Below are 72,089 nucleotides of genomic sequence, written 5' to 3'. Positions count from 1 at the left end.
TTCAGACAGACATGTTTATTCAGTAAAAGGCCAATGGCCCAAAATACGGACATGTGAGCATGACATTTACAGAATTTATCATTAATTATTTTGTGAGCATAATATAAGAATTTACAAACTAGAAATAATGTTTGCTCATTATAATTACTAAGAATATTTATTACATGAGAATTACTGTAATGAGTAGGCATAGGAAGATTAACAAGGTATTTTTGTCTTAGGGCAGAATATAAATTACAATTAAAGAGTACATGGAATGCATCCTCAATGACATTAACTCCCTTACTACTACAATAGTTACAAAATCTGAGTGAACGGTCTGTTTTACTATATCTGCCAGTTTCTAAAGCTATTTTAAAATTTGAACATCTGAATTTAGTAAAAACAATTCTTAATTGGTAGGGAGTGGACATGACAAGTACCTTTCAACATTTAACATGGATTTAAAATGCTTATAAAGATCACAGAATTACTGTCTTAGTGTGGTCATAACAATAATTGATGCTACAACGTCGAAAACGTTGTTCTGTTGTGTTATCCATATGAATATCCTCAAAAGGACAATGTTTTCCCGTTATCCAGATGAACGTAATGACATAATGACAACATCACCGACGATATACAGCTTTCCGAACAAGAAAGTTTTCGTCAGCAATAGCTTACTCATGAAGATTATACGTCCTGGTGACAATCTTGAAGACAAGGCACAACCGTCTTTATGTATGATCGAATAGATATTTGCCATCCCTTTGGTTCAAAGGTGTAATTATGAAATAAATCTTTATACAATTGTAAGGAATTGTTGTTCAGTATTCATTGCATATGCATTTGCAAAGTCAGTGCCTTGAGTGTATTTGCATCGATAGCTGCAACACATGTCATGTATAAATGGAATGAAAGAGACGACTGATACCTGACAAATGGCCGCACAAAGATCTGCGACTCTTCTGGGAAGGGGCGCAATTGACAAGGTGTGATTATAGCTCACTCTTAAGAATTCATTTGGGTCAAATGCTGGCAAAGGAAGACTCCTGATATTAAGATGCTGCAGGATTGTGGCAATGCAGGGACTAACATGCTCCTGCTGAAAGACGTACAGTTGGGTTGGACCAAACACTCGTAAAAACCTTGGGCCTGAACACTTGGTCAACGAATAGATTCTATCGGTTAACACTAACACTGTTCCAGTATGAGCAAATATTCTAGAAGATAATGGGTCCACCTCGCTGGTTCCAGTCACTTAATTACAGTAAACTACGGTTATAACGAACTCAAAGGGACTACTAATTTAAGTTCGTTATAACCGTAATTCGTTATAAGCATATATACAGCATAACTACAGCAAATAGTCGGGACTAAAAAGTGAGTTCGTTATATCCGTCAGTTCGTTATAAGCGTGTTCGTTATAAGCGTAGTTTACTGTACACTCTATATCGCATGGCAGTCGGACCTGCCCACTGGTCTCTCTCTACAACAAGCATAGGCGTTAATCCGCAATCTGATGAAAATTATCCCTCTGTACTGATGATGACGCATGAATTAAATGACAGTAGAGATTATTGTAAGCATTTGTGATTGTCAGTGGCAGCAAATAACCGAACAGCTGGTAAAACGTCGGAGACTGTCGGAGGCAGCGGTTCAGCGGAATTAACTTGCCTGCTAACAAACAAACATAACCGGCTTCATCGTTTCAGAGAGTTTCGGGATAAGAAGTTTCTGGGTGATGACTGTACCTATACTCAGACGCAAAAGAAACGTAAGTGGTTTAAAGCAAATAGGTAACAAACACGGAACCATAAATTGATACGAGTTTGAGCATGTAGTGAAGCCTGATGGTGTTATCAATATGGTATTATTTGGTTGCATTTTCGAAGCCCCGAGTAAAAACGCAACATAAAAAACGAATCGCCAAAACGCACCATTTCAATGAATATGTGGGTATCATGCACCCATTTCTCGCGAAATCGAAAATGCACGAACTGTCACGAACTGTAGTGGGTATAAAACTGAGGCCGATTCTTGGACCTACCACTCCTTGGTCAACAATGCCACGCCTAACTCAAATTCAGCGAAACCAGGCTATCGGACGTTTGGAAGCTGGAGTGCTTGTCCAAGATGTTGCCCGTCGTTTCAACGTTAAGAAATCCACAATTTACCGTCTTCTGCATCGATACAATGCACAGACCACAGATGACCTTCCTCGGAGCGGTCGTCCTAGGGTCACCACAGCTCGACAAGATCGGCAGATTACCCGTCAACACCAGCGACATCCGTTCCTAACTGCAAGTGAAAGTGCTCGACAGGTCATAGGAACACATAATGGACACATTAGCCAGAACACTGTGATCCGACGTCTCCGTTCCAACAACCTCAGATGTCGCCGACCAGCACGTCGTCCTGTTCTCCAACCACGGCATCGACAAGCACGACTTCAGTGGGCACAGGGTCATCGCAATTGGCGTCACGTGAGTGGAGGCGTGTCATCTTCTCTGATGAAAGCGGCTTTTGTGTCTCCCATGCAGACAGAAGAGTCAGAATTTGGCGGCGTCGGGGTGATCGTTTCGCTGACAGAAACGTTGTGGAAAGGGATCCATGGGGTGGACCCAGCGTCATGATATGGGCAGGGATTGGACTTAATGCGAGACTTGGACCCATGTGCTTTCTGAATGTTGGTCAAGGTCGGGGACACGGCGTCACTGCTCAGCGGTATATCGACCAAGTGATCAGACCCCACGTTGTTCTGTTTTTTGCACAACATCAACAACACATTTTCCAGCAGGACAACACTCGTCCCCATGTTGCCAGAGCTACCATGGCCTTTCTGCAACCACACAACATCCTTGTTCTACCGAGGCCAGCCCTCAGCCCTGATCTGAACCCCTTCGAACACTTGTAGGATGAGGTTCAAAGGCGTCTGCACAATGTGCGTCCAGTCCCTACAACTGCCGATGAACTACGCACAGCTGCTCTGTATGTGTGCAGGAGGATCCCTAGGGCCTTCACAAATCGTCTGATCCACTCAATGTACAGGAGATGTATGGCAGTGATCAATGCTAATGGTGGTCACACCAGGTATGGACATCAAACTCAAGTCATCATTCACGAGATCATTATGGGTATAAAACACCATTAGGATTTTCAAACTGCTTTTGATTTTTTTGGAACAATAGTCATACCAAAATGTAGTGGAAGGCCCTCAGAATCTTAGGCGACAATCATTTCAACCAAAACCACCTTGTCGTCATGGTATAAGGTTATGTTAGGATAAACACACTTACGTCGTCCAGTAGCATTAACACTAACGTTACACATTTATGAAATTGTGCTTTTATTTGCGTCTCTGTGTGTGAAGTGTTGTTGGTCAGAAAGACATGGTTATACCAGTGTAGTCTGTGTATGACTCTAAGGTGCATTCACAGTCGTTATTGTATCTGCGTTCTACCTAAAACATTACTGTCTGAATCCTTGAAGACTTCATGAACGCTTTTTGGGGTATATTCATCAAACTATGCCCTGATATCTGTAAAAAGCATATGAATGTCAGATGCAATTCCCTATTTTGACTTGTGCCATACGTTCCCGTGTTTTGGTCAGGTGGATAGTTGACTTGCTTTTGCATGTGTCACCGGCGGGGCAAGATACGCTCACCTTTTCGTGAACACTTTGTATCGTCACTATTGGACAGTAATTCATGGATGCATACTCATGATATGATCGGAATCATACAATCGTCGGGTTTTGTCGGGTTTTTTTACAATTAGCCTTTCATCCGTCCTATATAAGCCAGGATTTACACGCTCCTTGACAAAATACATGACTAGACCCAAACCAGAACTAATAACAATCCCAGAAATGGATTATGTAGTAGTACCTTTCACTCTGACGTTAATCCAGCGGTATATAACTACGCATTTACTTCACTGTATACACGCAGCCTCCGTTCACATTCTGTTTGATACCATTGTTGTCACGACTGCCCTAATTGATCCCACATCGTGTCTGAATACATCCCCGTGGAGCAGCTGGGGTTCAGATGATGCGGAGTGATAGCACGACGGCGGAAGTAGAGTATCATGAGAGACAGGCCGGAAGTAACATGACCGCTTCTTTTCTCCGTTTGACGTGAGGGTTAGGATTCACGTCCGTTCCCGCACATCGTCCGGAATCTGTAAAATGAGCTGCTACATATTGCGTTAATATCAAGAGCGTAATGACAAACATCTCAAATGTTCCATGGATTAGTCCATTGGTGACTGCGCTGTCACTGTACAGATATGCGGTGATATATATTACATATTAAAGACGGACAACGAAAAAGGTCAAACCAACTGTAGGCCTATAACTGTCTTATACCCCGTCCGCATGCACAACTCACAATAGAGACAATTTGTTTAAGGATACAAGGTATATGTAGCGAAATATCAAATTCTGTGAATGCGCTGTATTTGATATTGTCGATATGACTCACTGCATCAGAATTGTTTACAAACATGATAACAACATGTGATAAACCCTTTGAGAAGAAAACGATGCATACATGTGGTAACTGGTATGGTCAAGATTGTGTTGAGGCACGTACCAGGGAGCTTTTCATGCTTCCAATAGTTCTGAAGACCATCAGAACACACACACACACACACACACACACACACACACACACACACACACACACACACACACACATACAGTTTAACCCTTTTTAACACGACATGAAGCTATATAGACCCTCAGTGATGCCTATACATTTGCTGATTTGTTTACGGGAGAGCTTGTCTTCATGTAAGTATCTCCCGCAAGTACTCATGCGAAAATAAATATATCTGTTATCCCAAATTTAGTCGAAGATCGGCGCCTTTTCGAGAAAACCATTCCACATGAACAGAGACAAAGATATCTGGGGTGAGTACATTCTTAACGCCGATATAACCCCGTGATTCTGTTCAAATCAATATCAATGTACAGACAACAGAAATATTCCCTATTTATGACAGATACGAAGTCACCAAGCAAACACTAAAACTTCAGTTTGGAATACTGTGCCATCATGGAAACTAAAGAATAAAAAAGTTGTATGCATAAAATAAACGAAAACAAGGTTTGGATGAAACTTTAAGATAAACGTTTACAATGGCGAGTAATGGTGATGACGGGTTCAGACAAAATAATTCAAAACATGTCGCTCTCGGCAGACGTCCATTTGCTCACGACAGTCATGAAAAATATTTGGCTTCATGCCACCTTTATTATCAGTATATACAGCCCATCTAATCAGCGATCCAGGTCCTTACGTCTTGCCTATTTCCAATATCCTACACGTATACCAGACTATTCCTATCGACATATCACAGGTGCCCCACATATATACGGAAGACTGATATGCCACTTATCTATGATGGATTCTGTTCTTAAGTGGATTGAAATGCATTGATATACTACATCTCACACAAGACCGAGTGTTTTTTATCATCTGGCTTTATCTGCTTCCACTTACTCCATACATCAAAGAAGACCCAAGTTTCTAGTTTCCTGGAATATAGAATATAGAACATTTCTTCCGCATACTCACTGGGCACATGGCAGGTAATCAATCATGAAACTTTCTACAATTTCTACGATTTTCTACATGTTTGAGATATGTCACTCAAGGGGTTATATTAAAGAGAAAACAGACTTTTCATAAATTCAGTTAGGATTTGCGTTTATACATCAGTTTTGTTGCCAGGTGTTTTAATTGAGTGAGCATGGTTTTACACCGCCTTTTTAGCAGTATTCCAGCAATATCACGGCGGGGGACGCCAGAAAAGGTGTTCACACATTGTACCCATGTCGGGACCATTCCGTCCCGTGTCTTCGAAGTGACGAGCGAACGCTTTTACCACTAACCACTGCCGAACTAGGCTGGAATATCTGGGCTCGGTCGGTGCGCCACCAGTGGCTATTACGAGTTATTTACCTTCCATGTCCATCCTACTGACCAATCAGATTCTACTTCTCATATCACGTGCGTTTGCTGGTTGATAATCAAAATTTGCATTGTGATAAAAAGAATCTTACTTCGCGAAGTGCATCAAATCACATAAGCACCCTGTTGTCAAGCATGAATGAGATTTGGAAAATATCTGTTGATGCCGAGTTGGCGGTGCACATGCTTTGCAAAGTCTGCAATCGACCGAAATATGCACTGTAGTTTACGAACCTGATGTCAATTTCGTTGAGCGATTTAATTGAACTATGCATAGAGTCGTTTGTCCAGGCAACACGAAACTTCATAGTTCCAGCCGAGTTCGGCAAGGACGGAAACTGGACTTTTATAGTCCGTTAATTCCCTTGCGTCGGGAAGATGGGAACATTGATCTTTTGTTATTGTGATTTTATGACAATGAATTGTATGTTGTGGTGCAGCTTTGTATCTCATGTACGTAGACAATATGTCATACACAACAAGATGTGCACATGTGCCGTTAGATCTAATGAAGCACAACTGTCAAGATCGTGCGTAATATGTCCTTTCCAACTGACAATAAAGCACAAAAGCTACCAGGATTATTGACAGCATCACAGTCAAGTATCACTTTAATTGGAAAATAAATCGAACTCCCTTACTTTCTCTCTGCAATGTTTCAACTAGCTCTTTAATGACAGTATCCTGACTTAAATATACAATCGCGCGAACTGCGCATGTGTATATGAACTGTATCACATTCAACGCTTCATACAGCTGCTATTAAAGTAAAGCCATAAATGCAATCTTTCAACAGTTATGAGCAAATCGATGTCTCGCTTGTGACAGAAAGTGGTACCGCATGAAGCTCATTGTCTAAATTATTATTTGGGACGATGCACCTTGGCAAGAAAAGTCCTTCCCGGATACTTCATTTCGTGGAAATTTTCTCCTTTTCTGGGCCTTTTAACTTGTGCATAGATTGCCTTTGTCAGTTGTATTACTTGACATAATAGATCTTCCTCGTGGGATCGTCTTGTTGTTTATGGGTGATTAGTTGCATTTATCTGAGCAACCAGCTTCTGTACCACGACACAATTTATTGCCACATTTCTAGTTGCGGAAACAACGAAAACGCGAAACGAAATCAATAGTAAACATTAAAAAACTTAAGGTATTCTACTATGCATGCTGTCGCATATAGGTGACCACACAAAGGACAGCCAGGTACAGCGGATTATCAGGTACCAACAAACAAAGTATACAATGGATACATTAGTGAAGTTGAATCCATTGGCACGTCAAATCATGCCTTTTCTGAAGCTTACGATCGTGCCATTACCAAATCTTATAACCACAGGGAGGAAAACACTTTTTGGTTGACAAGTCAAATTTCTAATCTGTAATGATGGGAACGAATAAGGAAGCAAAAAAAGATGTAGGGAAATAAGCTTTACTGTCAATACATTTGAAATAGCGCGCATACAAATTCAACACATGTCAGTATCAAATGATGAGATGTTTGAGCACACTGTTGCTAGCGCGTATTTGGTAGACAAGGCTGGCAATGCATAATAGCATATCATTTTACTGTGTCCAAACCGAAGTGTTCCGTTATTCAGTTCCATCTGTATATTTCGTTGAACGAAAGTTAGTCTTCACGTCAACCTTTTTTAAATGCCACTTAAAATGTTAAACAGTTCGGAATTTAGCTTGACAGCAAAGAGCAAAAAGTGATGTTCACGTTTTGCTGAGGTAACGACCGCCGTTAGTCTCAATACTGAGTTTATATGCATGGCCCTTCGTTAAATAAAAAGTTAGCATGGCGTTACATTACCTTAAACCTCCATTTCCTGTTCATTTATTCGTCTTATTATTCATCCAGCATTATCGGCCATGTAACGTGAAGAAGGGTGAGGGTTGGCAGTATAGACGTTTGAGCGTGGTTTCAACTAAGCTAAATAAGAAGAATATACACACCATGGATATCCATTTACTCATCCGATGAGTGAGTGAGTATGGTTTTACGCCGCTTTTAGCAATATTCCAGCAATATCACGGCGGGGGACACCAGAAATTGGCTTCACACATTGTACCCATGTCGGGAATCGAACCCGGGTCTTCGGCGTGACGAGGGAACGCTTTAACCACTAGGCTACCCGACCGCTCCACTCATCCGATGAACTGCCCTTTAACATTTCCGAGGGGTTGTGTGTAAGTGAGAAAAGACACATTCCGATTGTGAAAATTGTTTGTTTATGAGCTGTATGTGAACATTTTCGAGCAGATGCATTCGGGGACCTATGCATTGAAATGTCTGAAGCTCAACTGGAAAATATTGCTTTGCTGCTGACTGTACTAATGGCGGTTTTATACCGCTAGCCCACTGAGAATCCATGTCTCAGTTTAACATGGCTTTCTCACTCAGCGACAATATACTGATTCCGAACCGACAAGTCCTTGTTTTATCCCCTTGATGACAAAAGCCAGGCAGAGAAACAAGTACCGTTTTTTAGGTTATACTCCATTTGTCAGATACGCCATTTGTTACAGTGACGTAGAGGTGGCTTGTCACAATATATGAGATGTACCTGTTGTGGTAATAGATGAGCCCTAATAGATTTAATCTTCGGTATAATTAAGATAAAATAAATAAGTTCCTTTGAAGTTAATGGGTAAAATAATTGATCAACCAAGATACAATAGGATTATGTATTGGTGTATTTTCTACTCGAAATGATGAACTAATGAACAATTTTCTGAAGGAAAACAATTGACATTTATTAGTTCCGACCTCAGCTGAGTGTCCACAATTTACATGTTTTTCATAAATTGTGCATATATTGTGGGTGATATTTGAATTTGTCACAAACATGACAGGTTTGCAGAAAATTGACTTTTATTACATGTCTTATATTCTCATGAGATTTTGGACAATTGCTGCATGATCGAGAATAATAAATTTCACCTCTCGGGTGACAAACCATGGATAGCTGGAGAACTCAACTGTGGCTTTTGTGATTTTAACTTTTCAGACAATTAAGGCATCTGGCAAATGGGCGGGGCAGTCTTGTAACACAGGGAATCGAACCACCAATCTTCTTCTCACAGGGCCGATCATTGCACTTTGAAAACATAATATTACCCACGTGAAATTCTGTCAGGATCGCACACACAACAGCAGAAACGTTTTTGTTACGTACAATTTTTACGAAACTCGGGAGCTTCCTATGGTATTTGCCCGGTCAGATACCATAGAAAATCTATTGGTGTCGCAAAATTGGTATCTAACGGGAATGAGTGTAGTATTCTGTTTATGACAAATAACGATGAAATAATGCTGTAAAATTAACATATTCAATTATAATGCAATTATTATTATGCATTGTTAAAATACGCTTATCATTCAATTTGCCAATAACGGATAATTTTGTTGTTCACCTTCAATTCACGTCATTTACAGCATCGTGACATCAATTAATTCCGCTGTTGTCAGACCCACATCAAAATAGCATCTTCTTGATATTGCAGTAATACGTACTAGAGTGACTGAGTGAGTTGGGTTTAACGCCGCTTTTAACATTATTCCAATTATATCACGGCGTGTCAGCTTAATGTGGGAGGAAAGCCCCAAGTGATGCAGGTCTCAGACGTTTACCACTTCGGTGAAACCCACGAGCACGGGTATGGTGCTGACAAACCTAGAAACATAATCGGGGCGAACCGAGATTCGAACCCACAATCCTAGGTTTCTAGCGTGCCCAAGGGACGCAACTCGGCACAGCGAATCGCGGCGCCTTAGACGACTGGGCCACCCGTGCCCCCAACACGTACTAGACATGCTTGTTAATAAAGATACAGGACACCACAGTTACTCCTGTGAGATATCGTATTTGCACGTATATGACCTCTCGGTTACTCTATTATGACGCCTCAGTTACACATGTAGGGCACTTCAGGTAGACCTTCATGTCTCCTCGGTTACAACTGTATAATATCTCAGTAACACCTGTATCACACGTCAAATACACCAGTATCGCTTCATGTTGGCAGTCAGTAAACAAATGGTCAAAATCCGTCATTGGCAGCAACTGAAACAGAGTGTAATATTTGTCGTGAGATCCGCATGCATATTGCGAATTACATGTGTGTTTCTTGTCAACTTTACAATCAGGGAAGTACATAAAACGTCCCAATTAATCAGCCATCCAGATTTCTCTGTTGTACCTTAACCTAATCTCCTCCACATGTCAGACTATTTCTATCTGCACATAACATGTGGTACACGTATGTGGTAGACTACTTTGGCACATAACGACGATGGATTCTTTACTTGAGTAGATTGAAGTGTACTGATAGAATTACAAACGCGCGAATTACACGTCTCGCTCGAAGCAGTCAGTCGTTAAACAATGGGTCAAACATTGAATCTGCAATGTTCGGCTTGAGACACACATATAGAGATGTATTGCCACCTTTCCTATCCAGCTAATAAAAAATGCACCCCATCTAACCATAGAGTCATACACCGATTGTTTCCATTTACATATGACACGTGCTTTTACCAATTTGACACATGTACATGATTGATTATGTTATAACGTGCACTGAAATACATTGCATGTATACATCTTACAAAAACAAGAAGAATGTTTTCCATCTATATGATGAGTGTGACGACTTCCTATTTTTTTTTTGAATATATGAATTAATAACTTGTCTCCTACATAATAGGCAGGCAACAACGAAATACATCCAACCCATCCCTTTTTGAAATTTTGAGATTGCAAACAAATTGCTGTTCACACATGACAGGTGCTGTTGCTGTTGAGAGAGCAAGCTTCAAAGAGAAGCTTTTCTAAAGAGGACATTATAACTTGAGTTCATAAATAATGGATGAGGGTCTATTGGGATGGCCTTCCTGAGATAGTAAATTGTCTGCAAGCAGATGATTCTGCTTCAAACAATGGTGTAGATGAGAAATTAAATGTGAAGTACACAACGATAACGCTACGTAAATGTAAGCGGTATCTCTATGATCATGGTGATTGTGTTAGCACCGAAATCAAACAGATAGATACTAATCAAACTTATGAAATCCACAGGACAAGTTTTCTCTCAAGGACGAGCATTTGTTCTGATAATATGCTTCGCCACTGACACTGTCTTCAACATGCATTATGTGTTCACCAAATACAATGTTGTCTTCAGCGTATATCGACTATGTATTCAGCATGCATCATGGTTTTCACCACATGACATGTCATCTTCGTCATATACGGGGCATGTTTGGCCTAGTAACATAGATGAGTTACATGATGTGCTCGGTGTTGTTCCTAGACTTACTTTCCTTTTGGTCCTCTATGTTCTACCACATATGTGTATCTCTCCATGACAAGCAAAGAGATACTAACGTAAAATTTGTCTGATTACACTATTATCAAATTATACAAAAAAAAGTCATTGTACTCGCAGGGTGTTAAACGACAATAATAAAGTCAGATTTTGGATATTGCAAATAAAATAAAAGCGAAAGAACCATTTTCATTATCATTAGAAATAATTTCTAAAAGCCGATTCCATTGTACGATTCAAGCTAAATCATAAGCATGTGTTTATGAACTACCAGAAGGGAATGATGAAAGCAGGTATTTGCCAAAAGAAAAGGTTATCCCGACCCACCGGTTGCACCGTCACAAACACATGCAAAGTCAACTTGTTCACCAGAGAAAAAAACAAACAGAAGCACTGGAACCCATAGTGCAAGTCAAAATAAGGAATTGAATTGAATCCTTTTTGTAACTATGCGTCATATTTGGAGATGTTCACTACGTGTCTACCATAAAACCACTTGAATGCTTTATCAAGGCCTTTGTTTGTTGCAACCCTGATCAAACAACTTTTGTGCAAGAATATAAAGCACTTTGAAATCTTTCTAGAAAAGGGCATGCTCGATTGTACCTCAAAAGCTTTTACAATAGACCCCAAAGGCTGAAGCTGCTGGAATATTTCCCGATGTAAAGGGAAAGTTGACTATGAAACAATTGAAGTCATCCCTATTGTCACACATTCTTGCAGTTTTTTATCACTCTAAATCTTTGGACATAGATCTAAGTATGAGTCAGATGATTTGGTTTTATTGCTATCTTTTAGTTCTAGTTTATCATGGTGTCTATATCTGCCTGGAACTGCAAACACCAATCTTTGTAACTACGTATTCCGAACACACATGGCTTTTATCCTGCTGCAAGGACCTGTACTATAACGGCCATCAATAGATGGGTCTCAAGTGCTGAAGCTGATTTGTAGTCTGTTCAGAACTGTTATTATGCAGACAGGATCGGAACCATGATGTTGTGAGAATTGATATAATAAAGTGTAGCCTGAATATTTACGAAAGTGACTATATGCATACAAAGCACAGGGATGCCAATTTTAATATATTAAGTCAACACAAGAGAATAACCAGTCTCGATTATCCACCGAAACAGATTCCACTGAGCGTAAAGGGCAAAACGATGGGGAAGAGAAGAGTATATACATAGATCCTTATATATCAGTGATGGCATCGGGTGTTGCCGAAAAAGGTAAGCGTGTCTTGCCCTACAGGTAGCACCCGATACTCACATAATTTGCATTAACCAGTACGTGTCGTTGCCTGGCTCCGCACAGTAGTCCTTTCATGCGACATTGGCCTGAAAACTCACAATGAAGTGATCGAATGATTTTGTTTAAGCTAGAACGATACGTTTATTTTGAATTATAACTTCTGTGAACAAGTGCAGATATTCTGCTGTTGATAAGTAAGTGCGCGAGTCTAATGCTGTGAACAGTATTCCAGTTATATCACGGCGTGACAGCTTAATGTAGGCAGAAAGCCCGAACTGATGCAGGTAAAACCCACGGGCACAGGCCACATCCTCGGTCAACTCCACCAATATCAATGTATGTGTAGCTGGAGATGATGTCGATGGTGCTGAGGGTGTTGACAAAGCTAGAAACATAATCTAGGTCGCTGTAAGTAAAAACGTGAAAACAAACCTTGCACTGATAGAAGTGGTAGTCAAACAAGCCTTGCACTGATAGCAGTGGTACTCAAACAAGCCTTGCACTGATAGCAGTGGTACTCAAACAAGCCTGCACTGATGGCAGTGGTAGTCAAACAAGCCTTGCACTGATGGCAGTGGTAGTCAAACAAACCTTGCACTGATAGCAGTGGTAGTCAAACAAGCCTGCACTGATGGCAGTGGTACTCAAACAAGCCTTGCACTGATAGCAGTGGTACTCAAACAAGCCTTGCACTGATGGCAGTGGTACTCAACTCAAGCAAGCCTTGCACTGATAGCAGTGGTACCCAAACAAGCCTTGCACTGATAGCAGTGGTACTCAAACAAGCCTTGCACTGATAGCAGTGGTACTCAAACAAGCCTTGCACTGATAGCAGTGGTACTCAAACAAGCCTTGCACTGATAGCAGTGGTACTCAAACAAGCCTTGCACTGATAGCAGTGGTACTCAAACAAGCCCTGTACTGATAGCAGTGGTAGCCAAACAAGCCTTGCACCGATAGCAGTGGTACCCCATCGGATGGTACATATCCTGTATTAGGAATAAACACTGTATGTATTGCTCGCCAAGGCTCGCTAAATACAATTTTTATTCCTAATACAGGATATATACCATCCCCAAACACCCTTGCGTGATAACCTCTATTTGTGTATCCATGCAATTTATTTTTCACGATTTTCTTACATCAGTGTTCTTTTTGTCTGACTGTCGGACTGGTATCCACCTGTGTCTCTGCCTGGAGAGCGGCAGGTTGGAGCTTCGATCCTCGGTCGCGACGATATGAATATGGTACTTGTTGTCACTGTGCCTACCTCACCCCATTGAGGGGATAAAACAAGGACTGGTCTGCTCAGTGGCAGTATTATGTGTCTTCTGTGGAGTATATATGTTAAATTGTTGCATATTATCTCAGTGGTCTAGCACCATAAAACCGGCATCAGTCCAGAAGTGTTCAAGTAGCCACACACACAAACACACACACGTCTGCACGTCCTGACAAACGTACACTAATCTTTAACTTAAACTTAAAACCCATTTTACCCCACAACACGTTAATTGTTTTATCCTGTACCAGATTAATCTATTACTTTGTATCTGTGCCTTTAGCTATTTCATACAATAAAGCATCACCACATCAACTACTATAAACGGCCAACTCCAGCACTCATTCAACGTTTGTATGGAGATCTCTACCTTCATGATGATGCGTTGTGGCTGAAGCTTTCTTGTCACACTGAAGGCCCTGGCTCGATGTGTGAAGCTTATTTCTGGTGCAATATAGCTAGAATATAGCTGGAATATAGCTAAGAGCGGCGTAAACCCCAAATCACTCACTGACCTTGTTGTCAGTAAAAGGTACCCGCAAGATGACAAACCTGACACATGGATTTCTCTTAAATGCTTCAATGCATGAAACTTGCTCACATATCTTATATTGTTAACAATGAAGGCAGAGTAACACAGGTGGACATCTGACAGTTGGCCAAACCATTATTTACCTCTACAACAAGCTACCTCACAACCAGGAATCAAGTACACATTTTGCAAATACTGATCCGCACCTTGCGTGACCTTAAGCTTGTATACGGTAGATAAGACATATGAGAACATGTCGTCAATAAAATCAACAATGATTTATCTCAACGACAATCGGAAAGTCGACCACCCACAGACACTGATAGGCTTCCTTACAATCAGCAGATATACATACATCAGTACCACCGGACGTTCGCTGACAGTCAATCAACACACCACACTATTGCACTTTTTTAACACGCAATATTGTGGAATTAATGAAGCTCAGGCTATTACCATTTCACGCTATTCTATTCCGCAACTATTGACACGCAATTTTGTGGCATTCATTAGATCAGTCACTTCAAACAAAATAATGTGGTTCCCCCCAAAACAAAGAAAAAGTATCTAAAAACAGTCTTGGGCCAATGTTTTAGCTGCTTGTCTGTTTGCTTGTATAAGATGATGTGAGACATTGTCACATTTCATTACAAATGAAGGTGAGACTTCTCAAGTCCATATGAATTACGCGCTTTGGTCAAAGTCATGACTACATCGCTCAGATCGGCAAAGGACCTCAGCAGCATCTGCATTATCAGTCCATGAACACATGTACTTGCGTGTGTGTGCCTTGCAACTGTGTCAACTACAGAGAGCGATCGTTTTCTCATTATAAAATCTCCGTCAATTATACTCGTGCTTCATAATTATGTAAAGGAGATATTACCCTTTAGATCACCTAGACTTAAGTTACAACAAAGATCAATAATTCATCACAATGGTTTCACTGGAAAGGTTGATACCTGCAATCAATATCTGCTTGAGCAACACATCTAGGAGAAAGTAGGAAGATATTGGCCTGTGCCTAAAGGAGGAATGATTTGCCAGGTACTTGATTTACTAAACTAAGTAAACTTTGATGAAATATTTGATTAAAAAATCAAAGAGTGACTTTTTTCATCTGGCATCATCCGCTTCTACTGATTCCATACATCAAAGGAGAGGCAAGAGTGGTACTAAATAATGTTCGTATGTACTTGTTTTATAGTCGAGGATGGATCGGAAAAGACAGCTTTCGTGGTTTTTTTATAAAATCCCCATCTCCGAGTTATAAGAGTCTTAACAAGAAGCCATTCTTCACAAACCCATACACGATACATCTGGACAGACTTGATAACAGAGTAAGAAACTACAGACTAAGTCTTAATGAAGGTAATATGTAGCCCGTTACGCTGCTGTAAAACATAACTGGAAATTGTTAAATGTTTTTTACCGTTTGTAGAGATGATCCTTACTTTCCAATTCACTGTGATACTGGAATACCTGGTTTTGCTGTACACAACAACGTTATAAGTAAGATGTCGGATAGAACCGAGTGAGGTAAGACGCTGTTACTGTGATCAATCGCTGTTGCTTCTTAGTTTACCGTTTTGTTAACGGTTACATTATTTTTTACAACAGGTGCCGCCTCGGTGGTCTAGTGGTAGAGCGTCCGCCCGGAGAGCGGAAGGTCCGGGGTTCGATCCCCGGCCGCGTCATACCAAAAGACGTTAAAAGATGGTACTTGTTGTTACCCTGTCTGGCGCTCGACATTAAGGGCCTAAAACAAGGACTGGTCGGCTCGGAGTCAGTATACTGTGTCTGAGTGGGGTATTCATGTTAAACTGCGGCATGGTATCTCAGTGAGTTAGCACTATAAATCGGCATCAGTCCGGACTAGTACAAGCAGCCACACACACTCACACACTCACACACGCACACACTCACAGCACGTCGCTATATAAGTGCAATAATCTTGGACGCGACGTTAAACCCAATTTCACCTCACCACCTTTTACAACACGTGCGTTTCTCGGATACCTCACGCTTTTGTCTTCTGCAGCAGCTGAAATGTGTCCTCCAGACTATGTAGCTTGTGATGCAGTACAGAAATATGTTGAACAAAAATAAGTAAACTCATTAATAAGGACTGTTTCCCAGTGAAGGGGAAAATGTTTGCCATCTTCTGCACAAATTAAATTAAGACATTACAGTATGTTTTCTAATGTATTGCTTTAAAGGCAACGCCTCTTCTTCTTAATGACATTTCCAATACATCTGTGTAACGTTTTCCGTTATCCAACCACAACAACATCTCAACCACTGCAGCTGTAAGTAGCGTACTTTAAACTTAACTATTGTCTTTCGTATACAATCCATTTTTTATTCCTGAGACAGCACTTTTGGTTTCGTGAAAATGTATTAATTTGACAATAATTAATTGGAAATTCGGTATCGCCATGTACAACTGATACATGCTAATGTATGTTATGTACATGTGCAACTGATACATACCGATGTACAACATGTATGTTATATACATGTACAACTAATACATACCTATGTACAACATGTATGTTATATACATGTACAACTGATACATGCCAATGTTTGTTATGTAGATGTACAATTGATACATGTTAATGTATGTTATGTACATGTACAACTGATACATGCCTATGTATGTTATGTACATGTACAACTGATACATGCTAATGTATGTTATGTACACGTACAACTGATACATGCTAATGTATGTTATGTACATGTAAAATTGATACATGCCTATGTATGTTATGTACATGTACAACTGATACATGCTAATGTATGTTATGTACATGTACAACTGATACATGCTAATGTATGTTATGTACATGTACAACTGATACATGCTAATGTATGTGATGAACATGTATAACTGATACATTCTAATGTATGTTATGTACATATATAAGTGACACATGCTAATGTACTACCGTTGACTGATTTAAAATACTTTTGAAAAATATTGTGGACTGGACGTCGCCAGTTTGAAACTAGTGCCGCAGGGCGCATGAATGTAGCTTTAATTGTTGTCTTCATGTTTGTCATTTCATTGGTCGGTCCAAGTTCGTCAAAGGTCGTTCTGACGTGTCTTGTAACGGGACGTTCTCACTGGCAGGGAGAACCTGCATCTGGTTTTTATGAGATTGAGGTAGTCTTAGCATGTGATTTTTTAAACCCTGCTTTGTTTATTTAAAGCATTAATTGTGTATTGTTAAGCAAGCTTATCTTTGCAGCCGTTGCAATATGCAGCTACGAGCCGACTCGTGTGGCATCAAAACACGGTGGTCGGTGGTCGGTGGTCAGGTAGCCTAGTGGTTAAAGCGTTCGCTCGTCATGCCGAAGACCCGGGTTCGATTCCCGACATGGGTGCAATGTGTGAAGCCCATTTCTGGTGTCCCCCGCCGTGATATTGCTGGAACATTGCTAAAAGCGGCGTAAAACCATACTCACTCACTCAAAACACGAGACTGTGTACTCGCTGGCAGATGACCACGGAGCACGCTGATCACTGCGTCGGATTAACGAGACTGATTTGGGTAATTCGTTGCAAATTAGGCGCCTAGGTGTCGTGACTGTCGGATTAATGGGTCTAAATAGCGCTGATTAAATCAGTTCCCATCATTTGTGTCGGGTTAAGCCGATTGTTAGATTGACGAGACTGTATACCGTTAATGATGAAATTACCAACACGGCACAACATTCAGAATGACCGTTATTCTATATTTAGAATTATGGTGACCTAAATTTTATTCCTGTCATTTTACTTAGTAAATGATGTTTTTAGTTTCAAGTATACCCTCTAATATCTAGTGGATGATGTTTGTCAGAGAGCGGAAGGTGCGATCGCCGGCCGCGTCTTACCACGTTTCTATGCCCTAGTACGTGAAATAATCTTGAGCGCGGCGTTTAACCCCATGCCACCTTATCTGACAAGTTATTCTCAAAGGATATTATTATATAACGGGAGATAACTCCTTACACGATTTGCACAACCAAACAATACGAAGCGTCATAAAATCTCTTTCTTTGCGTCTATCATGACGGACGTCTTGATGCATGTTGGATGGGTTTGTGAGTGGGTGGGGTGGACGAGCGGCGAGAGCAGGCTTTGATATACAGAACATGGTAAGACCAAGTTAACTTTCGTTATACATAGACGAGAATCCATCACACAGTAACTATCCTACAGTATCCCTTTCTGATTTTGAGGTCAAAGGCCGTCAACGATTTAAATCGAAGTAGTATTTCGATTTGATATGTATAAACGTTGTCAACCCGAACAGTGGACGAGTCGTTTTTCCCCGCCACCATGTTAAAACGGTGGTTTTCATTACATCACCTTCCCCATCAGATCTGGCATCAGATCGGAACTGTGTTAGACGCTCTTTTTCCCCTTTTGGGGGGTGAAGGGGTTTGCGCGATGCAGACCAGCACTTCACGTTTTTTAGCCTCATCAAAATCACTGTAACAAATCGGTCACTTGACACCGACATTTGACACCGGTGTGCAGAGTGTAGCTTGTTGGAATCATACCACGGGCCCAACCTCGTTATTACCTGGATTCTCATCATATGTTCTAAGTCTAGTAATTGTGTTTATTTCAGGCTCTGTGCCTTCGGGTCTTGACCATAAGGCAATAAGCATATCGTCGATGAGTGAGTGAGTGAGTGAGTGAGTGAGTGAGTTGGGTTTAACGCCGCTTTTAACAGTATTCCAGTTATATCGCGGCGTGTCAGCTTAATGTGGCAGGAAAGCCCGAACTGAAACCCGGTGAAACCCACGAGCACGGGTATGGGGATGACAAACCTAGAAACATAATCGGGGCGAACCGGGATTCGAACCCTCAATCATAGGTTTCTGGCGTGCCCAAGGGACGCAATTCTGCACAGCGAATCGCGGCGCCTTAGACGACTGGGCCACCCGTGCCCCCCATATCGTCGATGAAAGTCGATGTTAATGTATTGAGCCTGAGTGCTGTGCACCACGCTACAAACAACAGCTTCCTCGCACACCTTGTTTCACGACGCCTGAAATTCCAACCCTGGCATTGTCACGACTGCCACAGCTGATCCCGCATGCAAGCCGAAAACTCCCTCGTGGAACCAGCTGATATCCAGGCGATGCGGAATGATGCCACTACGGTGGACGTAACATGACCACGTCTTTCTCGGTGACATGAGCGGCTATTCGCTTTGAAGGATAAGGCTAATGCAAACTGGTTCTGCTGGTCAAGTTGTACCTTTCTTTTGACCCTTGCTCGTATTGAAAGATGTCACAAAATGACAAATTTCTACGTTTTATACAAGGTAATAGCTTACAATTTCCATCATTTAGCTGGCATCACGATGACACATAACGCAGCTCAAAGCGCTGTCGTGCTTATAGCCATAAATAATGGATGTTTTGATGTAAAGCCCTAGAGATTATTTTGTAGTCAAAGATCAAAGATATGATTATGTCAGATCAGTGCGTGGTGTTTTTATGAGCTCGCCTCATTTATAATGATACGGATATTGTGTGCATGCAAAGCACAGGGATATATATGTAAAATAAATTTGATAAACCAAATCATTCAAGGGATGTAGAGATCTGAAAGTACAAATACACTTATGCCTCCGTGGAGTGCCTCATTAATGACGTCACACAATCCGCGGGTTGCACAGCAACGGTAATCATACTCAATTATTCTTTTAAATTAGTAATAGTTCAAGTACTGGTTCAGCCGCTTACAGAAAGTCTGTGACAAAACGAAAAGCAACTATCATTCATCTTGATTTGCTGCTGATGCTGGTAGTCTTCACTACGTTTAAGAATAGTCTGCTCACCGATGCCATACTTCTCGGCTGAATATGTCTGCCTCGGTTTTGGCACTGACTTATGGTCTTTCGTTTTGTCTTCTTTCCAACGTTTTTGTTCTCTGTGTAATCCGGATCTCGCCGTAAACCAGATTTTCTTACCGGTCCCAACCGAGTCCGAATTGGACAGATTCCACTGTATCTAATTATAATAATATCCAGATTTACAACAAGCGGATATATATTTAGATCAAACCACGTAAATTGATCACGAAATAGGCCTAATTTCGCCTTACCAAAATCCAGATTTACAACAAGCGGATATATATTTAGATCAAACCACGTAAATTGATCACGAAATAGGCCTAATTTCGCCTTACCAAAATCCAGATTTACAACAAGCGGATATATATTTAGATCAAACCACGTAAATTGATCACGAAATAGGCCTAATTTTGCCTTACCAAAACTGACAAGAGTTCCATCCCTTTCCACACGCGCTATAATTTATGCTGAATTTGGGCTTTGGTGTATATCGTGTGAGGCAATCTGAACTAAACTAATGTCCAAAAGAAACGATACCACACATTTTTCTAAATATTTTACTATGAAGAGTTAATTTTCGTCTGAAAAGGTACTTTTGCGTATCCTACGTTCCAAACCAAACGTATTCGGTCGATGAAACCGCGAACATTTGATCAATTGAAAAAAAGCGTGCAATTTGCACAAATGACGTTCCGTCCCGTAACACGAAATGCACGTGCATATCTTCTGTATAAACCTGCTGACCCGACATTCGAGGAAACCTGAATGCGCAGCGTTATCGTGATGACATCTTACAACCAGTTGTGGTGCCATTCATCCAACAACAGCCTAATGGTATCATTTTCCAGCACGATAATGCGAGGCCTCACACGGCAAGGCTGACCCAGAACTTCCTAGCAAACGCCAACATTCACGTTTTACCGTGATGACCGGCATGTTCACCGGACATGAACCCAATCGAACAAATGTGGGACATTCTCGGCCGCAAAGTCAGGAACCGCCCTGTGCCTCCAGTTAACCTCCAGGAATTGGAACAATGCCCCCCCCCCCCCCCCCCCCCCCCCCCCCTCTCACGCTCACGGTTGACATACTCGGTACTAACGTGACTTTGAGACGTGTGTTGTGACATTTTTCACACTTGACTCATCAACTGTGTTCAAAAGAAATTTTCATTTTGGACCCCAAGCGTCTTTAGGTGTCTGTCCTCATGATTGTAAAGGATTGATTACAATGAATTTTTGTTCGTTATAACCTTAGTTTACTGTATTGCCTGTTCGTTTATTTTGGTGGTGAGTCAGTGCCACGTGTGGGTGACAAGCGTACATATGTCGACAATGACTAAACTCAATCTTCGAGTATGACAGTGAAAAGAGATCAAGACACTTTTAGAAACATAGATGGTGCATTAATCTGAGGGTTTTTGTCTGAAATGCAGAATGCCAACGTTCATATAATGGCAATACTGGCTCTGCAGTTAAGGAACAAGAAACTGTTTAGTACGTTTTGTTAGTCAGGGAGTACCTGTGTCATTTCATGTCGGCATTATTCAACTTGAACACGCCCACACCAATTGTGACCTAGATGGAACAAACGCAGCCCTTGGCAACAGAGACATGCCGTTCCTAAAACTTATGTCACTTGGTGACGAACTGGTTTCAATTATTTTGATGGTCTGTAATGATGCGACGCAAAGTGTGGCAGCCAAAATAAAAGCAGAGACGCCTTATATTCTGATAATTCATTGAGTTGCACATAAGCTTGAATTCCCTGTCCTAGATGCAGTGATACTAAATGTGAAATTGAAGATTTTCAACATACGCTGAAGTAGATATTTATATTCTACCATTATAGCCCCAAGATGAAGAGGGAAGTTAAAGAGATTGTTCGAATATTTGATTGGTTTGTTTGTTGTTTAACGCCGCACTCAGCAATATTCCAGCTATATGACGGCGGTCTGTAAATAATCCAGTCTGGACCAGACAATCCAGTGACTGACATCATGAGCATCGATCGACGCAATTGGGATCAATGATATGCATCAACCAAGTCAGCGAGCCTGACAACCCGATCCCGTTAGTCGCCTTTTACGACAAGCATAGTCGCCTTTCACGGCAATCATGGATTGTTGAAGACCTATTCTACCCCGGAATCTTAACTGGTCTCGAATATTTGAAACTGACCTTGTTTATCGTTGTGATGTTAACCAAATACGATGGCTTGGAAACAAAGTCAGAGCTGTCAAAGCACTTGCGTTCAAAGCCGGCATTCAGTCATCCAACACATAAAATGTCGCGCAATTGGACGCACTGAACATGGTGCAAAGGCTCCAAACTGGCTATCCAAGATGAAAACAGTAACTTTTATGAAGAGAATGTTTAGTTAGACGTCCTTCCTTTCCTCGCTGTTGTGTCCAGGGAATCTTATCTGACAGATGTGGGAAAGGAAATAGAAAGGATCATGCTTAAGCCGATGCATTTTACATCTTCAACTTCCGTGATTGGCCGACCAATAGACGCAGTCTTGCACAGTTTGGAACGAAAGAACCTGAGGAACCCCTTAACCATTATGCTCAACTTTTTGGGGGTCACTTCCACCGTTTCGGATAACACTAACCCTTGGTTAGATAATATCCCAAACAAAGTTCGAAAAATAATTTGTGCATATTTCTCACACCCCGACCATCAGGTGGTCGAAATAGCTGCATATTTTGTTTTATGTGGAAAATATGGACGTCCTCCCTTACCACAACAATATTAATCCCTTAGATGGTCATATCCGTCATTAATAACTCTCTTGATGTATATGTAACTTAAAATGCACCACCTGTAAAATACATTTCATTAACGTAGGGCAAAAAGACAAATATTCTCTTCTGTGATGTCATCTGCACGACTATAATGCAATAACCAGTCCTTTCAAAGCAAGGTGCAATCTAACAAGAAACTGTTGACAGTTGACTTAGGTAAATTGGATTCTGAAAATATTACATTACTGCTCAAGAATGTGTTGTTTTGAAAGCGCTAAACATTCGGAAACATTGCTAAAAACCAGCGAGGGATCTCCTTCAAGAACACGAAAACATGACACACATAGGCCCGAAATGTTGATAATATAACAGAGCGGACAACTGTGGATGTGCATAATGGCTTGAACAGCTACAATAGTAATACCTATATCTGCTTCGTTGTGTGTCATCGAAAGAACTTTGTTTCATGTTAGCCGGACACTACACACATCACCTTGACGTTGCCGTTGTACTGGATCCAGTGCGAGTTTGATGATGAATTGTAAACATCCAACTCCACGAGGTTGCTGTTGCATTGTAACCTCCACGCTGTTGCTCCTGGATGTACACTATGTTGATGTACTTTAACCAGCATGATAATGTTGTTCCACAACCACTGCGATATTGCTGTTGTACTGTAACCGCCCAGTACCGTGATACTGTTGTTGTACTGTAACTGCATACCGCCAGTATATTAATTGTCAGACTACCAGCTCATGAGCTTCAGGTTACAGCAAGAAATACGATTTGCAGGATTGACATAGCGCCAAAACATGGAAAAGGAGGAACTCATGGCTGCCAGGGTACTAGCACATCCACAGATGTAATTTTTCACGTAGATTTTATGTAACGGTTGTGAGAGTGAAGGTGTGTTACGCAGGGCTGAGCAGATTGTGTCTTTTAATTATGTTATTATCATATGATTCTGTCGATTGCAATGTAAGCTTATGAAAGTGGAATAAATGTACATATGATTGTATCCTGTGTTCCCTGTGGTATAATTTCAACACGTGCAACAGTCGTAGCACTACGATTGTCAAACAGGGCCCTACTTATTTAAACATGTCAGTGTGCTGGTATTTGTTGGAACGTCTTGTTACAACATATCATCATAGTTACACGGCTTCTGAAATACATAGCAGGTAAATTCTGACGACAAATCATCGATGACACTTTCAACATGAAACATGAAAATATGGACGATAACATCTGAAGCCCTCATAAAATACGTCAGTGCGCGCCACTGATTAAAAATACTACTCGCATGTTTATAAATATTGCATAGCGAGTGTAAAGCTCTTTGCTTAATGCCTTTCACGAGAACCCAATGCTTGTCACCTGAGATTTAAAAAGAGGTAGATTATAACTGATATGGCGTGGGTTAAGCGCCATAGGGCAAAGTTAATGTGACGAAATACATGGTTTGCGTGAACCGCTGAAACAGGACACTTGGTTTAACGCCGCTTTGAACATTATTAATGTTACTACTTGATGTGGGAAGAAAGCCCAAAGTGATGCATGTCATAGATTTTCAATATAATTTGGGATTCGAACCCATGGTCATTGGTTTCTAGACGCTTATGGCGTGCATTGCGGCGGCTAGACTACTGAGCCAACCAGTTCCCACACCTCAGTTAGCTATCTGTCTGCTATATTACAGCCACATGAAATGAATCTAGTCTCAAAAGGCACAAATGTCTACGCCATCTGTCAATGCTATTTGAACACGCAATCAGCCAAAAGTCAAAGAGTCTTTCCATTATAGTCGCCTCTTTCGAGCAGCACTGGGACATTGTGAATCGATTCTGACCCCGGTCCGCAAGGGGCATTCGAAGAAGGATATGGTTCATATTCAGAAGGAACTGGCTTTCTTGAAGCAGACATGGCGTGTGTGGAGTTAATTCATAAGAACTTTTACATGACGTTTGACATGAGAAAAAGGACATTGTTGATGTACGACAGTGCTTTTTGAAGCCGAGCATTTTTTATGCGGAGAATACCATGTTTCATATGCAGCAGTATATGCCTATTGACAGTATTTGAACCAGTTAATAGTGCCTTAAAATTCAACTGCACATATGTTTGTACGAATAAAGCACGCACATGGCGGCAAGACACCATTGCTCAATCTGTTGTTGTCCTACCTAATTGGAAGAGGCTTAAGTGTCTGCTCCTGACAGTCTCAGGGCTTGCATGCAGGAAATGGTCTTGACGTTAGGATGTTTCGATTGATTGATTAGTGAAACGTGTTCGGGCAACTAGGCCCATTTACACCTTGCCCATAATAAAGGTTTGCTAAGTACCTAGATATTTCATAAAGTATCAAAACTGCCACACGCTTTAATATAAGCGAGAAGGACATAATGAACATCATGGTGAACAATATTCCTAGAATATATAAAATACCAGACAATGAAAAGTCAGTATTGAGAAGTGTTAGAGACTCTACCATTGCCTTACGCTGATGAGCACACTTTTGGCAATGCAATAAAAAATGAGCTACATTATCAAGCTGAGTACACACTGTACAATGTGCAGAAATGTCTTTATTAATAACATTTAGATAAACTCCAAGACCACAATGCCCGAGACGAAGTCTGGTTAAGAGAACCTCCTCTCTCTGATTATTTCTAGATATGCGAAATTTAGTGATGAAAGGATCGATGCCATAGAAATGACGTCCTTTTAAAGATGATGCCCATCTCTGCTGCCATTTTGTTTTACCATAGTTCATACTAACGGTGCCTAACTCTGCAGGAGAAGGTAAAATTGTTTCATCCTGTTCTGATTCATCAAATTCTAATGCAGCTTTAGCCAATTTATCAGCTTTCTCATTTCCAAGTAATCCATCATGAGCAGGGATCCATGAAAATTCAACATCTAACAGATCTTTACTTAAGTCATTATAGAGGACGAGAATTACGTCCTGCCTCGCTGAGGAAGAACCTACCCTAATTGTTTGTAATGCACTGACAGAGTCACTGAATATTACCTCTGTTGAGGCTTTACAAGTTGAATCAGGTGAAATGCCTTTAGATCTCAGGCGTGAAATGTTAGACCTTAGATATATGTTAAAATTGAAATCTTTTGTGAGTAAACGCTCAACGTCAAGTGTGTTGAATGATTGTGTTGAATATTTTTATGACACTTGGAAAAATGGTATGGGGCCTGATGGGATGCGATCTCAGAGAACGGCTTTTAATCATACTGTGGGTGATGCTGCAATAGATGACACTACTGTTCTGCCTGAAAAGCCGCCATGGCTGCTTGAACTACCATCAGTTTATCCTGATGTCCTGGAGCAGGTAAATAAATGTGAGCCAGCACCTCGAGTTAAAGCTACAGCTGAGGAACATATCCGAAGTTAGCAGTGGTTAAATGCCATGCAGATTTACACTGATGGCTCTAGGATGTTTCGAACATTTGTGATTGATGACGTGACCATGGTCTTCTTGATGCTCCACGCAATACGATCAATAACGACTTAATATTGGACTCGGTAGCACTTAAAGCAATACAACGCTTTGCAATGTACCTCCTGGCAATGTGTATGGTCGCAGTTTGATACCTACTTTCTACAGGAAATATCTTGTGTGATAAGAAAGTATCTCACGGAAGTGATTGTGTATAGAATAACCTGAGGAAATACGGATTAAATCCAGCGAATTCATTTTGCAAGTCCCTCGCCTTTGGGGGTCTTGAAACATCATTTCACCAGACAGAGGCAATCTGTCATTGCAAGTCGTTTATTCAATAGTATGCTCAAATCTTGTTTTACAAATTGCAGAAAATCTGTTTCTTGATCACAAGTAGAGATTACAGATTGAAGCAAACATGTTATGCTCAGTGAGAATTACTCACAATTTAGCACTGCCCTTGCGGGTAAAGAGTAATGTATCATTTAAGTAAAACATGTCCTGACAGTGAGTTTCTGGTGTTTTTGGTGTATGAACGTATTCTTGTTTCCGCCATCTGGTAATCTTCAAAAATAAATACCCATCCTTTGCCACCAAAAGCAGGCGTGGAGTAAAGAGGGTTCAAAAGTCAAAATATTGTAAGATAAAAATAGTTATGTGCGTGAACACAATGTCCAGAAGTTGAATAAAAGTAATGTTCCGCCATATCCAAAAATGCAGAATATTGGTTACAAGAACATTTAATCTGTGAATACTTTCTGTCAAATAGATTACGATCATGATCAGCACAAACAAAGAGCCAAACTAATTCCAGGAAATGTTCCATCCCACCTAGCAACATTCGTGAAGTTCCCAAGTTTCGTAGCGTCCCCTTGGGTGATGTCCATGTTGCAACAATCAGCCAAACATGTACAATCTACAAAAACCGTAAAGATCCGGGGTACACTAGGTCTTCAGCAACCCATGCTTGCCGCAAGAGGCGACTATGCTTGTTGTGAGGGGCAACTAACGGGATCTGGTGGTCAGACTCGCTGACTTAGTTCATGCATGTCATCGATCCAAATTGCATTGATCGATGATCATAATGTCAATCACTGGATTGTCTGGTCCAGACTCGATTATTTTACAGACGGCCGTCATATAGCTGGAATATTGTTGAGTGCGGCGTTAAACAACAAACAAACAAACAAACTTGTATCTGAAAGGGGTAGCTTTAATGAGAAAATGATCAATTGGATATACCACTAGTGTTTGTGGGAAACAAGGCTAGGGCTCGGCAAATACGTATTAACGAAGACTCGGCTGATATTTCCCATATTAACCACACTCGGAATTGTATATGCATATTTACGAATCGTCATTTGAAGAGGACCAGTGACTGAATCAGTACGGTGTAATTGGCAAGAACTTAGACTAAGTGAAACATTGCACATCCTTTGTCTTCCTTCTCAAGAAGGTAGAACAGGCCAGTATTATTTGCAACAAAGGATAACAGTGTTGATACGTTGCTGTTGACAAGTGTTTCACACTGAATGGACACCTTATCCGCGCTTACATCTTTAACGCTCGCTGACTTGGTTGATGCACGTCATCGGTCCCAATTGCGTGGATCAATGCTCATGATGTCAATCACTGGATTGTCTGGTCCAGACTCGATTATTTTACAGACGGCCGTCACATAGCTGGAATATTGCTGAGCGCGGCGTTAAACAACAAACAAACCAAACCAAACCAATCACTTCTTTAAGAGTCAGGTGTAACGTGCAGGAAGCTTAAGTATGTCGTTTCTATAAATGACCAGCATATACAGGTTTAACAGGAATATGTTCTTGAGGAATCTCTAAACTGATGTGTAGTTGAAGAGACAGCAGAAATTCAATAGTTATTTGCTTGTTTTAATTTTTTTACGGTTGATGTACCCAGCCGAGTGAGTGAGTTGGGTTTAACTTCGCTTTTAACAGTATTCGAGTTATATCACAGCGTGTCAGCTTAATGTGAGAGGAGAGCCCGAAGTGATGCAGGTCTCAGGCGTTTGTCTATTCGGTGAAACCCACGAGCACAGGCATGGTGCTGACAAACCGAGAAACATAATCGGGGCGAACCGGGTGTCTGGTATGCCGAAGGGACGCAATCGCACCGCCTTAGACGACTGGGCCACCCGTGCCCCCGTGCCCCCGTATCGAGTCGGGCCATGAAGCTGTGTTGAGAACAAAAACCAGATGATCAGTTCAGGGAATCCGTGGTGTGTCCTAAAGGACTATGAACTGTCTTGAGACCAAAGTCAGATGCTCAGTATAGCGGTTCCGAGATGTATCTGGCTGAGCTATGGAGCTATGTTGAGACCAACGTTAGATTATCAGTACAGCGGTTCCGTAGCCGAATAGTGGAGCTGTATTGAGACCAAAGACACGTCAGTACAGCGGTTGTTCGATTAACCTAGACGAATCGATGGCGCCACATATATACTGAACAACAAAAGTTCCTGTGACACTGAATAAGATTTAATGCAAAGTTATGTTTTTTTGCCAAATCTGAAACAAGTTCAGTTTGCAACAGATAAAAGACTCCTGTAAGTGTTCAAATGGTTTAATTTGCCATACTAACTTCAGAAAATGCGTGATTTCATAAAAAAAACCATGAACATGCAAAAACGTTAATTAACAAATCAAGAGCGTGTGTGTCCACTTCTGGTTGCGATGCAAGCAAGACACCTCCGTCTCATGGAATGGACCAGGCATCGCACAAAGTCCATATCTGCTGGAGCATGTTTCGAAGTTCCTGGAGTGTCTGTGGAACACGTGCTTGACGTCGAAGGCGCCGATCCATCTCATCCCACATGTGCTCGATTGGTGAGAGATCAGGGGAGCGAGCCGGCCAGGGAATGACATTCACGTTGTTTTGTTGAAGGGAATCCTGAACATGTCGAGCAATATGAGGCCGGGCGTTATCGTGTTGAAAGGTAATGCCTGGGCCTTAACGACGCAAAAACGGTAGAACAACAGGGCCGATGATCTCGTCGCGGTAGCGCTGTCCATTGAGATTTCCCTCTACGACTATCAAACGGGTCCTCTGTCTTGCTGTAACCCCACCCATACCATAACGCTGCTGCCCCCGAACCCATCTTCTTCCATGTCACAATGATTGACGTAACGTTCACACTCGAATCCGTCCATCGTTGTGGCTGAGGTGAAAACGCGACTCGTCTGCACCACTGTAGACGTGCTTGACGGTGGTTTCCTGTCAAAATGGGACGTCTGGCGGGTCTTCTGGCGACAATCCCTGCACATCCGAGGCGACGACGTACGGTTTGTGAAGATATTCGACGAAGGCCAGGCTGCTTCTTGCAGTCACTGTTTCTGGCTGGAATCGATTTCGTAGGAGTGTTGTTCGAATCCAGTTGTCTTGTCGATTATTGGTTACGCGTGGCCTGTCACTCCGAGGATGGTCTCTGACTACATTCGTCTGTTGCCGACGTTGCCATAAAAACCAAAGGGTGTTTCTGTGGACGTTAAATTGTCTTGCAACATCACGTTGACTCGATCCTGCTTCAAGCATACCAATGGCTCGTAGACGTTCATTTTCGGACAGGCGCGCATTTCGTAATTGCGTAAATTTGTTGTTTTTCCGAGTGGTTGTTGTCAGCACGATGCTAAACAATGCATATGGAATCCCATTAACGCACATGTTTTTATACCCATTCTTGGGTAGTGAAATGCATGGGGTTTGCATAAAAGTCAACTTTTGCCTATCTGTAGCAGTTGCGTTTTTGTGACTTGATTCCATACATGTGCTACAATATTGAAAACCAAATTTTACTTGTTTTGAAAATACTTTAAATTATTGGTGTCACAGGAACTTTTGTTGTTGAGTATATATTGAGACCAAGATAAGTCAGAACAGCGGTTCCGGATGTAGGTACCCGATCTATGGAGCTGTGTTGAGGCCATAGCCAGGTCAGTGCACTGGTTTCTAGATGTACCTAGCCGAATCTATGGAGCTACGTTGAGATCAAAGACAAGTCTGTACACCGGTTGCTCGATTTACCTCGCCGAATCTATGGAACTCGGTTGAGGCCATAGCCAGGTCAGTGCACTGGTTTCTAGATTGTACTTAGCCGAATCTATGACACTGTTTTGAGAGCAAAGCCAGGTCAGCACACCGATGTACCTAGCACTACTATGGATCTGTGTTGAGGCTAAATCCAGGGATAGCACTGCAGTTCATCCATGAAGCCAGCTGAACTTATTGGTCAAAACATTGGACGTCACATGACCAGTCATGCTACTACCACGAGGTTTAGATTAACAATCAGTGAATTGTAATTATTGCTAGGTTGCGGGAAACCAGTCCGATTGTTAGGCTTCAAATATGTTTACAATGTATTTCGTGTTCACATATTGGATTTTTTACTCGTGTCCTATAAAGTGTGTGTTTTAGTAGTTGGTTTACGGACATATTATCATAATCTTTGGTCGAATTTGCCACTTACCGTAGACAGACAGGGTAACAAAATGCAAAAGCGTGATTATCAGACTCGGCGTTAATAAAAGATGATTTAAACTGGAAGGTGTTTTTTTTAATATTACCCTTTTTCTTAAGGGTTTGCAGATGCGTAAAAAAACAACCAATAACAAATTAAACGGCTAACGGAATCCATGGCTTTACGAGTACATGGCCACTGATTGACTATTTTCAGACATATATCTGGGCGGTCTGGTAGCCTAGTGGTTAAAGCGTTCGCTCGTTACGCCGAAGACCCGGGTTCGATTCCCGACATGGGTACAATGTGTGAAGCCCATTTCTGGTGTCCCCCTCCGTGATATTGCTGGAATATTGCTAAAAGCAGCGTAGAACAATAATCACTCACTCAAACATATATCTGTGTAGTTGCTCTTTGGGGAGTGCGGGTCAGTTACGTTTTGTATGTCCCCGGAGCCGACTCAGATTGACTCGCCTCATTGCTTGGCATCGTACCCTGCTTGTGTGAATCCAGGTCCAGATTATTGTCAGACCGCCCTGATACAGTTGCAGTGTTGCTGCATGAAATGACTTCGCTCACTGTGTTCCAAAGGCAAGACAGATGCAACTTTCATTACGGATTCGCTAAGGTATTGAGAGGGGACTATACCAAAACGTTCAGGGTGTTCAATTAAAAAACAGGGCGGTCGGGTAGCCTAGTGGTCAAAGCGTTCGCTCGTCACGCCGAAGACCCGTGTTCGATTCCCCACATGGGTTCAATGTGTGAATGTTCCCCGCTGTGATATTGCTGGAATATTGCTTGGCGTAAAACAATGCTCACTTCCTCAATAAACAAACAACACTATAATGGATTAGTTCAGTATTGAATGTTAAAAAGAAACTGTTCTAAACAAAATGTTCAATGATATACAAAAGGGAAATATAGGTATTGAAATCAATTCGTACCCGTGAAGATACGGGGTATAATAGGTCTTCATCAACCCATGCTTGTCGTAAATGGCGACTATGCATGTCGTAAGACAGACATAGGGGATCAGCTCGCTGACTTGGTTGAGGCATGTCATCGTATCCTAATTCACGATGCTCGCGATGTCAATCACTGGATTGTCTGGTTTACACACCGCCGCCTTATAGCTGAAGTATTGCCGACGGCGGCGTTAAACAACAGACCAAAAATATATCAGTTCGACCTTTGTGACAGACCCCGTGAAGACCCGGGGTAGAATAGGTCTTCAGTAACCCAAGCTTGTCGCAAGAGGCGACTAACGGATTGGGCGATCAGGCTCGCTGACTTGGATGATGCATGTCATCGATCCCAATTGTGTTGATCGCTGCTTTATGATGTCAATCACTGGACTGTCTGGTCCAGACTCGATTTTTTACACACCGCCGTCATATAGCCGGAATATTGCTGAGTGCGGCGTTAAACAACAACCAAACAAACAACGTATGTGACACTGCTGTTGTGACCGAGGACAAGACATATTGAGGTGTCAAAATAATTCATTCCCACATATACATTATTGCAAATTCACAACAATAGTACTTAGATGCAGACTGGCGAGCTACGGTACTGGGTCCCGTTCCAAAAAGCAATATTAGCGCTACATCTATGCTAAAGTATGGTAGTTACAATCATCTTAGCTCTGCGCTAAGATCGGTTTGTGAAACTTGTCCCATACTCTATATTCTCAGGACTGGCATTTTGGTAAACCTTCTCCAACCCTTGGATCCATTCCCGTGATTCTCGCAATCCCAAATAACCCGTTCATGGATCTCATTAGGAAGTTGGATTTGGTACGCCACTCAATCTAACGGACCAATCAAAAAGCGAATTTCAAACCAGCCACGATGTTGCGTTGCGAAAATCAACAACATGGCGACCAATCACATAATCACGATGGAGTTTGCGAGAAATTCAACATTGACAAACTTACATGAAAATTAAACCCCTTAAAAATATTTTTGGTGGAAAGGATGTCTTCATATCCACTTCCCGTACCCATTTCCTCTTTCCTTATCTCGACATTTGATTTACAAATGAGAGTGAGTTTATTTCTGTGAAGAGGCCACCGGCCCATTATGCAATATGGACACAGTGGATTACAGCAATAGCAGGCGCCAGATAATATAAGTGATATACATAGTGAAACAATTAAATTATTGCATACACTTCCAAAAACTGTTGTGGTTTCTTAAAAGAAAGAAAAATATATTTTGCTAAGTTATTAATAACATATTCATTTTGGCAAGACATAAGAGTGCAAACCGTGTCAAATGAAGGTTGTGAATGGTAATACTTTAGTATAAGACTATTTTGCTGATCTGAGTAAAATTGATATTCAATGCAGAAATGATATTCAGTTTCAATTACACGGACTATACAAAATTGACATAAGCGTTCATCTCTAGAAAGACCATTCTTTCTACCTTCTTTAAGCATTAGGTTATGACTAGAACAACGGAAAGAACTAAGAGCAAATTGACTTACTCTAACAGGTATTGATGTTAAATATCTTACATTGTAAGTTTGGAAAATGTTTTTGATTTACTTAACAAAGTTTGCTGATCTTTTTCTATACATCTTTGCTTAAAACAAACAAACGATGAACTTATTTACATTTGGAACATCGTGATTACATCAGACAGAACAAAAACCATATGATGATAATAATTGTTTTATATGAAAAGCCAAACATTCAATACCTTTATCCGCCAAGGACACTTGATAATCATAAACATGTTTCAAAAAGGGATTATCAGTTTGAAATATCAATCTAGTCCAATATTTAATAATTTTCATATATTGGTTTACTTTAAGTGAATAACGACCTACATCCCCCCTTGCAACAATATTAGAGGTACTCCGTCTTAAATGTAAAAGCTGTTTACAGAAATTATCATGAAATGTATTAATATCCGGCGAAGGATGAACCCCCCGACTTCACTGCCATACAACAAGTTTGGTAGAAGCTTGACATCAAATAAATGAGTCAAAACATGTAAAGGTAACTTATGAAAATCAATAATATTTTTTCTTAGTGACTTCAAAACTGAAGTGTTAAAGTATTCTGTGTTTTAAACCATGAACCAGAGCTTGAAAAATGTACACCTAAATCCTTATACACTGAAACAATTTCAACTGACATGTATTTAGAGAAAATAATTCATATTTCTTTAATTGACCACCTTGCTCGACAATTACCTTGCTCTTGAAATTATTTATTTGAAGCTGCCATTTATCACAAAATTGGGAAAGTTTATCTAATCTCTTTTGAAGACCAATAACTGTTACTACAATATCATCTGCAAAAAGCAGCATAAATAACTCAGTCTGTAGAGTACTTATACTAATACACCATTGCTTGTTGCAAAAAATCTACAATGTCATTAATAAAGGGTGTCTTCATGTCCACTTCCGGTACCCATTTCCTCGTTCCTTATCTCGACGTTGGACTGGTCGGTACAATGTTAATGACAAGGGCGGGTAATTTAAGATAGCGAGAACCACGTGAATGGATCCAGGGGTTAAAGTAGGTTTACCGAAATGTGAGCCCCGGAGATTTAGAGAATGATAATCGGAACTGTATGAAACGACATATGGCTGTACATTGTGGGAGATAACACAGCTGAAATGCTTCCTTTAGGAGAAACAGATTAAAACGACATGGGTCAGTTGAATAGATACATGTCGACAATATGTACAAATTCAATGGCGTAAAAACGATGGCTATAACATATAATAGCATTTGATAAATATGAATATTCAAAAGTACACATCGCTTAAACACACTGAAACGTCTGAACAACAGACACATTAAATAGCAAAATGGAACAGTATATGTACCCCGTTGTTTGTACAATCATTTAGCTCCCAACCATAATTCATTTAGGCATGTGACCTAGTGGGAATCCGGGTTAGAAATGATCTTCTGCAACCCATGCTGAGATTAAAGGGATCGGGTGGTCAGGTTCACTGACTTGGTTGATGAATGTCATCGTATCCCTATTGCGTAGATCGATGATCCGAGAAGATCTTGGAAGAAAATAGGTCTTCAGCAGCCCAGGCTGGCCGTAAGAGGCGACTATGTTTGTCGTATGAGGCGACTATGTTTGTCCTAAGAGGCGACTAACGACTGACTTTGTTGATGCATATCATCGTATCCAAATGGCGTAGATTGATGCTCATGTTGTCCGTCACTGGATTGTCTGTACTCGACTCGATTATTTACAGACCGCCGTCTCATAGCTAGAATATTGCTGAGTGCGGCGTCCAACTACGAACAAACACAAGATCGTAGCTCATAATGTCACTCATAGGATTAATTGGTCCAGATTCGATTATGTACATACAGCCATCAGAAAGTTGGAATATTGCCGAGTGCGGCGTTTAAAATAAACAAATAGTTATGCACTTGAGGACAAGGGCAGCCTTGTGACCAAAGGCACCTCAATTCGCTGTACAGCGATGCGTGCCAGGATGCGATGACCGCGACTTCTAACACTTAAAAATATCTTCCAGTATTTTCTGAAAAACATTTTTTTCTTGTCCTAAATCCAAGCTATCTTGATAGACAAGCAGTGCGTGTATAAGTGAGTGAGTGAGTTTGGTTTAACGCCGCTTTTAACAGTATTCCAGTTACATCACAGCGTGTCAGCTGAATGTGGGGTGAAACCCATGAGCACGGGTATGGTGCTGACAAACCTAGAAACATAATCGGGGCGAACCGTGATTCGAACTCACAATCATAGGTTAAGCGTGTGTATAAAGACAATGCTGATTGGCTGCGGACCTAGCTCTAAACCATAAAGGTATGATGAGGGGTGTATATTTAAAGATGATATCTGTCAATGCAAGACCTTGCCATGCCAAAGGGTGATCTTTGTCAGATTCCTTTCGGACAGTATAGCATGTTCGGAAGCACAGCAGAACAGTCATTGCCTCATATAACTACCTTATGTAAAGTATGTATGGTCAATCATGATCTTACATGTGTTGTTGCTAATATATCTACAGTCTTAGGTCGTTGTCAGTGTAAACGCTGACGTAGCTGTTTCTGTTAAGGTTGGGTTGTTTGGAGCAGCAGCACAAAACACGGTGTAGGCTTTGTCTGATGACCTTGCTGAGCATCCATACATAAGGAAGCACCACAAACGTGGAGAAACTTAGCCTGGAGGACACCGCCCAGAATGTGTACATTGATGCACAAGCGTCGCCGTCCTCCTTGGAGCAGTAGTTGAAGGCCGTGGAGAACACAGAGAATGGGAGGTTGAGAGTAATGACAATAAGACAAGCCACAAGGATATCGATCGGGAACTCGTTAGGTCGTTGTGTAAGCGAATCCCGGCCACGTTTGATTATTGTGCAGAGTAAGAGCAGCGAGCCTAGGAAGAATACGATGACTGCCTGGGGTAGGTAGTGGAGGAGGCCGAGCATGGTGCGGTACTTCTCCTTCAGGTTGAAGTCACAGGAAGTCGGCTCGATCTTTCCGTACACCACGAGGGGCACGATGAGGATGGCACTCCCGAACCAGCTGCACAGGATCAACTCGGTGGCAACACACACTCGGATCTTCTTGCCCGTCGTGTGCGGGAGGAGCATGTCTAGGTATGCGTCAATACACAAAGCAGTTACCAACATTAATACCACTGACACGTTAAAGTAACCGATAGCTTCTAATACGATTGAGAAGCAGTTATCTGGTCCCACTATGTAATGGTTTGTAATAGAGCTGTATGTGTTGGTCGTGCCTAGCACCCCAATCTGGATCAGGCAAACGATGCAGATATTCACTATGATAAAGTGTTTGGAGGATCGACGTAGTTTGGGCTCCAGCAGGATGCCGGCGATGACTACAAAGTTTGTCACGAGGCCAGAGATACAGAAGATGAGCTCGAAAGAAGCCAGTGCTTTCCTGTTGATGTAGTGGAACATGCTTACAGGTGTGTCGTCCTCGCCACCGAAGTGCTGAAACAAAACACAGTTTATTTTATGTCACGATCTGATTTGGTTGCCAAGCAAAGACTCCATTCTTTACATGTTGCCGTGATATTGCTAAAAGCAGCGTCAAAAGACTAAAGAAACAAATAGCATGAATACCACATGTGCAGAAGCACACCTTTATACAGTGATATAAACAGGTGATGATGTGAATTCAGAGGAATTTACGACCGATTACAAGCCGCTAGTCAACATGAGGGCGATGTTGTCCTAGCTATTCACTTTCCACGTAATATTCACACTATTCACTATATCAGGGGCAATTCAAGTTGTATTGGGCCTTATCATGTTTATTAACCAAAATGCTTCTCTGAAAGATCAAAGGTAGAAAGTACGCTTTTTCAGTTACGTCAAAATACCCGTGAAGAGCCGGGTTATAATTGGTCTTCCGCAACTCGTGCTTGCAGTAAAAGGCGACTTAAAATTGCTTGTCCTAAGAGTGCAACTAACGGGATCGGGTGGTAAGGCTCGCTGACTTAGGTGATGCATGTCATCGTATCCGAATTGCGTGTCTCGATGCTCATGATGTCAATCACCGGATTGTCCCGTCCAGACTCGATTATTTACAGACCGCCGTCACAAATCTGGACCATTGCGGAGTGCGGCGTTAATTAACAGACAAACAAACAAGTTACGTCATAAAGGGCTGACGTATTGAAACTGTTCAAATTATCCCCCTCAAAGTCATTCCTGTCAATCATGATGGCGCATCTACATAATTTGTTGGATCGGTTAAATAGTTTCTCACAATGAGTTAACCTCATATGAATGAAAAACAGCCACGGATATATCAAACAAAATGTCATAGTTACAATTGCCTCGTTAAAAGATTCAGAATAGTACCCGTCTTCAGCAACCCATGGTTTTTGTATTGAGATCAATTATCTTTTCAGTTACAGATACACAATCAGATATTTGTTTTGTAGCAGGCAATTTCTCTTTCTTTTCACCAGTCTGAAGCATAATTATTTTTTTCAAGAACTTTAGGGTGTTCCTGAGGACGTTAAGTTGACGTGCGACGTTACGCTGCGAGACACTGGATTCAATCAATCATATGGCTTGCCATCTGTCATTTTCACTAGGTGTCGCGTGTTGATCTCATTGAAACGATCAAAAGTGTTTTCTGAACGCTGCACTTCCGCAGATTGCACAGAGTGCCAGTGATATGGGATCAGATATTTGGCATTTTAAGGAGAATATTTGAAGCAACTGCTGGACATTCGCTTTTTCTGGTAAAAAACAACAACCATGCAATACCAGAAAGAAGTGCTTGATTGTGTTTCTTCTTGTTTTTATTAACACTGTCCCTGGTCCAACATTTCATATGAAGGTTTGTAAATAAAATATAACTTTTATTTGTTTGTTTAATTATTTTTTAACGCCGCACACAGCAATATTCCAGCTATATGACGGCGGTCTCTAAATGATCGAGTCTGGAGAAGACAATCCTGTGCTTGACATCATGAGCATTGGTCCACGCAATTGGGATACGATGACATGCATCAACCAAGTCAGCAAGCCTGACCACCCGATCCCGTTAGTCGCCTCTTACGACAAACATAGTCGCCTTTTACGGCACGCATGGGTTGCTGAAAAGTTATTCTGACGCGAATCTTCACGGGTATTTTGACGTAACGTACTTTTTATATGACATAATCTAGGTTGGACCAGACATTCCATGATCAGCATCACGAACATGGATCTCCGCTATTGGGATACGAGGACACGATGATGACCGCGTGCATGGGTTGCTAAAGACTCGTTCTAACCAGGACCTTACCGAGGTAATTAACTTATACAATAAAAAAAAAACTGTAATGAAAATGAGGGTTCCATTACGCGTTTCTAAACTTATAAAACATGTTCATTTCGATACTACTGACCAAACAAGAGAGAGGGGTCGGAGAATATTTATCACCATTAAACATGAGAGTGGCCCTTTTGCAGTGAAAATATACTTTATCACAAGTTATACTTGTCTCGATCAATGTTGTTATATGCTCCAATGCATTTAACGTCTAAATGTAATGATGTTCAGCTGTAGAAATAGCCAAATTAATTAGTTCAATCATATACATGTATGCTGATCAAACGTACAAAGGTGTTTTCTGATAATCTGATAATGTTAGCTAAGAGGAGTATACAGTATGGGGGTTATTTAATGGTGGTAGAAAATACCAGTTTTAACCACATTACAGAGAAATAACGTATCTCATCATTGTCCAATATTATATCAATTATGTAAGATAAATTCGAGCTGTTTCAGCGTGAGCATACTTTTAAAATTGTGTGCTCGAATCGAAACACTTTCATATTAGGTTTTACCTACGAATAAAATTAAATTTAAAATTAAAATAACAACTTTAAAGATTGCTGGAAATGGTATACAAAAATTGGAAAATTATTTGATGGATTCAAACTGATGACAAAGATATTCATAACCTGAAGAGTATGTGATGCGTAAGAACGTCTAACAAATGCAATATAAAGCAGTTGTTAGCAAACTGATGTACTGAAATTAGATCAGTCGTAATTTTCAAACATACCTGCAGCCGCTTGTTAACATTCAGCGTGTCATCGATAGAGAATTCAAGATAATAATCAGCATTGAATATATTCCGAAACAGATTTCAATAGGGCGTAATGGATCACTGAAATTCAGTGATGACATCAGGTGTTCGCGAAAAGGGTAGAAATACAATTTCTGAAATAAGTTAACCAGGCCTTATGTGGTGAGGGCACTGACTGGAATGCTTAGTTGTACGCAAAAGTCTCTCCGTGAAATTAGATATATATGCTGAAACGTACCAATGCAACTGAGAAATATAAACGCCATAAGCTCGAGCTGGTATGTGGTATATTTTTCTTAACAATAGGAATGAAATTGACAATGAAATTGGCAGAATATGTTTAGGAACATACAAACACGCCAGATGATTGACAAATATCGAGTGCAAAATGTCTTCAACCACCGACAAGTGTTTTTTTTCGAGTCAAGATGTTGTGCCGCTGCGGCGATGCTGACCATGAGCCATAGCTTTGACCTTTACGTACATCACTTCGGGCTAGCCTCCCACATTAAGATGACACGCCGAAACATAACTGGAATACTGTCAAAGCGGCGTTAAACCCAACTCACTCACTCACTCACTCACTCACTCTTACGTAATTGCCTATGATGATTGCCCTCTTTAATACGATAACCTTGTCCTTGAACTAAAGTCAATGCGACTGGATAGTGAAGACCCTCTTAAAAAAGATCGAGTTAATAGAATTGGAAGGTTTATTTTATAAGCAAAGTTAACTAATGATATGGCCGAATGATCATCTATACATTGTACAAGGCTTGTTAAAAGTACAGTGGGCATGTTGTAGACAAATGTTAATATTCAACCTTTTTAAACAAACTTATAATGTTCACAATTCAAACCTAACTTATCATAAGGTTTGAGCTAATAAATATCCATCTGAAACATTTGAAAGCTCTTAAAGCTGTCTTATTGTAGCCATGCATGTGAAAATGACATTGGCATGTTTTGTAGATTAGCAGAAAGACGGATACAGCTCATTAGTATATAAAACCACACACAAATAACACAATAATCAATCACAACAACAGCAATATTCTATGAGTTAGGTCTAGGAACAATGCACAAGTGAATATCAGTATACCGTTATGTATAACATTAAGTGGAACGCTTTTAGGCGAAGTAATTGATTCTTACAGTAAAACCATGAGATATTCTGTTGCATGATGATGAGACAACCACGAGTGAAGGAGAGGAACACGTGATATAACTTACAGCCCACGTTGAAGTAGCGACCTAATAGTGGCATCTGGGAAGACGTTAATCGTTTTCTGTACGAGTTTTTGTCTAATGTTGCCGAACGCCATGGTAACAGGGTTTTTGTTTCATAGTAATGACCATAGGGCATCCAATCTCGAGCGAAGAGCATTCAGTTGTGTGTTGTCGCTAAGTTAATTGAACAACCTACCTCGGAGACGCCATTCAAACACTCGAGAGAACTCCTGTATTCCCAGCACATCATTACTGATTCGTTTCTTGATGTGAAACACATATATCCCTATAAAATCACTAACGATTGCCTCGTATCGATTACAACACCCAGATACACACACTAACACGCGCGCGTAACACGACTTGGAACATTGAAACCGTCCCATTACTGTGACAATTGGAACCACAAGCACCACCGTACACTGACAATATTGCAATTTTTGTATACCATTTCCAGCAATCTTTAAAGTTGTTATTTTAATTTTAAATTTAATGTTATTCGTAGGTAAAACCTAATATGAAAGTGTTTCGATTCGAGCACACAATTTAAAAAGTATGCTCACTCAGAAACAGCTCGAATTTATCTTACATAATTGATATAATATTGGACAATGATGAGATACGTTATTTCTCTGTAATGTGGTTAAAATTGGTATTTTCTACCACCATTAAATTACCTCCATACTGTATATTCCTCTTAGCTAACATTTTCAGATTATCAGAAAACACCTTTGTACGTTTGATCAGCATACATGTATATGATTGAGCTAATTAATTTGGCTATTTCTACAGCTGAACATCAATACATTTAGACGTTAAATGCATTGGAGCAAATAACAACATTGATCGAGAGAAGTATAACTTGTGATAAAGTATATTTTCACTGCAAAAGGGCCACTCTCATGTTTAATGGTGATAAATATTCTCCGACCCCTCTCTCTTGTTTGCTTGTACAGTAGTATCGAAATGAACATGTTTTATAAGTTTAGAAACGCGTAATGGAACTCTCACCCTCATTTTCATTACAGTTATTTTTATTGTATAAGTTAATTACCCCGGAAAGATCCTGGTTAGAACGAGTCTTCAGGAACCCATGCACGCGGTCATCATCGTGTCATCGTGATTTTACATCTGTAGTGGCAGATGGTGGAGCTGATTTTACATCTGTAGTGGTAGATGGTGGAGCTGATTTTACATCTGTAGTGGTAGATGGTGGAGCTGATTTTACATTTGTAGTGGCAGATGGTGGAGATGATTTTACATCTGTAGTGGCAGATGGTGGAGGTGATTTTACATCTGTAGTGGTAGATGGTGGAGCTGATGTTACATCTGTAGTGGTAGATGGTGGAGCTGATTTTACATCTGTAGTGGCAGATGGTGGAGCTGATTTTATGAAGCATGCATATGTTCAGTAAGAAAACAACACAATCAGTATGACGAGTTTAATCAGACGCGAAACACGATGCAGTCACGAATTCTCAAGAATGTCACAAACCTTAAACAGTGCCTTGTAAAAAGAAAGATAAATGAATAATTTGCAGTGACCACTAAGTGTACAACCCGTGCGTCAGTGAAGTCATTAGGCACGATCTTTTGATAGACGTTTATTGATGTGTGAATATGTCATAATGAGGACGTATACGAAGGTTGACTGACAGATTCTGAGCCAAACAGCTAAAGATAAATAGTTCTCCCTTAACAGTTTCTATGTGTTAGTACAATACTTTCCATGCTTACTTGCTGCATTTTAAACAAAAAAAACATAACCAGACAGCATATTTCTGCAGGTATCAAAGGTATTCTCTATTCATGGAGATGGACAAAATGTGCTACCACACTTTCATCAAGTATGTCCAACTGATATCTCCACTTCTTTTGTCACGGTTAAGAGGAGGGCAGAGGAGGGGAAGAGAGAACATCGATTCAAGATCAGGAAGACCTTCAACTGCCACAACTAAGTAAGATGTTGATAAAATACATGACATGATTATGGACGATAGACGACTCACCACACGTCTCTAAGCCAATGCAGTAGGCATATGTCATGAGAACATTCTGAGGAATGAACTGAACAGGAGAAAGGTTTCAGAACGCTAGATTCCACGGCTTCTGACAACAGATCAGAAGCGTTCTAACTTCATTGTCTCTCGTGTGAATTCAAGTCGTTTCTAAGCAGAACCAGCTGATCTCGTTGAGCGGTTTGTTACCATCGACGAGTCATGGGTTTATCACTATCAGCCAGATACTAAACAACAGGAGTGGAACTATATCACGTCTCCTCCGTAGGGGGAGAACTTTATTCAGCTTTAATTACAAAGGAATCCTGCTGGTGGTCTGGTGGACTATCTCCCGAAAGGTCAGACCATTAATGGTCAATACTATGCTAAGCAAAAATTACACAGTTAAAAGTCGTGGAAGATCACTAAACGTGTTGTTCAAACAAGGACAATGCGCATGTACAACTGTCTGTTGTAGACATAGCCATGGCTGCAATGCATGGCATGGTCTTTGAACTCGTTGAACATCTTCCATATATCGTCAGATGTCCACCTCTTCCTCATCTTGAGGAAATGACCTTTATGAGAAGCATTATGCAAATGATGTTGAAGTCATTCCGCTTTGGTGGACGTTTTACACCACCAGGAGAAAACCTTCTAGTGGGATCCAGGCACCACAGAGGTGCGTGAACCTCGGAAGGGATCATGTTGAAAAATGATTAGCAACAAACTCCATCAACGCATTTCATCACAGATTCGTCTCAGAAAGTTTCAGCCTCCCTGGAGGTGCTGTAGGGTACCAAATACATGTCATATGAACACGGTAGCACAAGCTGTACCTGATGCCCGAGTGTCGTAGAGTAGTGAGTGAGTGTGGTTTTACGCCGCTTTTAGCAATATTCCAGCAATATCACGGGGGACATCAGAAACGGGCTTCACACATTGTACCCATGTCGGGAATCGAACCCGGGTCTTCGGCGTGACGCGCGAACGCTTTAACCACTGTCGAAGAGTAAGTAAATGAATGAACACAAACTGCAACCTCAGTCGTAGATGCGTATATTCTCAACAATTTGAGATGTAAAAACATCTACAAACATCTGTCACTACAGATGTAAAATCAGCTCCACCATCGGCCACTTCAAATGTAAAATCAGCTCCACCATCTGCCACTACAAATGTAAAATCAGCTCCACCATCTGCCACTACAGATGTAAAATCAGCTCCACCATCTACCACTACAGATGTAACATCAACTCCACCATCTGCCACTACAGATGTAAAATCAGCTCCACCATCTGCCACTACAAATGTAAAATCAGCTCTACCATCTGCCACTACAGATGTAAAATCAGCTCCACCATCTGCCACTACAGATGTAAAATCAGCTCCACCATCTGCCACTACAAATGTAAAATCAGCTCTACCATCTGCCACTACAGATGTAAAATCAGCTCCACCATCTGCCACTACAGATGTAAAGTCAGCTTCACCATCTGCCACTACAAATGTAAAATCAGCTCCACCATCTGCCACTACAAATGTAATATCAGCTCCACCATCTGCCACTACAGATGTAAAATCAGCTCCACCATCTGCCACTACAAATGTAAAATCAGCTCCACCATCTGCCACTACAGATGTAAAATCAGCTCCACCATCTACCACTACAGATGTAAAATCAGCTCCACCATCTGCCGCTACAAATGTAAAATCAGCTCCACCATCTGCTGCTACAGATGTAAAATCAGCTCCACCATCTGCCACTACAAATGTAAAATCAGCTCCACCATCTGCCACTTTACACCCAAAGTGGAAGTCCATCGAATGACTATTTGTGTTCTGTACTTTCCTGAACTAGGAACTATGACTTTTCCGAGTGCTAAAATATTAATTGTTTCACAAAGCTGATGCCTGATTTGCTGAAAAGACCGAAACATCATAATTATATATCCTATAAATAATTGTCAAATGAACAATAGATTTAAATATCAATACACTAAAAACACACCTAAAAGCAGCAGTTTGAAAAAACCCATACATTATACATGTAGGAACCATACACATGAATATATCCTCGAATATACGCTACGCATAGAGATCTCAAACATATATTTACCCTTTACATGTGTATGTTTCACACAATCTGTGCAACTACCCATCGCGTGCATTGGGCAGGCCGTTGGCCCAATGTGTGCAATGAGCAATACAGTTTGCCCAATGCACGCAATGTGCAAACAATTTTCTGCTCATTTCATACCGTGTGTGTGTAGAAACCATATTATACATGCAGAAACCCTAAACATGTACATGTGAAAACTTTACACACGAAGACATCCTATGCAAGTATATCCCTATACGTATAGATATCCTACACATGTAGACATCCTACACATGCAGACACCCTATACAGATAGACACCTCATTCATGTAGACACCTTATTCACGCTGACACCCTATAAATGTCGATACCGTATTTATGTAGACACTCTATACACGTAAAACCTCATTCGTGTTGACACCCTATACATGTAGACACAATATTCATTAGGACAACTAAAATGCGGTAACGCCCTATACATGATGACAGCTCATACATGGAGACAATTGTTACGCGTAGACATCCCACTCGTGTAGAAACCCTATGCATGTTGACACCTAAACATCCTGTAAACACCCTATATGTGTAGTCACCCTTACATTGTTGACATCTTAGACATTTTTTCATGTCGACCTCCTGTTCATGTAAGCACACCTTACACATAGACCACATGTACATGTAGATACCTATTTCATGTAGACACTCCATTCATATGACAGACACCCTATTCATGTCGAGGACCTATATATACTGAGTCAAATTAAAAACTTCCCATTTTTAAAAGTAATCCCATAAATGATATGCAACGGACAAATGTATCAGTGAAGGTAATTTTTAATCCTTAATGTCCAAAGAAGGATTTTAATTAACGGTGGTAACCATAATTTGTTCCAAGCACCTACGATATTCGGTAATAACGTCAACAGTTTAAATCATAAGTCCCAAGCACGAGAATCTGATGGCACACAACTTCAGTAGCATGTTGACAACTGCCACAAAAGGCCTCCGCATGGACCTTGAGATGCTTGTGAACACATGATTGGGAAGACGACCCCATTGTTTCTGCAAAATGGTGCCAAGATCTTGCAAACTCTGTGGTTGGTTCTGGAGAGTGCGCAGACTTCTGCCAAGAGCATCCCAGACGTGTTCGATGGGATTGAGGTCGAGAGACCTTGACGACCAGTCCATGACGTTGACTCCCGCATTCAGAAGGAAATTCCTTGTCAAAATTGCTGTGTGGGGTCTGCCATTGTCGTGTTGGAAAGTCAAACCGGGTCCATGTGCTGCCATAAAAGGCAGAAGTTCTGGTGCCAGTACCTGGTCGCGGTAAGCAGCAGCGTTGAGGTTGCCACGGATGACAAGAAGCCTGGAACGTGCATTGCCACAGAAAGCACCCCACACCATGACACTTCCGCCTCTAAATCTGTCAACTTCCTGTACACAACACTGGGTGTAACGTTCATGACGGCGCCTCCACACCCCCGCCCTACCATCAGCAAATCGAAGATTTAATCGGGATTCATGTCTGAAGATTGTTTCCAATTCCTCTGAGTCCTTGAAGGTGAGCAGTTCTCAGATGGTTTCGAACAGTTTGCGCACTGAGTCTACTCCTAAACGGTTTATTTTTCTGGTTGATGTAGCCGTCAAAAATCGGTTACGGAGGTGACGTAAGAAAATCTGATGATCCTCTGCATGTAACGTCACACGATGTCACACGTGTAAACATCCTACACATCTAGACTTCCCCATGTCGCTATATAAGTGCAATAATCTTGGACGCGATGTTAAACCCCATTTCACTTCACCTCACCTCTAGACTTCCCATACATGTAGACACCTATTACACGTGGACACCCTACACGTGCATACATCCTAATCGTGTATTCACAAGATACTTGTAAACACCCTACACATGGACATCTTGTTTATGTAAAAATCCTACACATCAAGACCTCCTATACATGTAGACACCTACTACATGCGGACACACACTACACGTGCATACGACCTAATCATGTATTCACAAGATACTTGTAAACACCCTACACATGGACATCTTGGTTTATAAAAACATCCTCGAATCTGGACCTCCTGTACATGTGGACACTTATTACATGTGGACGCACTACACATGCAGACATCCTAATTGTATAGACACCCGAGACTTGCAAACACCATACAAATGTGAACATCATGCTTTTGTAAACATCCTACATATCAAGACCTCCTACACATGTAGACACCTATAACATACTGACACCCTTAACGAATAACCTCATCGATACTCTGCACTTACTAAGAATTTCCAAACCGATCAGTGGAAGTACATGCCGCATATAACAAGCTATTCCGTGAGGCCAGTAGATGTGATTATCTTCCATTTATGTAGACATACTAGAGGAGAAATAAATCAATACCATTTCCTTTTGGTGCCAGGAAAACGCAGTCATCGTTTCGAATTTTATCTGTTGGCCGTTAGCGTCGAGGTATTAACGCTATACAGTCCTTCCACAGAGCGAGGTATTGATCGACGTGGAACTCGTATAGAATACACTATGTTCAATTGTGTTTTGCAAGTGAAACTTAAAATGCAAATATAATCGGCGCCAGTGCAGCAAAGCAATCATCCATTGGTGTAGCAATAAGAACAGGCTTGTAACAGATGATTCATTATATCGACAGTGAAATGTAATCTGCATTGTACTGTTCCCCAACACACGTTGTGCCACGTGACGGGCACTTTCCGAGGGACACTTCATCACCCGTGTAGAAGAACTGCAGCGTTGAATTACTCCAACAGCATGTTTTGCTTCAATTGTAGCTATTAAAAGGATAACTTGCGTGCATGTAGCTCGCTGTATTGATCGAGGCAGTAGACGATGCAGGGGTAAACATATCACCTGTTGCACAACATCAGCGTATGTAGTGGGTACAGGTGACCCAGTCGTCTAAGGCGCCGCGATTCGCTGTGCAAAGTTGCGTCCCTTGGACACGCCAGAAACCTATGATTGTGGGTTCGAATCCCGGTTCGCCCCAATTTTGTTTCTAGGTTTGTCAGCACCATATCACATACCCGTGCTCGTGGGTTTCATCGAAGTGGTAAATGTCACATCGGGCTTTCCTCCCATATTAAGCTGACACGCCGTGATATGACTGGAATAATGTTAAAAGCGGCGTTAAACCCAACTCACTCCGCGCATGTAACCACCTTAATCACAACTGACGGAGGGGACTATACTTAATCCAATTTCCAAATTAGGGGGATGCATGTTAACTTCCCCGAATGCAACCCACTCACTGAAAGCCTTGAGTAGCTGCCAACATCCCGACTAAAAACTGCCCTAATATGACCGTAAATGACCGCAGCTTCAGTAATCGATGCCGACGATGCCAATAGATTTATTAAAACCTGCCTTGCACTGCCCTTAAGTACCCGTTACTGCGTGAAGTTACTGCTGTCGTAGCTGCCCACGTAATTTCAAACAGGCAAACTCTGTTCTAGGTTGATTTGACACATTGATACATAAATATTGAAACAGTCCCACAGCATCTGTTTTTGTCAGTTTATTCACAGAAGATGTTAATCCCATTATATATTTACAGAACAGGCAGTTGTTTTATAGTCGTTCAAAGTTCACTTCGCATATGGTGAGAATGTTATCGTTTATGTTCGCAACATGTGACCTCATGTTCCCAAAAGATCGTATGCAAGGGGAAAACTTGAATCCCGATCATGATACAAACAATACATAATATGAACTTAATTATAATATTTCTCTTGTGTTTAAAGACTTTATCTTTTTTGACAAACAAAGACAGAATGAGGTGTGTGTGAGATCCCCTCCATGGTCGAGTAGATAGAGCGTCTGTGAGGAGAGCGGGAGGTTGGTGGTTCGATCCCCGGACGCGTGTTACTGAAATACGTTGACATTTGGTACTTGTTACCCTGTCTGGTGCTCGGCATTAAGGGGATACAACAGGGACTGGTCGACTCAGAGTCAGTAAACTATGTCTGGGTGGTAGTAAAGTATGTCCATGTTAAACAGCAGTATTATATCTCACTTGACTGGCACTATAATACCGGCATGTGTCTGTACTAATACAAGTGGACACACACACATGCATGCACGTCGCTATATAAGTGCAATAATATTACACGCGACGTTAATCCTTCACACTGGTATTTTGTAAGCACACATTCAGTGGAAAACCTTAAGTTTGCAACTGAACAACACTACTGATAAACATAATGTATCATTATCGCATGCACAGCACGCAAATTAGTCTTGAATCTGCCCAGCATTAACAGGAGTTGACATTTAGCGTTACGCTATGATAATGAGAGGCCACTAACGGGATCGGGTGGTCAGGCTTCGCTGACTTAGTTGATGCATATCATCGTATCCCAATTACGTCCTATGTGCTCAGGGTGTCAGTCACTGAACTGTCTGGTCCAGAGTTGATGCATTTGATGTCCAGATGTATTAACATATACATGTACATGTAGGTGGAATATTCCTGAGTGCAGCATTAAACAACAAACAATCACTCTGTCGTAGTAATCGTATGTACTTCACTTTATTTTATCCGAGTATTAGGAGGATCATTTGTGCATAGTGTGATTATTTGTAACTATCTTGTTGAAGCCTTTATGTATAATGATAAAAATGGTTTCAATATATGAAAGTTAATATATGCGGTTTAAAAGAAGTCTCCATTGTTTCCCGAATTCGGAAATTAAACCTTCTTTTAATATTGTTATATTTTCAAATTGTGAAGTCAGAGGCTGACGTGATCGATTAGGAATTAAATTTGCATGTATTGAATATACGCTTCCATCTTCAAATATCAAGCTACAGTATGCTAATCTTCTTATTCAGATTCCACTGCATCACGGACATGATGTACACCTCCAAGGTCAAGGCATGAAACGTACTTGTGGATACCCCCTAACATACGCGTAAATTATAACAGTGTATAAAATATCACTCAAGCTTCAATTTGAAAAACTAATTCATATTCCGAGGGAAATAAGTTTCAGTTTTCCCGATGTTTACCGAAGGCAAACTCGATACATTTTCACAACGGACACAAATTTTCTATATTTATTAACACATATGTAATTTGAAGGTGATTCAGAACCACAGAGGACGTCATTGACGTCATCGCGTTTAACAAATCAGTAAAGTTGAACAAAGGTTAACAGTAAAGGGCGTTCAGGTGTTTTAATAATGCAGTAATGCCTTATCATAACTGACGAAACGTCCTTTTTACAGAATGTACGTATCTCTCTTTAATGCTGTCCCTTGAAACTAGTTATCTGTCAAAGCTCAAGTGCTTTGTAGACAAGACAACTCTGCGCCCAGTTTGGTGATCTACCTTCAGTTGCTGGCGATCTATAGCCCGTTTGTATGTGATGTTATGTATCCATTTCATGATTCCACACTAGTTTCAAATAATTTTCTGTGATTAGTCTATTTATTTTACTGTCTTTCGTTGGCAGGTTTGTATGTAAGCCTCAATGTATTTATTATGTTTAACCTTTGGTAGTCACGATATGGCTGAAATATTGCCGATATGACTTAAAATTTCAACTCATTCACTCACTCACTCATTTACTAGACAAATGTGCCTACGCAACCAGTACACACGTGTCAGTACACACTACCACAGAATGAACTCTCGGAAATGTGTTTCACGGTCGGTTGAATGTTCAAGAGGATGTCTGTGGTTCAGTGGTGTGTGTGTGTGTGTGTGTGTGTGTGTGTGTGTGTGTGTGTGTGTGTGTGTGTGTGTGTGTGTGTGTGTGTGTGTGTGTGTGTGTGTGTGTGTGTGTGTGTGTGTGTGTGTGTGTGTGTGTGTGTGTGTGTGTGTTGTTTAACGCTACACTCACAATATCTAATTCATATGAAAGTGGCCTGTAAATAATCGATTGTGGACCAGACAATCCAGTTCAATTATGTTATGAGCAACGATCTGAACCTTCGGACTACGTTGACACATCATCAATCAAGCCACTGAGCCTGACCACCCGATCTATTGAGTCGCCTCTTGCCCAAATGACTAAGCGCTGTACACGGTTTATCGTCAAGGAAACTTGCGACCTTTCATTCTGAACGCGAAGCGTCTAGTGAACTTGGAGCGGCGACAGTCCCGGTTCAGCAGTATCAAAAACAGTAATATCAAACAACACTTATATTTTTTTCTTTGATACTTTCAGAACATTTCAAGAAACAATTTGGTTTCTGATGTGGTAATTTTTGTAATGTCTGTTGAGAAGAAACAGCCATATCATATGAGTAGCCTCATCCCACATTATTCGATTATGAACTGGCGCACTTTAATTCAGCGAAAGAGATCATCAAATGCACGCGAGATATTGTTTATTTTGCTGAAGAACTTAAGTATTTGATCAAAATGTAACTTTTCAAATAATAACCATTTCATTTGGTTTGATCGAAGGTTTGAGCGAATGAACGAAAGTTGTCCCTTTGTTGTTATTGTTCACAACCAGCTGATCAGATGCCTAGAATGTATGCAACTACGGCTAATATTTGAGTAAATGTATAGCGACAAACATGTACTTTGTTCAGAGAGAATTGTCAGTAATTCCTTCATTCAAATCGGCAATCAACTTATAGTTGTTATTCTGTTCGCGTTTTATTTTGTCATGCCAGTGTAGAGATGCACATACCGTGTTCTTGATGTGGAGCCATTCCATGTACATAGACATAACGGTGCCAAATGTACAACATTTGACACTTTGGCATTGGAAATATAGTACCCTTTTCTCCTAAGTAGCTATCAAATGTTATGACAGTGTCAACATGAATGTTTGTATGTTAAGATAAAAACACGTTTGTAACATAGCTTGGAGCACTATTACACACAAAGTTAATTACAGAGCATAAAATATTGCAAATATGGACACGCATAGTCCCAATAAAAACAAAGATCAAATAGGCTGCTACTAAGGGCATATTCATAATCGGATCAGAATTGTGTCTTCACATTTATAATTAGGAGATATCTTTGCAGGAATCATTAACAGCAAAGTATCATTTTTATGCGGTTTCAAATATGTTGAGATTGTATCCAACGGACAGATGACGAGCAATGCATGGTTATTTGAACTTTAATTTGCGAATACTTAAAATACGTTAATAGATGGAAAATCAATTTGAATACTCTTTAAGAAGAACGTAGATACCAGGTTTCATCTTGATTAAGCCAGTCGCTTCAGAGAAGAATATGTTTCCGGACAAATAGGCCCAAACTTCAGTTAATGAGGAACGTTCAGTTTTTACTGATCTATTGTATGATATATTTTGCCGGAAACTGGAGGGTTGCCAGTCATACATGAGAAATGAGTACAAATTTATAAATTCAATTTAAGTTAACGCCAAGACTGCTGAATGAAGTATTTAAAGGATTTGTTTCACAAGTCATAGGAAATTCTCATTCCAAATTTGCAGATATAATAGAGGTAGGTGGTAACAAGAACCTCTTGTTTGTTTACAATCGGTGTCACTTGACACGGCGTCGGTATACACATAGATCATTTCAGCATTGAAGTGTGGAATTCAAGAAATCCGATATGAATGGACTTACCACACTAACTATAACAATCAAACAAATTAATTTAAATTTCACATTTAAAACAGAGACATCCTTTGCGCGAAGTTAGATTCTACAAATTGCAAAACAAAACGTGTTAGTATCAAAAACCAAAACGGAAAATAAATAAATTAAATTGAAAGCAACGTGAAATTAATGTCTGATAATGCCAAGGTAAACGTCATGGTGTACAAGAAACATGTATGAATTTCTTAGCATCATGACCCATTTTGTATCTATCATAATTATCAGTCGGAAGAGACGATTTAATGGATCGGGCGACCAGGCACCGTGTCTTTGCTACTTGATGTCATCGTATTCCGACGACGTGATAGTTGCTGACAATAACAATCACTCGATTACACTGAGGTCATATATAGTGAAATATTAATCAATGCAGCATGTGATTACAAACAAACAAAGCAACATACTCAGAAGTGTCGGTAATGTCATTCCGAGTTTATCCTCCTAATCAAACTGCAAAGCCCGGACCTGTGTCTGACTTGACGTGATTCTGAAACTCTTGTCCATGGCTTTTAATAAATTACAAATGTTTGTTGTCCTAAGTTATGCCAGGGAAGTCACAACTCATATATATATATATATATATATATGTGTGTGTGTGTGTGTGTGTGTGTGTGTGTGTGTGTGTGTGTGTGTGTGTGTGTGTGTGTGTGTGTGTGTGTGTGTGTGTAAGGATGCAGAGAAAGTTTTGCATCCTGTCTTACTGACAATGTTTATCCTCCTAATCAAACTGCGAAGCCCGGACATGCATACAAATGTTTGCTGTACTGAGTTATGCCAGGGAAGTCACAACTCATATATATATATATATATATATATATATATATATATATATATATATATAGATATAGATATAGATATATATATATAGATATATAGATATATGTGTGTGTGTGTGTGTGTGTGTGTGTGTGTGTGTGTGTGTGTGTGTGTGTGTGTAATGATGCAGAGAAAGTTTTGCATTCTGTCTAACTGACAATGTTCAAACACAAAAATCGATATGAGAATAATGCTGCGTGGTAGATGAGAACCTTAAACGGCTAAATGTGCAGAACGTCCACAGCATACCACAAATCTAATTCCACGCCATATGGTTAAGGCTTTCTGTCTGCATGGACGTTGTATTATCTCCTTCATCCTATCAGACAATCCAAGGTGTTCAAATCCTTAAAAACTATTATATGAATGTCAGTATGAAATACTGTACCGGATACAGGGGCGTTTTGGGCTCGCATCATCAAATCACAGTGAATGGTAAAATGCAATCAGAAAGTAGAACTGCAGAAACAAGTATCACCTGTCTGTACATGACAGTAAAGTTTAGCACTGGTTTACCTGGCTTGTAAATGTGCTTATAATGGTATGTCCCCCATTACAACTGCATTTGATAATAATTCACGCTATGGTATCTACTCTCATTTCAGTAACCTTAAACGTTCCCTCGTAATTTTTAACTGGGATTGAATCCGACCAGCTGCGACACCTTGAATTCATCACTGAAAGTCGACGGCATCGCCAGACCAGGTGAGCTTCATTATGAGGACAGGTGCAACGCTAGACACGCTTCTCAACATTTATTGAAAATACACATTTCTTTCATGTTTACACACACACGTCCTACGCGTAACCCCAAAAGATAAACGATGTTTCCACCACCAGTAATGAGATAACAACCTTGACAAGCATACTGATATACAGGCACATTAATACGATAAACTACCGCATCAGATTACCTCTGTTGATTCCGCCATGCTGAACGGTCCTGAGGATGGTCCTATTTCTGTTCCCAGATAACGATGGGAGCAGATGGCGGCTCCATAACCTCCCTGACTAGATACGCTAGCTTCAAATCCTGGCTTTTTATCCGCTCTCAAAATTGTCAAATAATATTCAGCTCCACTGACGGACTGTACAGCCCAACGTTGTGAGCGAGGAAACAGAGGCGGTGTTCTGGCAAAGAGTTCGCCGCGGCTGATGGTCCTCCGCTGCCCCTGACAGGACAGTTGCAGTGTAATTAGCTTCCACTCCCGCGATACAGACGCGTAACAGCGCTGTTGTGTTTTAACAGCTGTGGTGTAAAATGCTAACAGGTTAGCAATATGTTAATAAACCAACAGACAATAAGGCTTGACAATAGTTGAACAACAATAATATTATTCATAGAGAATGTACATACATGTACCTTTACGAATATTCCGCAGTCTAACACGTATTTGGTAGTAATAGTAAACTAATGTTTTATTTATCGTTAGTAGGTTCATTTGGATTTAATGGACATAGTGTGTGTGTTTTTGGGGTATACGGTGATGTTAAAGATAATTATATTAATTGACGTGTAATTTCCTGTCCTATCAGCTGAAACGATAACCCATTCTTGGAATATATAATATTCACAAACAAATTGGTTTGTTTACAGTGAACCGCTATCATTTATCTGCAAACCAATGCTACAGTCTGCCGTGGCCGAGTTCAGACCGTGTATTGATTGTGAATTTAAAGCTGACAGACGTCGTGTCCTCATCCCTTATGCACCGGCAGTTTGTGTGTTTTCTATGGCATTTAACCGCCAGTCTGCATAATGTACGACTCGACACATTCAACAGTAGTTATCAGTGAGACAAAATACAAAGCTTTGTTAAGGCACAATATTCAATATTTATTTATCATTAGACACAGTGGTTTATTGTGTCATAAGAAAAAACATGTTTGTAATCTTCCTGATAAGAGATTGTTTTGCCATCCGATGCGATGTTTTGTTTTGTCTCCGGATGCAGTATGTTGATATGCATGCATCGGACACAATGTTTTATATCATCATCGGCTGCAAACTTTGGTTTTGTGATCATCTGACACAGTGCTTCATTTTATCATCTCATACGATATTGTTCATATCAACTACTACAATGTTTGGGCTTCTACGCCCATTGTAATCTGTTTCGGTGGACAATCAAGACTGGGTGTTCTCTGGCGTAGACGTTTCATATATATTTCATGATGTCATCGCATACAATGTTTGGTGATGTCATCGGAAACTAATGTTCCATTCGGTACAATGCTTTATTGTGTCACGTGGTAAACCACTTTCTTATGTCATCCAATACAAAGAATTATCGAAGGTGAATTGCATACATTCCAGACGTTTACGCAAAATATCCTACTGTAACTAATACCACCAGACCCTATCCAACCTCACACGTGGACTGTAGAATACAATAACTTAAGTTGTACATGTTCCTTGATAAATTACTTCCAAACATATAAGGTCAACTCAATTGAATTTCAATGGGAGTAACAAGCAATACAGCGTTGGAAATTATATGAATGGATCACTGAAAACCAGTGACGACGCCAGATGTCCGCGGATAAACATATCCTGTAATGCCGGTAGCACTCATCCTCACACAATTCGTATAAAGAAGAATGTGTATTTGCCCGACGCCTCACAGCGGCACTACAGTAATGTGACATTTTCTGATTCAAACAGAAAACAGAAATAATAAGCTCAAAAGCACATTTTTCAGTTTTATCACGACTTTATTCTTAATGTAATATCCATCAAATGTAGTAGGGTCTATGCTTAGTTAGGCAAGAAGAAGTTGCGCGCATAAATAATCATATGCAATCACCAGGCACTGATACAGTAATAATGATGCTAAAAAACCCGTGTAAATGTTATTACCAATGAATTAAATTATTCTTAAGGCAACCATAAGTTTTATATGTATAAAAAATATACAAGATTACAAATAAAAACATTACACAAAAGCCCTTAACATTCAGTTAACGTGGCCTTCCATATGTATTTATAAAGATAATTCTTAGCGTGACGCTTCCATAAATAATGTTTTCAAGCCTAATTTTCGGGAAAATGTCTAAATAAGGAAATAATTTGCAAAATAAGGATTTTTTTTAACGTTCCACTTGAAGTCCCAAAATTGAAAGTGGACTGATGACATACTCCAAATACTGTTGTTGATCAAGCCAATTTCATTATATGTGATAAGCAACACTGACTATTTGTTACAGGAAAACAGTTGCTAGAATTGAGCACAGTCCATGCATGTAACGTCTTCGTTGCTGGTGTATGGGTAATTTATGTACCGCCTTTGTTGTTTATACAGACAATGTGTTTATAAATGACTGTAAATATCTAGTAATTTTTATCTTTTGCTGAAGTGTATGTACATGCAACTGTGTAGGTTATAAGGATACACTCCAATGCGTATGAGCAGACCAGTGACTGGATAGTAATGCCACTACTGCAGGTGGTACTATAGTTACTATAAGATAGATAATGTCAGCGATATGACCCCTTGAACTCTTCCGAGCTCGTGAGGATGTACATATCCTGTGTGCAGGTCTTTCGGAGACACCGCCCTAGTAGTACCCTTTTAGCCCCTTGCCTGGTGTCCTGGCCTGAAAGCCACAAGTAGGGGAGTGCTACATAGATGGAGGTACTTGTGTAGGTCGCCACCATCCAGAATATAGACATTCCATTACCATCATCGTCGTTGCATGTTTTGAACCCAAGTGAGAATATAAAGTCCGGTAGTTTCAGCAGGACCACTAGGGCAGATGCCAGATAGACATCCGTGGGATGAGGGAGTGTCGCGTCAGGGCAACTCCTCACCTTACGGCTGTAGCACATGAACAGGATGAGGTTCGCAAGGAAGAGGATCAGACATTGGGGGATGAAGTGGATGAGGTTCAACGCCAGCATGTAGTGTTCCTTCATGTGCACATTACATGCGTCACTGTAGGCGCTGACGTTCATCAACGGCAGCAGCATGAACGTTGATCCAATGACGATGAACACAACACATTCCAGGGAGATGCAGACTCTAAGGGTAGCTTTCACTGGAGGGTTCAAACATAAGGTTAGGGCAGAGTCAAAGGCAACAGCAGCGACCAAAAGGACGGTGACAGACACGGAGATATAGCTACTGGCACTGATGAAGTAGGACACAGCACATCCGTATGTCCCAGCAATGTTTTCGATGTTGTAGATGTGAGTGTGCACGATGAAGGCGCTTAGGCATTGCTCCAAGAGACACAAAAGGCTGAGGCTGGTGATGATAAAATGCTTAGATGAACGTCTCAGTTCAGCGTCAAGACAGCAGATGAGGATGAGGAAGATGTTGCCGGTGAAGCCTGCGACGACTAAGATCACCCCAAATGTGATAAAGACGCTACGAGGGATGACGTCATAGAGCCCCGGCCTGAATGAGTCCTCTGTGATCGGATCTGACTGAAATCGTGATATCATAGTTGTATCAAGTAATAATGCTTGGAAACAACAAAAACGTAGATAACGTAGAGAACGTGCGAATGGAAAATATTAGGAAAGATGGTGTAATATCTGCCTGGCGCTTGCACGGGCTTGTGTTGCACGCTATGACAGTAAAATGGCTCAAAGAAGGATTATTACACATACAAATGAGATTATTATAGAGGAAATTCGGGAATTATGGGTAACGTTTTGCTATTCCACAACATCAACGTCGAGATGAGAATCCTCGTCCTTCAGATCTTTATTTAGACTGGTGATATGCTTCCTTAAGCAAACACTTACTGAGGCAATTGCGAGATACATGCTACACCAAACAACCACTTAGGCTGTGGTAAGATACATGCTGTGTCATGGACCAACTGGGGGTGTCGTGAAATGCATACCACACCAAGGCGTTATTTAGGTTATTTCCAGATTCATGTGAGAACAAGGACATATTGAGGCGGTGATGAGATGCATTCTACACCAAAAACTTATTGAGGCGGTGGTGGGATGGTTGTTACACCAAGGACTTATTGAGGCTGTGGTGTGATGGTTGCTACACCGAGGACTTATTGAGGTGGTGGTGGGATGGTTGTTACACCGAGGACTTATTGAGGGGGTGGTGTGATGGTTGCTACACCGAGGACTTATTGAGGTGGTGGTGGGATGGTTGTTACACCGAGGACTTATTGAGGTGGTGGTGGGATGGTTGTTACACCGAGGACTTATTGATGCTGTGGTGTGATGGTTGTTACACCGAGGACTTATTGAGGTTGTGGTGGGATGGTTGTTACACCAAGGACTTATTGAGGCTGTGGTGGGATGGTTGTTACACCGAGGACTTATTGAGGTGGTGGTGTGATGGTTGCTACACCGAGGACTTATTGAGGAGGTGGTGGGATGGTTGTTACACCAAGGACTTATTGAGGCTGTGGGGGGATGGTTGCTACACCGAGGACTTATTGAGGTGGTGGTGGGATGGTTGTTACACCAAGGACTTATTGAGACTATGGTGGGATGGTTGTTACACCAAGGACTTATTGAGGAGGTGGTGGGATGGTTGTTACACCAAGGACTTATTGAGGCTGTGGTGGGATGTTTGTTACACCGAGGACTTATTGAGGGGGTGGTGGGATGTTTGTTACACCGAGGACTTATTGAGGGGGTGGTGGGATGTTTGTTACACCGAGGACTTATTGAGGGGGGTGGTGGGATGTTTGTTACACCAAGGACTTATTGAGGGGGTGGTGGGATGTTTGTTACACCGAGGACTTATTGAGGGGGTGGTGGGATGTTTGTTACACCGAGGACTTATTGAGGCTGTGGTGGGATGGTTGTTACACCAAGGACTTATTGAGGAGGTGGTGGGATGGTTGTTACACCGAGGACTTATTGAGGGGGTGGTGGGATGTTTGTTACACCAAGGACTTATTGAGGGGGTGGTGGGATGTTTGTTACACCGAGGACTTATTGAGGGGGTGGTGGGATGTTTGTTACACCGAGGACTTATTGAGGCTGTGGTGGGATGGTTGTTACACCAAGGACTTATTGAGGAGGTGGTGGGATGGTTGTTACACCGAGGACTTATTGAGGGGGTGGTGGGATGGTTGTTACACCGAGGACTTATTGAGGGGGTGGTGGGATGTTTGTTACACCGAGGACTTATTGTGGCTGTGGTGGGATGGTTGTTACACCGAGGACTTATTGAGGGGGTGGTGGGATGGTTGTTACACCAAGGACTTATTGAGGGGGTGGTGGGATGTTTGTTACACCAAGGACTTATTGAGGGGGTGGTGGGATGTTTGTTACACCAAGGACTTATTGAGGCTGTGGTGGGATGGTTACACCAAGGACTTATTGTGGCTGTGGTGGGATGGTTGTTACACCAAGGACTTATTGAGGGGGTGGTGGGATGTTTGTTACACCAAGGACTTATTGAGGGGGTGGTGGGATGTTTGTTACACCAAGGACTTATTGAGGGGGTGGTGGGATGGTTGTTACACCAAGGACTTATTGAGGCTGTGGGGGGATGGTTGTTACACCAAGGACTTATTGAGGCTGTGGGGGGATGGTTGTTACACCAAGGACTTATTGAGGTGGTGGTGGAATGGTTGCTACACCAAGGACTTGTTGAGGCTGTGGAGGGATGCATGTTGCACATACTTAGGATGTGGGCAGATGCTACACCAATACCTTACTGAGGCTGTTGTGGAAAATCTGTCACACCAAGTTCTTACCGAGGTTGTGGTGAGATCCATGCCAGGCGACTTAGGTCATCTACCCTTAGAGGCGGAGTCTCTGGAAGACACAACACACCACGATATATGGAGCGACCAAACTGTTATCAATAAAATCTTATCATGTGGCGGCATCAGTAATTTGACAACGAAAGACAAATGGTCTATGTTCTACAGCGTATCAACAACATTGTCATCGAGGCGGACGTAACATACTCCCGAGTAACGCACGTGCTATATTTAATGAAAATGTTTATGTCTGGTTTCTGAAGAACACCGAATTCCTAGTATTCATTGCAAACATAATAAAATATCAACACACATCATTCAGCAATACAGATGTTAATGTATACAGTGTAAGGCCGTTTTGTTTTGTTTTTTTGGTTTTTTTTGTTGTTGTTGTTGTTGTTTTTTGTTTTTGTTTTTGTTTTTTGTTTTTGTTTGTTTGGGTTGTTTTGTTGTTGTTTTTTGTTTTTTGGGGGTTGTTGTTGTTGTTTTTTGTTTTTGTTGTTGTTTTTTGGAAGGGGGGGGGGGGGGTTGCAACATCTGTGTGCATAACATAACCCAAATACCATCTGGAAATATAGTTTCCAGGACGAATTCATTGGGGGCAATTAACGAAATGTCAGCGGATACAGGAATCAAAAGTCGTAAAATGTAAGTAAATATATATAACACGTATCACACAACAATATCGTTGTTAGAATATAACACGTATTACACAACAGTATTCATGTTTGTATGCAACATGTATTGAACATTTTTATGAAACGCGTGAAAAGTTCTGGTATCTGACTCTCTTTCGCTCGTCAGATACCAGAACTATTCACGTGTTTTAATTGGTATTACACGGCAGCTCGTTCAGTATTCCGTATAAAGTTTACAAACACGTCACAACACCCTATGAAGGTAATTTGTGAAATTTTCATTTCAAGCTACACTGAAGAAACAATGACCTGTGACGTCAGCCTAGCAACAGGGTTGCTGGTGTTATTGAGTGTGCAGTAATCTAGCATAGGCCCAGAGATGTTGAGAATTTTCAATATTTCATGACAAACAAGTTCTGGCAGTGCATAAGCATGCGCTTTGGTGTTAAACTAATGTTTTATCAGCTTATTGTTATTTTACAGTGGTAAGTTCAAAAGGCAAACAATAAAAAAAAAAATATCGAAGGTGACATCTGTCGTATTATTTACACATTTGTCTGCAACCATATCAACACAGCTGACACAACGGCCAGGAATTTCGAAATAACCTACTTCGGATAATGGATTTCCGACTAATGGTCTGATAACATTTTTATGAATTTTAGCTCTGAATATTTCAAGAATATACATTCCTTAACATTTAGTTCAATTCCATGTTGTAAAATTCTATCGGGTGGATGTATACATCGAACGTATGATTACTTCAATGTATTACTTACCCCTGAAGAGATCACCCGTTTAATAAACATACAGCTGTATTACACATTGTGTAATACCAAAACGCGTGCTTATATACTCTCGGAACACTTTCCATGAACAAATATTGAAAACTCGCAACATCCCTTGGCTTATTCAACGACATTGCGTGTGGAGTTGATAGATCACTGAGAGGAGCTTATGCACACTCGATGACCCCAGCAAACTTGTTGCTAGGCTGACGTCACATGGCATTGTTTCGCCGATGGATCTTGCAACAAAATTCCACAAATTACGTGATCGGGTATTGTGACGTTATTGTAAACTTTGAGGTGCAAGACCCGTTCAAGGCGATCGTATTGTAATGACAGTCGTTAGACTAAGTTAAAGTATGGGAGTTGCGATATTCTTAGCCCTGCGATAATGTTGTGAATTCTTAGGGTCGACCGTTGTATGGTGTTAAATTCATACGTTTCAACTTTTGACGTGTTTGAAGTAGTATTCTGTTAAACTCAATTGGACTATGCCGTGGATCGTGTAGGTGTCAGCCTATTCATACTCAACAGTATTATTCTAAAACGTTATAAATGGCAAGTAATAAATAAAATACAAAACTCGCTCGAGTGTAAAACCAATTTTATGAAACTCGTGAATAGTTGTGGTATCTGACGAGCGAAAGCTCGTCAGATACCACAACTTTTCACGAGTTTCATAAAATTGGCATTACACAGGAGCTTGTTTAGTATTCTATATATGTTACGAATCAACTGTTTTACAAGACATATACACCTGTAATCGATAAGTCAAAATCAGTCATAAAAGTAAAATCAATTACATTGCTAATTTGATTTATATCATGACATTTGGGTTAATCCACAGTGTTTGATAAATGCTTATTTTTTAAGTCAGAGGATAGAATCAGTTGTATTATATTTAAATGTCAGAATGCTTCCTTTAGTGCGGTCTTTCTCAGTACACAGTCGAGAGAGGACTCCCCGCCGCCAGATCCCAATTCCCCATACAACAGCCGGTCGGTTATAGGCGAACAGGGATACAACAGGCACTTCTAACTCAAAAACAACGAGCGGTACAAACGTAACCTTTTGCAAATTGATGAGCAAATTACCTGACATTTGCCCAGCATCGTGTGAGTGGCGAAGATCTGCCCCTAGTCACTCGGGTCGCAACTGGAATCACTTCAACATGGCCCACTTAGCCTTAGGTACCGGTGTTGGTGCAAATAGATTACCGTGAAAAAAGTGACAGTAATGAATACTTGGAGCGCAAGCCCGGGCTGCTGCAATTCCATCTTCTACATGTCAGCTCGTAAGATTAAATATACATACAGAGCTAGAAAAAAACAAGTTCACAGCTTTGTTTCTTAGTCTGTGTCTTAACGTTGCTTACCTTTGTATCCATGCCGACGACCCAACAAAATACAGTTTTAATAACTTGCTTATGTGTCACGTGTTTTTACCAACTGTTACTTAAATCAGACAGGCAAATGTGCTGCCAAGAAAATGGAGCATAGAGATATTTATCACCCAAAACTGGCTCCCACGGTAGATATCGTTTGGGTGAGATAAAGGTATATCTACACTATAGAAATCGCTGCAATGAAATTGCATTACAATGCTTTGCAGACCACTGTCATTGGTTACCATGACGTCACAATCAAATGACATCACTAATGGCTCTGCTACTGAAGCTGTTACCAGTACTTTTTTACACTCTATACATTTTTTTACTGTCTACAAACTGAAAATGTTGGAACAATGATGTTGGATGATAAATATAACCTCACCCTCGTCTCTTTTGATATCAAATATATCAACACTCGTTGATATAAAAAGACACTTGGGTGAGATTCTCCAAATAAACAATCATACGTGCACAAAGACTGCATGGGGCTCATTATAAATGCTACTCCAGATTCTATCGATAAGTCAAACTGCGATATTGAAGAATGACGTGTGTGATACACCAGCTTCATTTTGTCGAACTATTTGCTGCCTGTCACTTTTCAAGGAAACAAAAAAATTTCGTTTCAGTAAATACTCAAAATATAACTTTGATCTCTGTTTTCATCGGAAGATATTTTAAGGATATTATGAAAATATAAAATGAGAATAACCAGTTGTGATTATCCGACGACACTGATTCCACCGGGCATAAGAGGGAATATAGCCGCGAAAATTAATGAATCATTGAAAATCCGCGATGACAACAAGTGGTCGCGGAAATAGAAGGGTTGTCCTGCCCAATCAGTAGCAAACAAGTGGTGTGGGTCCGAAGCAAATTATTAGGCTCCTCCTTTCAGAGAAACAACTGAACATCGTGAAGCAATGGCCAGTAAAATATTTTTAAACTGTCTCTAATAAAAAGTCTCCCGCTCAGAATATTAAATGCTCGTTCCCATGGGGCACCTGCTAGCTCAGTGATGATCCGGAGTTCACGATAAGAAAAACACATCATCCCTGGTTTCCCCCGGCGCCAGATATTTTGTTGGAATATTGCCAGGAGCAAAACCTAATTCTCACACTCCTTGAACATACACGAATGGAGAATTGATGCTTGAAATTACAACGTGAACGTATTGGACTTCCTCGCTATGGATTGATATGTGATTGAGTAAGTTGGATTTAACGTCGTCGGAAAGATTTCCTGTTATATCCTTGTGTGCAATCTTAATGTGGTAGGAAAAGACCGCACTGATGCAGGTCGGAGATTTGAAGAAATCAAAGAGCGATGTAATTTGAAACGTAGGCAGTTGTACCGTGTAGCTAAGGCAGTTGAAACTTAAATTATCACCTAAACTGATTATTTGGTAACACCAAGAGATATGACTTGTAAAGTGAACAGTTGTAATTTATCACACAGACAGATTACTTGGTGACCCCTACAGATTTAACTTGTAAAGTGCACAGTTGTAATTTATCACACAGACAGATTACTTGGTAACAAAGACAGATGCATCTTGAAAAGTGGACAGTTGTACGTTATAACCTGGACAGATTACTTGGTAACACCGACAGACATAACTTGTAAAGTGCACAGTTGCAAGTTATAACGTAGACAGATAACGTCGTAACACCGACAGATATATCATGTAAAGTGCACAGTAGTTAGTTATCACCTGGACAGATTACGTGGTAACACCAACAGATATTACTTGTCAGTACAGTTGTAAGTTATCACCTAGACACACTACCTGGTAACACCGATAGATGTAACTTGTAAGTGCACGGTTGTAAGATATCACCCAGACACACTACCTGGTAACACCGACAGATGTAACTTGTCAGTACAGTTGTAAGTTATCACCTAGACACACTACCTGGTAACACCAACAGATGTAACTTGTAAGTGTACGGTTGTAAGTTATCACCTAGACACCCTACCTGGTAACACCAACAGATGTAACTTGTAAGTGTACGGTTGTAAGTTATCACCTAGACACACTACCTGGTAACACCGACAGATGTAACTTGTAAGTGTACGGTTGTAAGTTATCACCTTGACACACTACCTGGTAACACCAACAGATCTAACTTGTAAGTGTACGGTTGTAAGTTATCACCTAGACACCCTACCTGGTAACACCAACAGATCTAACTTGTAAGTGTACGGTTGTAAGTTATCACCTTGACACACTACCTGGTAACACCAACAGATGTAACTTGTAAGTGCACAGTTGTAAGTTATCACCTAGACACACTACCTGGTAACACCGACAGATGTAACTTGTAAGTGCACAATTGTAAGTTATCACCGAGACAGATTACATGATAACCCCGACTGACGCATCTTGAAGCGCAGGCAGTTGCAGTCTCAACAGACACTGAAACTCTGAATAAATGTGCTTAATGGAACACCTGGAAGTGTGTGTTTACCGAGGTATAACTTGCTTCGTGAATCTTGGTGCTCCAACATGAATGTTGCTTAAAGGTATTTACGGCGAAATGTCATAACTTTCACATCATATGCTGTGAAAATCAAATATCCCAAATAACAAGACTCGATCGTCAGGCAGTGCCACCTCTTGTAGAAGGAAACTAGCTTGATGCAACCGGACACCTTGTGTGCAACTACATTGAGTGCCTGGGGAAAGCTGACACAATGTTGCCTGGTCGCAGAATGAGCGGTCAGTGATATACTCCCCAGCCACGATATTCAAAGCCATCCGTGTACCGTTGATATCATTTTCAAAGTTTAATTAGATAACATGGTAAACGTGTGTGAGGAATAATTTACTACAGTTGCTCTGGTCATTAGATAGGTTTGAAACACAATATATTTTTTATTTTTGTTTATTTTATTTTTTAGTTTCTATTTCTTTTGGATGGGTGGGGAAGCATTAAGTGTAAAGCATATATTTTACGATTTAACATTTACTTTCACAACATAGAAGTATATGTAATAAAAGTGCATACACTTTCTAGAAATTAGGAGAATGCTACATCATTTATACATATTAAAGTTTAATCATAATGAACAGACCGGTGAAGATCCGGGGTAGAATAGGTCTTTTAAACCCATGCTGGTCGTAAAAGGCGACTGACGGGATCGGATGGTCAAACTCGCTGACTTGGTTGATGCATGTCATCGTATCCCAATTGCGTGTTCATGATGTCAATCACTGGGTTCTCTTGTCCAGATTCGATTGTTTACAGACTGCCGTCATATAGCTGGAATATTGCTTAGTGCGGCGTTAAACAACAAATAAACAAACTAACATAATGAACACATGATGAAATCTCATAACCGTTCCATAATTCCATAACAGAGATCCATTGATTGGGCCTTCTACCATGGTATTATAGAATCCTGCACTCTGATTGGTCCGCCAGAGGTATCGAAGATACGTTAGATCATGATTTTGCTGATGGCCACATTAACCCAAAGAAGATTTATCACTTGCCCGTGAAGAGATTTCACCCGTTTAATAAACATACAGCTGTATTACACATTGTGTAATACCAAAACGCGTGCTTGTGTACTCTCGGAACACGTTTCACGAACAAATATTGAAAGCTCTCAACATCCCTTGGCTTATACAACGACATTGCGTGTCGAGATGATAGTTCACTGAGAGGAGCTTATGCACACTCGATGACCCCAGCAACCTTATTGCTAGGCTGTGTTAAACTCAATTGGATTATGCCGTGGATCGTGAAGGTGACAGCCTATTCACACTCAACAGTATAATTCTAAAAACGTTATATATGGCCAGTAATAAATAAAATACTAAACTCGCCCCAGAGTAAAACCAATTTTATGAAACTCGTGAACTATTCACTCGTTTAATAAAATTGGTATTACACGGGAGCTCGTTTAGTATTCTACATATCTATTCAAAATCAGCTCCTTCGTAAGCCCACCCTTTGGGAAATTTTCAACAGTGATCTTACCTCTATAATGTTGTTAAATATTGTCTTGTGATTCCCGAATGATTTAGAGTAAGTGTGGCAAATACTTTTTTTTATTTTTTTTTAAATATCTTTTATTCAATTCAGTATATGATGTTACATATTTTCATATAAAGTAATAAGATGTAGATTACATACCTTTATAGCAGACAGCAATTTTTAGTTGACTAGTCATGATACAGGTGTACAACAATGTTAGCAAGTGGGGAAATTGTTGGATGGTTTGTTGTTTTACGCCGCAAGTAGTGATATGAGCCGGCTATATTTGCCATGCTTTTTTGGGATGGACAAATACTTAGAGAGTGTATTGTACGATTCGGTAACATCACAACACGGCTTGACTATGTCTGCCTCTGTCTCAACTTGGCGTTACTTTCTCCAGTGCTGTGAAGCCATGCCTAACGCGTCACAATGCTGATAATTCAGAACTTTACAGCAATAGTGATTTTTGCTTTTTCTACGCATATTAGATGGACTAACTCTGCGACACTGCGACACTGCGAGATTGCGATATATTTTTGGTAAAAGTAAAAAAACAAAAGAATTCAAAGCGCGACTGTGTGACAGCGCGACAATACCCCAAATGGTCAAAATGAGTGAGTGAGTGAGTGAGTGAGTGAGTTGGGTTTAACGCCGCTTTTAACAGTATTCCAGTTATATCGCGGCGTGTCAGCTTAATGTCGGAGGAAAGCCCGAAGTGATGCAGGTCTCAGACGTTTACCACTTCGGTGAAACCCACGAGCACACGTATGGTGCTGACAAACCTAGAAACATAATTGGGGCGAACCGGGATTCGAACCCACGAACATAGGTTTCTGGCGTGTCGAAGGGACGCAACGCTGCACAGCGAATCGCGGCGCCTTAGACGACTGGGCCACCCGTGCCCCCAATGATCAAAATGTCGCGTTGTCACATTGTCGCACTTTAATTACTTTTGACACTGACTGCATGGTTGAACAAATGACGTCCCCGTTGCATTGCTGAATATAAGGTTGATTGAATGACATCTCCCTCTTACAATACTGACTGCATGGTTAAATGAATTACATATGCTTGCTACAATGCTAACTGCATGGTTGAATGAATTACAAACCCTTGCTCCATTGCTAGTTGCATGGTTGAATGAATTACATTTTCTTGCTCCATAGCTAGTTGCATGGTTAAATGAATTACACATCCCTGCTACATTGCTAGTTGCATGGTTGAATGAATTACATATCCTTGCTACATTGCTAGTTGCATGGTTGAATGAATTACATATCCTTGCTACATTGCTAGTTGCATGGTTGAATGAATTACATATCCTTGCTACATTGCTAACTGCATGGTTGAATGAATTACATATCCTTGCTACATTGCTAGTTGCATGGTTGAATGAATTACATATCCTTGCTACATTGCTAGTTGCATGGTTGAATGAATTACATATCCTTGCTACATTGCTAGTTGCATGGTTGAATGAATTACATATCCTAGCTACATTGCTAGTTGCATGGTTGAATGAATTACATATCCTTGCTACATTGCTAGTTGCATGGTTGAATGAATTACATATCCTTGCTACATTGCTAGTTGCATGGTTGAATGAATTACATATCCTTGCTACATTGCTAACTGCATGGTTGAATGAATTACATATCCCTGCTACATTGCTAGTTGCATGGTTGAATGAATTACATATCCTTGCTACATTGCTAGTTGCATGGTTGAATGAATTACATATCCTTGCTACATTGCTAGTTGCATGGTTGAATGAATTACATATCCTTGCTACATTGCTAGTTGCATGGTTGAATGAATTACATATCCATGCTTCATTGCTAGTTGCACGGTTGAATGAATTACATATCTTTGTCACATTGTTTGCTTCATGGCTGAGTGCATGACAGCTCAATCACCTGATTGTCTGGTTTGTTTACAGGCTGTTGTCTGGTAGGTAACTGATGTGCGACGGCAGGCAACAAACAAACGTTTACTTTTTATGCAAATTGTGTGAGTGGTGAAAGCAACCGTTAGGGCAGGACATCCTTACCCTGGTTTCATCACTGATTTCCAGCGATCCTTTCATACAATGTTCACAGCTTTTATGCATGTCACGCCCAATGGAATCTGTTCCGGTGGATAACCAATTGTTGAAAATAAACTTATGCGTTACTATACATCTTTCGAAATACAAAGCGTGCATGTAAAAACCTATATGAATTGAATTCACTTTGTATGAGTTCATTGCAAGCTCCGACGTTCAGTCTTGCCCCAACTCTATAAAGATTCAAACTCATACACTAAAGTTAATTCTTTATTAAATCGGAAAACAAAGCAAGTACACACTTTCAACGAGGCTCCCTATGTGTACACCATTAATGTTCACCTAACGGACAGTTTTCAGTGACACTGGGTACTAAGGCCAACTTGCACAAAGCGGTCTTAGCGCTAACACTATCGTCAGCTTATGTTAAAGTATAGGACTTACGATCATCTTAGCGCTAAGATCGCTTTGAGAAAGTGGACCCAGGTGCTTGATAATCTTAACTGACACTATTACATAGCCTCGAGATAATCTTACCTGACACTATGCAATACCTCAAGATAATCTCACCTATAAGGTAAACCCATCTGTCTCAACTGCACAGGTATGTACTAATACGAAAAATATTAAACACAAAATGTTCAGTGCGTGTTCCAATTTCTTCCGAAAGCTGTTGTTGCGGTAAGCGCTCATAAAATCTACAGTTAGATCCCAGCACTCTGTGTTGCCAACGCACGCCATAAAATAGTGCGTTGGCAAGATTAACTTCACATACAGCATGTCAGGGGGTATTCAGACTCGATTACACCTGTAGACATAACCTGATAGGCATATATAATAAAATGTGGAATATATAATTTTATACAAACTATCACATCAGTCGATTTCCCGTACACTTGAAAACACAGCAGAATATAGGCAGTACTTGTGCACAGTAAACTCACATATCATATATACCCGTGGTGTTTGAGAAGTCTATTGATACTCTGATTGAGTGAGTGAGTGAGTGAGCTATTTAGCAGTCAGCATTACCACATCTGGATGCGAACACTGGATGTCCGTACTCATGTAATGTTCACCGCTCTTTTGCCTTTTACGCTCAATGAAATCGAGACTGGTTGTTCTTTATTGGCTTACTGTGTGTCATAACATACTACATGCAATATAAAAGCATTCGTAAACAGCATATCAAGCCAAAAAGCAGAGGAAACGCCAGCATAAGATGAACGTCTGTGTAATTGTAGGTGAGGGAAACAAATTTGGTGCCTTACAAACCAAAAAGTCCATTAAGTTGGTCACACAGATGATTTAATTTTCTAGACTCGTGAATCTATAATGTATGTTCCCAGAAACACACAACGTCATCACAACGTTGTGGATGAATGTTGGAATGTGACGTAACACAACGTTCAGTAACCTTGTGCCGACTTTGCAATACAAGCGCTAATATCACTGAAAACTAGAAAATGAAGGCCGAAATTTAGCTTTGCTATCAAGTCCTGGGTTCGAAATTATACTTTTTCAAACCAAAAACCTATAGGTGAAAACAATGCGGAGATTCAAAACAGAGGACAACAACAGCTGTCTCATGACCGCTAGTTTCAAAGTGCAGAGAGGCCGCTCAAAGAGCAACATTACTAAATCAACAGTAATTAGTTAACAGTAAAGCCCCCGCGGTTTTTCCCGACCCCCAGGGCATGCTCTGTCTACCAAAACCGAGGGAAAGTGATTTTTTCATACTTATAAACCGAAAAAAGAAACTTAAAACAACATTTATCAACATTTTGATGTTTCGAACATACTTTCCGTGAACCTTAGGAAACGCGCGTAAAATATATGTTGCTGGCGTACGGATCTTGAAAAAGACATTCTAAAAACCAGTGACGCTTATCAACACATGTGTAGCCTCGTGGTACACTCGCTGGGCTACAGGTATGAAGGTTGCGAGTTCAATCCTCGGGTATATAAAGAAAATATTCGTCATTTGATTTTACATTTCATTACATGTTACAATCTGAACGGAAGTTATGAAATCCCTGGGATATTATAGCAAATATGACATGAATATCCTATAAAATCCCAGGGACATTACAACGTCCCTGTTTATGAGATTTAACCCGACTGGAAAGTAAAACCTCACGATAGGTTTTAATGCCTATAGAAAGAAGTCTCTTACTTAATAGCGGTCCCAATGAATAGGTTTATAAGTAACAACAGATATTCAAATTTATCATATAATGGGTAGGTTTCTCGGCAGGATAAAGCCAACGGATAAAAACGATATCCGTTGGGGTCATATGCGGATAGAGATGCAAATATCAAAGGTCAAGTAGGGACTACTTTCACTGTTTTATAAACAAACATGGCGTCACCCTTGTCATTCGGTGATCGAGTCAGAATTAACCATCGGGAATCTGGATAAACTACTGAGATAATTGCTTTCATTATCAAAAGAACAGTCTAATATACTGAAAATCAGTGTCTAACTGTGACGTAGAGAAGGCATTTTATAAGTTTGGGCAACTTTGGAGAAACAATTTTGCGAGGGCACGAGGCCTAGCCAAGCAGGATCAGTAGCCATATCTGTAGACCTCTGGGGCTAACATAAGGACCTGTCGGCTTGGAGTCATTAAAATGTGTCTGAGGGGGTATTCATGTGCAACTGCGGCATGGTATATCGGGGGCCCAGCGCTATAAATCAGTCCAGACTGGTACAAGCAACCATACACACCATCATAATCTTGAACGCGACGTTAAACGCCATTTCACCTCATCTCAACCACATGATGTGTGATGCTGTGTTTTGGGTTTTTTTTATGTATTGCACTGTGAGCCACTTCCCGCAATCTCAGGGTATGAGGGGGCACGGGTGGCCGAGTCGTCTAAGGGGCCGCGATTCTCTGTGCAGAGTTGCGTCCCTTGGGCACGCCAGAAACCTATGATTGTGGGTTCAAATCCCGGTTCGCCCCGATAATGTTTCAAGGTTTGTCAGCACCATACCCGTGCTCGTGCTTCGTTTCACCGAAGTGGTAAACGGATAAACCATAGATCTCTTGCGCGCCAAAGGGACGCAACTCTGAACAGCGAATCATTGCGCCTTAGACGACTGCATGGGCCACCCGTGCCCCGTGAAATATTGAACGGTTTATGAGCGTTGAACGAAACGTGACGGACGGACCGTGCCTAATTCAATATCCCTTGCAAAGCTTCTTTTGAGCGGGGGTCAAAAATGTTTTTCTTCAGTATCGTCCGTGTTTAGTGACTTTACTCATAA

The 72,089-nt window shown here is 40.8% G+C and overlaps 2 protein-coding genes across 2 annotated transcripts; both read right to left on the bottom strand.

The window, feature by feature from the left end:
* Positions 1-33,450: 33,450 nt before the first annotated feature.
* On the bottom strand, positions 33,451-54,401 carry LOC139462642 (rhodopsin-like). Its single transcript, XM_071244476.1, has 2 exons — positions 54,182-54,401; positions 33,451-36,876 (listed from the first exon to the last, which is right to left on the bottom strand). The coding sequence occupies exons 1-2, from the start codon at positions 54,197-54,199 to the stop codon at positions 35,920-35,922; spliced, it is 975 nt and encodes a 324-aa protein (XP_071100577.1). The 5' UTR covers positions 54,200-54,401; the 3' UTR covers positions 33,451-35,919.
* Positions 54,402-56,244: 1,843 nt separating this feature from the next.
* LOC139462632 (uncharacterized) lies at positions 56,245-62,570 on the bottom strand. The gene is made up of 3 exons (XM_071244468.1): positions 62,487-62,570; positions 59,958-60,018; positions 56,245-57,696 (listed from the first exon to the last, which is right to left on the bottom strand). The coding sequence occupies exons 2-3, from the start codon at positions 59,976-59,978 to the stop codon at positions 56,746-56,748; spliced, it is 972 nt and encodes a 323-aa protein (XP_071100569.1). The 5' UTR covers positions 59,979-60,018; positions 62,487-62,570; the 3' UTR covers positions 56,245-56,745.
* Between the last annotated feature and the right edge of the window lie 9,519 nt (positions 62,571-72,089).

Source organism: Haliotis cracherodii, unplaced genomic scaffold, assembly GCF_022045235.1.
Source record: "Haliotis cracherodii isolate W230 unplaced genomic scaffold, xgHalCrac1.p SCAF_1, whole genome shotgun sequence".
Lineage (NCBI taxonomy): Eukaryota > Metazoa > Mollusca > Gastropoda > Lepetellida > Haliotidae > Haliotis > Haliotis cracherodii.
Note: the sequence above shows the minus strand (reverse complement) of the source record. Positions and strands in the feature narration are given on the sequence as shown.

Coding starts and splice junctions, on each gene's coding strand:
- LOC139462632 (XM_071244468.1), bottom strand. CDS start 59,978: ATGGATCTCACCACAACCTCG. Junction 57,697..59,957: donor TGGATCTCACCACAACCTCG/GTAAGAACTTGG, acceptor TCACGATTTCAG/TCAGATCCGATCACAGAGGA.